The 72089-nt window shown below is 39.3% G+C and overlaps 1 protein-coding gene across 1 annotated transcript; it reads left to right on the forward strand.

The window, feature by feature from the left end:
- Positions 1-5066: 5066 nt before the first annotated feature.
- Positions 5067-54981, forward strand: DHX40 (DEAH-box helicase 40). The gene is made up of 18 exons (XM_020991952.2): positions 5067-5244; positions 6658-6827; positions 11371-11516; positions 16886-17005; positions 17258-17485; positions 18326-18392; positions 21548-21679; positions 30176-30275; positions 32121-32207; positions 32380-32562; positions 38869-38949; positions 39929-40086; positions 46548-46662; positions 47390-47498; positions 50204-50298; positions 52396-52465; positions 52781-53009; positions 53556-54981. The coding sequence occupies exons 1-18, from the start codon at positions 5171-5173 to the stop codon at positions 53693-53695; spliced, it is 2304 nt and encodes a 767-aa protein (XP_020847611.1). The 5' UTR covers positions 5067-5170; the 3' UTR covers positions 53696-54981.
- The last annotated feature ends 17108 nt before the right edge of the window (positions 54982-72089 follow it).

The raw sequence follows: 72089 nt of genomic DNA on the forward strand, positions 1-72089 counted from the left end.
CTCATACTTTTAAAAAATTAGTCATACTTATGCTGAACTCTTCTGTTTTCATTGTTGATATATTGATTTAATTCTAGATTTTCTCATTATGCAGTTCACATGCAGGAAAATAATGATGCAGGGTTTAGTAGACAAACCTTACAAAATAATATATTAAGTAAATAATCTCTGAATTTTAAATCTATTTACTATTTCCTCTTGAAATGCATCTTTTTTAGATGTCACTGGCTAGGCTCTTCTTGTACTGAAATAATAATTATATACACACACACACACACACACATATATATATACACATATATATACACACACATGTATACATATATACATATATACATACATACACACACACACACACACACACACACACACACACACATATATATATATATATATATATATATATAAAAAGATATAAAGGTATCACCAATGCTTTGCCTGAACTCCTACATTGAAGTGCTTTGTTTTTTGGTCTTTCCAAGTCTTAACTCCTTGTTACTGAAAAAAAAAATGTTGCTAGTCATAAAAGACAGGATGGAAGCTGCCTCTGACAGGACAAGCTTGGGATGCCATTATCTACCTTGTTATTATCATTCCTAATCTTTCATTGCTGCAAAGCTAGGAGGGATAGCTCTTGCGTTGAATGACAGAGCCAGAATCCCAAAAAGCCTCATCAGGCTAAAAATTGGGATGAATCTATTAAAACAAAATTTATTAGGGATAAATGTGAAGTCTTATACTTGGGTTCAGAAGAGCTTCACAAGCATAACTGGGGTGGGGTGGGGGAAACAAGGCAGCAGTCTGCCTATATCTGGGGGGGGATGAGATGGGGAGAAAATTTGGAAATCAAAATCTTGTGGAAGTGAATGCTGAAAACTAAAAACAAATACATTTTTAAAAAAATAAAAAATAAAATAAAAACCAAGCCAAAAAAGTCTGAGGATTTCAATGGACTGCAAGCTCAATAGAAGTCGACAATATAATAGAGGCAATGTGATCTCAAGTTACATTTAGAGGGGCATAATGTCTTGAGCTAACACATCCCTGATTAGGTAGCTTCTGAAAGCCCTTCCAACTCACAGGTTCTCAATAACCCTCCTCTCCTCTCTCATTCCTTCTTCTCTCCCTTCCTTTCCCCTTCCTCTCTTTAATGAGTATCTTTAATTTGAGTAATCTTTAATGATTACAGAAAATCACAGAATCTTACTGCTTTTAATGAGAAAATCATTTTAACAATAGCTAGCATTTATATGGGCTTTAGAGGCAGCTAGGTGGCTCGGTGAGTAGAGCACTGGGCCCAGAGTCAGGAAGATTAGAGTTCAAACGCCACCTGAAGGCACTTACTAGCTTTGTGACCCTGGGCAAGTCACTTCTGTTTGCCTCAATCCACTGGAGAAGGAAATGGCAAACCACTCCAGCATCTTTGCCAAAAAAAAAAAAAAACAACCACACAAACCATGGACAGTATTGGTATGATATGATCCATGGGACTGTAAGGAGTTGAAAACAACCGAACAACAACAAAATCTAGGCTTTTATGTCATGTGATCCTCTGAATAACCCTGGGAGATAGCTGCTATTATTATCCCCATTTTTCAAATGAGGAAACTAAGTTTGAAATTGGTTAAATGATTTGTCCAGGATCACACAGCTAGTAAGAGCCTCAGGTGATATTTGAACTCGGGTGTTTCTGACTCCAGGTACAACACTCTATCTATTTTGCATGTAGACCAACTTTTAGAGAGTAGGAGACCCTAGCTGACTAAGAAATGATATCATACAGATATGAGATGTTACTTGTATGAGCTATAAAATATCACATAGGCATGAGCTCTATGACAGCTATAACCTGTCCAGAATGTCCTTGACAGCAATGACTATTTCTGTGCTCATAAGACTAAAAAGACCTATGGACAATTAGTAGACTTTATCAATCTCATCACATGATTAGGCAACCATTATTTACTTAGCCTGGTATCGGGCCAGACCTGGACCTTTTCTGGCATCAGACTGGAAAAGTTGGCCCATCATAGCAGGCCAGTTTTTCCCGCTGCCAGGTTTCTGAGGATTACAAATCTAAGCCACATCCCTTGAAACTGTGATTCAAAGCTGAGATGATGATATGAGAGTCACATGAAGGACTAACCTCTTTGTAGCTCTAAATCCTATCATCCTGTGTGTTCACATTATCTGCTGTGTTGAGGGTTTGTCAATGCAACCAGACTGAGAAATGAAAGCATGAAAGAGGATTATGTGCCTGTGTGACTTTGAGTCTTCTAACTTATACCTCTTTTTCTCTTCAGATCTCACAAAATATTTTGATGCACTCATCATGCATTATTTTGCCTAGCTACACTTGGAGTTGGGAGAAGACAAGGGTCTGAATTTTGACTTTTATTAGAAATATAATCATAGGCAAATCACTTCACCTGCCTGAACCTCAGTATTCTCATCTGTAAAATGGGCATAATATTGGCACTAGGGTCTTTGTAAACCTTAAAGTGCTATGTAAATACGAGCTATTATTATATTCTAGTGAGTACTTCTGGCTCATAATCCAGAACTATAGGGAGGCCACATCTGATCTCCAAGGTTTTAGGGTACTCTGAGGGGTTTGGTGTTTCCCTTTCTCCGATGCTGTCAGCTCCAGCCCCTACTCAAGTGTTTCCCTCACTGTTGGATTCTACTGACTTCTCCAGTTCCATTGAATAAATTAACATCAATTAGCTTTAATAAATGGACATTTACTTTGAAGATGCATCAAGAATAAAGTATAAGTATTCATCCTAATACCTCATGGGCAAACTCTCCCCTACATCATCTCCATCTCTTTGAAAAGCAGGTTGACACACAATTCCTACGCAACTTTAGTCCAACCAAGTTTAAGTCCAGGTGCAGCATGACTACCCAGTGAGTTCTGATCTCAGCTGCTGCTGGTCTGGGTCCAGAAGGTCACTTCTTGCTCTATTGCTACATTGGCTGCAGACCCTGACTTTAGAATGCTTGGAAAGCTAGGGCAGCCACTTGACTTTTCAAAACTCCTAAGAGTGGAGGTTCTAACCCCTCCACTCAGAAGAGAAAAGACAAATCCAGAGACCAGGGCCCATTTTAAAGGGACACCTCAGGTGAAGACCCCAAGGTTTCTCCCCTTATAGCGTTCACTGTTTCTCACTGGACTGTGTAATTGGGAGTCAAATCACCAGAGCATAGTCAAACAGAATGAGGCAAAGAAAGCAAGTGGAAGCTGATTCATGCCTTTTTAAGATGACCTCAGTTGTAGCTATACAGCCAATCCTCCTCACCATGGGCTTAAGCAGACCAGAAATAATATATTTTTTTAAAAATAGCTAATGTTTATTAAGTGCATGTTATGTACCAGGCATTTTACCATTATTATCTCATTTGATCCTCACAACAATCCTAAGGAGGGAGGTGCTATTATTATTATCCCCATTTTACAGATGAGGAAACTGAGGTGTATAGATGTTAAGTAACTTGCCTAGGATCACACAGCTATTAAGTGTCTGAGGTTGCATTTGAATTCAAATCTACCTGATTCCAGGTCCAGGGCTCTATTCACTTTTCCGCTTCCGCCATTTAGCTGTTACATAATGCCAGACGTCATCTGAGGCACTCGAGCATTTGCCTACTCCTGGCACAATATTTGTCTCATACTCCTCCCAGGGGTATAAATTCTCTGAAGACAGACAGTGATCTTTATTTATCCAGACCTTGTATTCACCCTCCCAAGCCCCACAGTGCCTAGCGTCCTATCATCTAAAATCACATTCCTCTGTGCTGCATTGTAAACCTTCCACAACCTGGCTCCAATCAAGCTTTCTCCAATTTTTCTACCTAGATCCCTTCATATGCTTTGTGTTGTGTATGTGGTTTGTCCTTCGCTCTCGAAGAGGACCGTGACATCAGGGAGATGATGACATGACTTGCAGTTGACTTTGATTTGAGTGAGGGAGGGCTGTGCAAAGTCCCCAGTCTCAGTTTCTCCTCCAGAGCCATCTGGGTCCAGTGGCCAGATACAGATCAGGATGACTGGAGATGGCCCAGGATGCAACCACACTTAACAATTCTGCCAAACTAGCCTTCCAAAGGTTCTTCACACGGGATCCTCCATCTCATCTCTTTGCATTTGCACAGACTATTTACACCCCCTTCCTTCTCAACGACATCTTAGAGAAGGTGAGGCTGGTGACTTTGCACAGCCCTCCCTCACTTAAACCCAATTCACTTGCGTGTCATGGCATCACCTCCCTGATGTCACAGTCCTCTTGGAGAGCGAAGGACAAGCAACCACAAACATCTTTTAGAATTCGTAACTTTCTTCAGAGATCACTTCGTGTCACTTCCTACAAGAGGCCTTGCCTTAAATCCTTGCAAGGTAGTTCCTCCTCAGGGATAATTAATTACATTAAATTCACTTTATAAATAGTGTTTCTTCCAGATAGTAGGCAAGCTCCTTGAGGGCAGGGGTTGTTTCATTTTTGCCTATTAATTGTTAGCACAGTGCTCCGGACGCTACACGATACTGTGATTTCCTTGACTTCCACTAAGGCAGATATTACTAATATAGTATTTGACAGATGATTGAAGCACAATGCGCAGCTCCAGGAAACACAGCATGCCAAGTCGAGACAACCAAGCTAACGAACGCCCAGGGGAGCCGGAGCGCGCGCCACTTTACTATAGCCCCGCCTGCGCACGCGCATGAAGAAGGAACTGGGCCATGCACAAGGAGGTAGCTAAAGAACCTCCCGGGGTGGCACTCGCCGCTCCACTATGGCCCTGACTGCGCACGCGGAACTAAGAGGAACTGGGCTGTCTGTGCACGAGCAACGTCTCGGACTGACGGCGCGTGCAGCCCAGGACCCGGCAGTTAGTAACACAGCCTACTAACCCCAATTCAAAGGGTGAGAGTCCCGCCCCGCCTTTCCATAGCTCGTTTAGAGAGGTGGGTCTTGTGCAGAACCATTTAACCTCCTAATCCATAGCCCCTCCCTCCTACGTCCAAAAGCACGCACAGAAATAAACACGCAATTGTCATCAGAATGCGCCCTTTCCTACGCGTCATTTTCTCCCGGACCAGTAGGTGTCACCCTGAACTACCGAAGGCTAGGTCTGTGTTAGCATTCGAGGTTCCTGGTGGATATGCGCTATGGCTGCTGACAGGGGAGCGGTCGGGAGCCCCCCAAGAAGATCTGTTCCCACTAGCAGTCATGGGAGACACAGGTGCGTAAGGGGGAGGTGGGGGAGGGAGTCCAAAGACTGGCAGGCCGCAGGGTGCTAGAACGGGGGGGAAACTACAAATCCCAGCAGGCAAAGCGAAACGCGCCGTTAATCGTTCCCGAGCATGCGCGAAGCAGATTTGCTCGTAGGGCGTGCGATGTGTAACGAGCGGTTCTGCAGATCTCATGCAGTTCGTTTGTCCCGAACTGGAACGCGGCCTGACCTGGGCTTGTGTGCTTTTTGGCCTAGGGTGCTTTTAGATCATAGATCAAGAAAGTCATTAGGCCAATCCCCTCATTTTACAGATAGGTAAACTGAGGCCCGGACAGCGGATGTGACTTGTCCATGGTTAAAGAGTCAGTAAGTGGGCCAAGAGTGAAAAAAGAGGCCTCCTGACCCCTGGCCCAGTGATTTTTCCGTTATGCATGTGCACTTTATCACACTGAGGGTCACTTCCTGACACTCAATGGGATGCTGCTGTCATAATTTTTCACCACTGAGCCCTTTGGACCATGAATCAGAATCACCCAAATACATTACTTTATCGACAGGATATGGGTAGCTTTGTGACCTGCATATCAGTATTGTCTGAGTCAACATCAGCTTTTCCTGTGCCAAGGGTTTGATAAGCCAATGGCTGTGTTGTCAAATAGGTCATACTTTGACCGAGTCCTTAATGTGTTGAGTTCAGAGGTCTCAGCATTTCATTGATTTAAAAAACTGAAAGGGACCTCAGTTCAACCCCCTCATTTTGCAGATGCGAAAACTGAGGTCCAGAGAGGTTAAGTGATTTGACAGCGGGACTATGTCACACCTTCCCTTCTCTGTTCCTGCCCCACATTCCAATATACTACAGTAGCTCCCTATCACTTCCAGGATTAAATATAAAATCCTCTGTTTGGCATTCAAAACCTTTCATAACATCTCCCCCTTTCCAGTTTTTCTACACTTCGTACCTACCCCTGCTCTCACCCCAACTCTGTGATACGTGATGCTGGCATCCTTGCTGTTCCTGGACCAAGATACTCCATCTCTCAACTCTGGGCATTTTCATTGGCTATCCCCCCATGCCTGGAATGCTCTCCCTCCTTATTTCCACCTCCTGGCTTTCCCTCAAGTTCCATTTGAAATCTCACCTTTTACCAAAAGTCTTTCCCAATCTACCTTAATTCTAATCCCTTCTCTATGTTGATTATTTCCAATTTATCCTGAATATAGCTTGTTTGTATCTAGTTTTTTGCAAGATTGTGAACTCCTTCAGAGCAGGGATTGTCTTTTGCCATTCTTTGTATCTCCAGTGCTTAGCCCATTGCCTGGCACGTAGTAGGCACTTAATAAATGTTTATTTACTAAATGACTACAGGTTACTTTGTAAGCCTTTGAATTACAGAATCATTTTTTTCCCCACTTCAATAGAGATAAGATGCAGATTCCAGAAGAAAAGAAAAGTGTCTATTGTGACCTACCTATTAAGCAACAAAGAAGAAAACTTGTTCAGGCTGTGAAGGATAATCCGTTTCTTATTGTGACTGGAAGGACAGGAAGTGGTAAAACTACCCAACTCCCTAAATATCTTTATGAAGCAGGTAAATGTATTCTGAAATGTGTGATACATTTGATGAATAATACTAACAGTGATTATAGTGACTTCCCACCACACTTACCATATGTCTTCCAAACCCTACCTTAGGGCCCCAACTCCTTCCTCACTCTCAACAGATGACTTCTAATCCTCTACTAAGAATTTAGGGGTCTGGTCACTTACAAGAACTTCCAATAATCACCTCCTTGATTCTTCTAATCTCTTAGTGATCTCACCCATCCTCTTATTTCCTTTTGTCTTAGAAAAAGAGGTAACACTCTTTCTAAAACTAACCTCTACCATCACCTATCCCAGTAATCTCAGCTCCTCCAAGAATTTGCTTCATCAATTATTCTTTCTTATGAAACTTCAATCTCTTCTACTTTATTTGGTCTTTCCCCTCAGTGTGCACATAGGCTCAAGTCTTCTCATCCTAAAAAAATTGATGTTACCATCCTATCTCTTCCTCACCTTAACTGACAAATTGCTAGATAGAACAGTTGATATTTGCCATCTCTCTTTCTGTGCCACTTATTTACTCCCTTGCATACTGGCTTCCCTATTGGCTGATTGATGAACCTGCTGGCTACTTCTCAGTTTCTTTTACTGGCTTTTCATGTTCTTCTTGCCTCTTAAACACAGTTGTTTCCTAAGGTTTTCTCTTATGTTCTCTTTTCCTCTTTCTGTATTCTCCCTTGATGATGTATCTCATTCACATCTGTGACTTCAGGAATCACTTGTATGCAGGTGACTCCTAAATCCATAACTTAACATGTAACCTTCATAGAGCTCCATTCCTGCTTCTGTTTCCTCATTCTCCTGGACCTCTCTGCAGCCTTTGACACTGGTGATCATTCTGTCCTCCTTGACGCTCTTTTCTCTCTTGGTTTTCAGGATACCCCTCTCTCCTGGTTTTCCTCCTACCTGTGTACTTTCCCTGTCTCCCATGCCCTCTAACTGGAAGTGTCCCTGGGGGTTTTGTCCCGTACTCTCTTCTCTTCTCCTTCTGTGCTTCTTCACTTGGTGATGTCATCAGCTTCTGTGGATTTAATTACCATCTCTATGCTGGTGATTCTCAAATCTACCTTTCCTGCCCCAATTTCTTCGCTGACTTCCAAACTCACATCTCCAGATTCACGTCTTTCAGACGTCTTGAATTGGTTATCCAGTAAACGTCTTAAGCCCAATATGTCCAAAGTAGAACTCATTATACTTTCTCCTAAACCCTACCTAACTCCTGCCTTTCCTATTACTGTAGAGGGCAGCATCATCCTCTCGCAGCCTAGGAGTCGTGCTGTATTCCTCACTGTCTTTCACTTGCCATATCCAAACTCTGCTGATGTCATTTTTGCAACATCTCTTGAATCCAGCTCTTCTTTCCCTTGACACTGCCATCACTGTGGTGCAAGCCCTCATCGCCTCACACCTTGATTAGTGCAGTAGCCTTCTGGTGGGTCTGCCTGCTACAAGTCTCTCTCCACTCTATTCATCTTCCATTCAACCACTAAAATGATTTTCCCAAAATACCTGACCTACTCAGTAAACATCGGTGGCTTCTTATCGCTTCCAAGTGCAAATCCAAAATGCTCTGTTTGGCATTCAAGCCCTTCATAACCTAGCCCACTTGTGCCTTGCCAGCATTCTTACACCTTACTCCCTGACATGTAGTCTTTGCTCCAGTGGCATTGGCCTCCTGGGTGTTTCACAAACAAGAGACTTGGACAAGACTCTTAGCTCTGGGCATTCTCTCTAGCTATCTCTCTCCAAAGAGCCTGGAATGCTCTCTCCCTCTTCTACTCTTGACTACTAACCTTTAAATCTTGACTGCTTGACTACTTTCCTTTAAGGCCCGACTACAATGCTACTTTCTACAGGAAGCCTTCCCCAATACTTCTAAATTCTACTGCCTTCCCTCTGTTAATTATCTCCTGTTTCTCATGTATATAGCTTGCTTTGTGTGTATTTGTTTGCATGTTGTCTCCCCTGTTAGATTGTAAGCTTCTTGAGGACAGGGCCTGTCTTTTGCATCTTTTTGTATCCCTAGTGCTCAGCACAATGCCTGCATTTAATAAATGGTTATTGATTGATTCCAGCTAATTCCTAGACATAATTGTATATAATATAATATGTAATATACTTCCAGGGTCTTACCAGACATATCAAACTCAACATGTCTGAAACTAGATTCATTCTCCTACCCCCAAACCTTTCCAGATTCTTAAATTCTCCATTTCTCTTAATGATTAATTAACAATAATCTCAGTCTGGTATCTCAAGTCCTTTTTGATTCTTCCTTCTTCCATACTTAACGTCACCAATCAGTTACCAAATCTGACCGTTTCTTTCACTCCTCAATCTCTCATATCTGGCCCTTGCTCTTCCTTCCCCACTGTAGCCAGCCTAGTTCAGTCCTTCATATCTTTTTGCCTACGCCATTATAATAGCCTTTTAACTGATCTTCCTTTCTTCCCGGCTATTCGCCTTCCAGACTATACAATTACCATTGCCCAAGTGATCTTCCTAATGCATTACTATGCTTCTATCCCTCCTCAACTCAAAAACCTGATTCAGAGGTTCCACACTGCCCACTGAATAAAGCAGAAACTTGTGGTCCAAGGCTTTCCATAGCTGATTTCTAACCTGTCTGCCCAGCCCTATCTCATACTACTCCTTCCCCATATTCTGTTTCCATTAAAATGTACTACTCCCACCCCTTGTTCTCATCCTGTACCTTTGTTCGTGCTTTCTCTCAAGCCTGGAATGGATTGCCCAAACCTTTTCTCTTCTTTCAAGATTCAGCTCCTATGTATTTACTGAGACCACATTCTCCTTCCCACCCCTACTTCAAAGTGATCTCTCTACTTAAACAACATTTTTCCTGGCCTTCTCCTTTGCACTTAATTCCTCTACCATGTATCAAAGTGATTTGTGTACTTGTCCTTCCACTCATTAGGCTGTAAACTTTCTGAGACTTCTCAGATCAATTTTTGTTTCCCCAGTGCTATTCACATAGTAGGCACTTAACTAATTGCATCTTGAATTAAATCAATCTAATTTCATCCCCAACGAAATCTTTCAGTGTCAAAGATGAGCGTACTGCTTTTATTTAATGAGGCCCAGAGACATACAGATTGAACTTTGCTTAATTATATGTTTTATACTGCATGAGAGGTAAGTACATTTTGACATAGCTTAGAGTTGCCTTTCTTCAAGTCAACAAGCATTTATTAAGCACTGTGTGCCAGGTACTGTGCTAGAGCTACAAAGACAAGTAAAAACATGGTCCCTGCTCTCCAAGTGCCCCCATTCTAATGGGGAAGACAACATATAGATAACTGTATACATACAGAATATACATGGAACAAACCTGGGGAATTGCCAGAGGGAAGGCACTTGTGTATTGGGTGGAATTGGGAATGGCTTCTTGCATAGGTGTAGATTTGAGCTGAGACTTGAAGGAAAGCAGGGAAGCCCAGAGTCAGAGACAAGGAGGGAAGGCAGTCTGAGATGGGGGACAGCCGAGGAAAAGGCAAAGAGCAAAGAGACAGACTTCTGTGTTGGAGGAACAACAAGGCCAGTGTTAATAGATCATAAAATATGCAGAGGGGAGTAATTTCTTGCTACTTTTTGTCACAAAAAAAGTTAAACTAGTAGTCAGTGCCACAGCTCAAATCTGAAATAGTTATTGTTAGCAACAGTAACAAGTTTTTGGCCACAGAACAGGAGTGTCCAGTATGGTCCCTCCTGCACATGTGGTAAGTTGGTCACCCATCTTTGAGGACTTCATACTGATGATAGGAAATCAGGAAATACCAGCCTCTGTGACATGGTGATCTTCTGTGTTGGCATCTCTTGATTCCTCTTAATTCTAGTGCCTTCTTTCTGTTGATTATCTCCAATTTATCCTGAATATAGACTGTTTATTTTCTACCCATTTGCAAGTTGTCCTCCCCTATTAGACTTTGAGCTCCTGGAGGGCAGAGACCATCTTTTACCATTTTTTGCAACCTCAGTGCTTAGCACATTGCCTGGCATGTAGTAGGTGCTTAATGTTTACTGACTGACATTTGTGCAACTTGATGCCTTCTTTAGAGCATTCTCAGATACATAGACTTTGGTAGCATCAACTCTACCGTTACCTGATACTTTCAGTGATGAATTTGAGGAAACTGATGACGACGTTGACAAATGGCAAGGTGGCTTTGTCATAATTATCAATTTAAGCATTTCTTTCATCTTAGAAAACTTGTTTGACATATTTATATTATCCCCAGGGTTTAGAAACACTTGGTTTGCTCTCTAAACGATATAAAATGGAAGTGAAAAGATTCAAAGGAAAATTTAAAAGTATCCGCTTTCAATAAAAAGTGTCCATATTCAGTAATCTGTATTGCTGCCTTAAATGCAGTTTTAAAATTCTGATATATAACACTAAGTTGCAATATTGTCCTTTAAAAATAGCACAGTTTTTTCTTTTATAAAAATTAGGTAACAGTAATAGGAAGAAACAATTGTATGATTTTGGTTTTTTATCTTATTTTTGTTAGGGTTTTCAAAACATGGTACAATCGGTGTGACTCAGCCACGAAAAGTAGCTGCCATATCAGTTGCTCAAAGAGTTGCAGAAGAAATGAACTGCTCTTTGGGAAGCTTGGTAGGATACCAGGTTCGCTTTGATGACTGTAGCTCTCAGGTACGAATGCATCAGTGGTTCCCTATTACCTACCGAGTAAAGTTCAAACTCCTTAGCTACCATTCAAAGCTCTCTACATCTGGCGCCACACTCCCGTTTTTGCTTTATCTCATGTTATCCTCTGCTTATTTATTCTCTACTTTCTAGTCTCTGCTTTAGCCAAACTAGACTAATCACTGTTTCCCATATACACTTGGCATTTTGCTCTTTCCATGTCATTGTTTATGCTTTTTCCTGTACCTTAATGCCCTTCCACACTCTTCCTGTTGAATTTCTGCCTATTTTTTCTTTTCTTTTCTTTTTTAAGGCAATTTGGGTTAAGTGACTTGCCCAGGGTCACACAGCTAGTAAGTGTCAAGTGTTTGGTCTGAGGCCGGATGAATTTCTACCTATTTTTAAAACTCTACTCAAACACCACCTCCCAGAAGCTTCCTAGCTCACTACACAGGCTGTCAATCTATTTTCCTTCACTCTCACCACCATGTGATTGGTTCACCTTCTTTTGCAGTCATGGTTCTCTGATGACATCTTTTGTGTTCATTCTTAGTTCTTAGTAACATGTGGCAGCCTACTTACCCCCAGCATTGTGCTTCTCCATTTCCCATCAGGTGGCCTACAGCTTTAATTCACTGAAGACTAGAGTAGTCCATGATTCACAGATATGTACCATCTTAGATGGATATTGATGTTAAAGAGATACACCTTGGTGTTAGTAGAAGCTTAGGGTCATCAAAAGCTTTGTAAAAATTTCCAAAGGCATTCTTTCTCTTGCTCAGTTCTGGGCCCAACTCACCTTTTATCACATCCGTTCAAGATTTGGTAACTAATGGAGCAGCTCTATGGGCTGTCAGTCCAGTTGCTTATCTTAATTTGAACAATAGATATTATTCATCTATTTGGTTTTTCCTGTGTAAGTAGACAACTCTTTTGAGTGATTGTAGATTTTATTTAGATTTCATCTCTGTCCTGTCCCATTGCTTGATGCAAGCATAGCGTTACCCTCAAACGGAGCTCTCCTGAAGGATCTCTTAGATGAAGCAATGTGGTGCACTCTACAAGAACACTGTATTTAAAGCTAGAGGAACTGGGTTCAAATTCCACCTCTGCCACTTAATATGTATGTGACCTTGGGAAGTGACTTCATGTCTCTGAATCTCAGTTTCTTCTTTAAAGTTAGGGGATTGGACTAGATGACTTGTAAAGTCTCTTCTAGCTCTAGAGCTATAATCCCCAGTCTTTTCCATTTAGATTCTGTAATAGCTTCCATGATGGTGAAAAACACTTTTGGCAAGCATACGTCTTTCTCCAGTTTTTGGCTTTACTTGGCATTATTAATCAGAGAGCTGTCAAACCAATTTACCTCCATCGTTAAAACTTTCAAGGGATCATATGATTTTTGACACGTACTTGGAAGACTTATTGTAAGAAAAGCTTTAAGAGATAGCGTTGTGTCCTCAATCAAATGCCATTTTATAATTAACAAAAAGTAAGCATAGTGGGATCTTAAATTATCTACACCTTTCAGTCAATTACATGACTATGAAGATGTGATCTCCAGTAGAATATAATTTGTGAAAGCCTGTTTCCTTCTCATATCTTCGTTGATGACATCCAGGATATGTGGGTTGATTCTCATCGAGTTGGTAGAGATTGAAAAGTAAGTATGAGTGTCAGTCATTACTAATATTTTCTCTGTTGTCTTTTTTGGGCAATAATAAGGGCCAGGATGGGCATCTTCTGCTCTTTTAGTTTTCTTAAGAATCAGTCCTTTGATGCCCTCAACTAACCCAGAGTCACTTGCCTCCAGCCCAGAGCAGCTCCAGGTATACTTGGTCGAAGCCAGCTACCTTTTTCATCTTCTTTTTAAATGGTCATTTCTGCTTCTTCATTTGGCACATGGGCGACTGTGATGGCTGAGTCCAAATAAGGTGGCTCCATTGTCAGTAAGAGAGAGATTTTATTACAGAGACTTGGCAGATATGAGACATCGGTCCATGTATCCCCCTTCCAGTCTCATCCTCGAGTGCTTAGGTGGAATGGGCTCACTTGGGCCTGTAGCTACACTTTTGGTAAACTCATATTTCCCTCCATTGCTTCTCATAACTTTATCAGATAATACTGATCATAATCCTCAAACATCCTGTGAGATACAGTTTGGTAAAGTATGGGTTTGGAAACAGGACTTGTGGTCATCTCATCAGCTCTGCCACTTAACTGCCTGTCGACATTGGGCAAATCATTCAGCCTCTTGCGGCCTGTGTTTCCTCATCTAATCTCTAAGTTCTCTTCTATCTGTGTGATCCTGTGGTCCTGTGTATGATTTTACAAATGAGTTGCCCAGAATTGGTGTGGCCCTAGCTGTCATCTCTCCATTTTGACAAGGAGCTTTTTGATGAGTGCTTGGTGGCCAGAGTGGTTTCTGGGCTCTTTTGGTCTCATGTGACAATTAATTTACATGGGTTAAACTTCTTTTGGAAATGGTGATAGGCTAATAGATTAATGTCTGTTCTATTCATTTCTCATTATCATCAGCTTATTTAAATAGGACAGGTTGGAGTTGCCTCTATTGTGCACAATATATCTTTTTCATTGTTATTTTTTAGTCTTGGTTTTGATATTTGCTCTAGCCAATCTTTACTCTAACTGCCTACAGGCAGCTGATTTACACATCAATAACTAGCCTTTTCCTCTTTAGTTAAGATAATTTTTCTGTAATGTTACCTAAGGCTAATTGTGTCTAATATCTCTCAACTTCCTTCTTGGAGAGAGTATTCAAATATTCAAATGGATTTTATTGATTCTTATGGTTCCCTAAAAAATGTCGATATCAACCTATATCTGTTTATCTTGTGTGATCTTTGTTTCTGTGTTCCCATAAGTTTTCAGAATGTTGTAGATTTTCTTTGTTTTCTCCTGACATTGTGAAGCTACCAATGTTTCCAGAAGGCAGCTCTAGCACTGGGCTTGAAATCAGTTAAGACCTGTGTTTAAATCCAGCCTCAAACACTTACTAATTATGTCATGCTAGACAAATTTAACCTCTGTTTGCCTTAGTTTCCTCAACTCTAAAATGGAGATAATAATAACATCTACCTCCCAGCATTGTTTACCAAATGATATAATATTTGTGAAGCACTTAGCTTTAGCACAGTGCCTGGCGTGGAGTAGGTGTTTAATAAATGCTTATTTCCTTCCAGTGGAACAGACAGGCAGTATATATCAGTTTCATGGTATTGCTGATCTTTCGACAAGAGACTTCTGTGTAGTCTGTAAGGCTTTGGTCTCTCCCTTTTCTTCTAAACCATGTTTCTCAGTGTATTTTTTTGTTGTCTTCAATTTGTCCACCTTTACACTAAAGCCACCAAGTACTAAAGTATTAAAATTGATTTAATTTAGACAGTCTTAGCAAAATATTTATAGACTTTTGTATTTCCTCATCCTCTGCAAAAAATGTTGGTGCATAAGCTGCAAATATCATGGTGGTCTTTTTGCAGATGCTTATCTGGCATTCAGCATAAGGAGATGACCAAGCACATAAAGAAATGAGTTTTCTTGTTGATTTTGGATACACAAAAAAACCCAGCTCTGCTCTGCTGACTCTTTGTCCTTCCAAAGAGACTTATGAGCTGCCCTTTCTTTTAGCTACAACTCACTTTTATCTTCTGATTTCATTTATATAAATTCCTTGAGGGCAAGGACTATTTTATTCCCAGTATCTGGCGTGCCAGGCACATGATTGGAGCTTACAAAATGCTCGTAGACTGATAGTGAGAATGTCAAGATTTATATAATTCACTTTCTCTTTTTTTTTTCCTAAAGAAATCTCAGGTGACAATTATCTTTATTGTTCTCAAGATTCTCCAGTCTAAAACTTGTAGCTATAAGATTCCTTGACATAGAGGTCGTGCTTGTATTCTTAAAGCCAAATGAGTGAGATTTTTTCATATTTCTTTTTCTCTCTGGGGTCTAAGGTGGTTTTCTCTTTAGTGTTTAGCCCTAGGATTAGTTGTAATAGCCCATGTGGTATTGAGATTTCTCTAAATTTTATTTGAGATAAATAGGTAGCCCATGATTGTATGTGTAAGAGATATATGTAAAATGACTTCTAATAGGAATCCTGGAATTCTAATAGCTGCAGGGAGCTTTCCTCCTATTATAGCTTCTAGAGATTTCCTTCTTTCATCTCCTTTTGTTCACTGTAGATCCCCCTGCTGCCTGGCGTCTCACCCAGGCTGAGCTCTGACTTTTTACTTTGTCTCGCTGTTACTCCCTATGGAATTGGAGTTATGTGATGGGAGACACCCCAAACTCCCTTCATCCTTCTAACTCTCATTCTGCCTCCTCCTCCCTAAGGCCCTGCCTGGTTCCTTACTCATTTTCTTTTTTTCTTTTTTTGCAAGGCAGTTGGGGTTAAGTGACTTGCCCAGGGTCACACAGCTAGATAGTGTCTGAGGCCACATTTAAACTCAGGTCCTTTTAACTCCAAGGCCAGTGCTCTATCCACTGTGCCACCTAGCTGCCCCTCTTTATTCATTTTCAGCACTATCCTAGGTCTTCTCTCTTTTACTACTCTCTCTAGTACATCACCTCCTGAATCCTTGAAAATCCTACTTTTTTCTTGATAGTCACTGATATTATTATAATTCTATATCATACTGTTTTAAAATTGGTTTTTAAAAAATTTCTCAAATTTATTATTTATTTTTAACATTTTTTGAATTCCAAATTCTCTCCCTCCCTCCAGGCCCTCTCCCACCCACTAAGAAAGCAAACAATATGATATCAATTTTACATATGAAATCATGTAAAACATATTTCCATATTAGCTGTGTTGCAAATAAAAAAAGGCAAAAAAAATGAAGTGAGAAAATTATACTTCCATTTGCTCTCAGAGTTCATCAGTTCTCTCTCTGGAGGTAGATAGCATTTTTCCTCATGAGTCCTTCAGAATTGACTTGGATCATTGTACTGATCAGAGTAGCTAAGTCTTTCACAGTTGATCATTGTACTGTGCACAATATTCTCCTGGTTCTGCTCACTTCACTTTGCATCAGTTCATAGGTCTTCCCAAGTTTTTTCTGAATCTACCCCTTTCATCGTTTCTTATAGCACAGTGGTATTTCATCACAATTATATACCAGTTGTTTAGCCATTTCCCACTTGATGAGCATTCCCTCAATTTCCAATTCTTTGCCACTACAAAAAAGATCTCATTTTGAAATTGTTATGACTGATTAACTTTAATTTCATTTCTGTGGCAGAAACTGTTGGAGTGAAAATTTTGGAGGGGCTAGAAGTGTTGTTTAATGTTATATCTAAAATGTCTGCGGCACTAACTTGCTTTATGTATTATGCTGTTTAACCCTCAGGATACAGCAATCAAATACATGACTGATGGATGTCTACTAAGACATATGATGGTTGACCCAGACCTTACCAAATTCAGTGTCATTATTTTGGATGAAGCCCATGAGAGAACTCTAACAACAGTAGGTATTATTATTATTGAGTGTCTTGTTACCAAATACCATGAAATTTGTGTTTAGTTTTGAGGAAATGAGGTGTTTTTCTTCATTCACCTTTTATCCTTGTATTAATTGTTTCCTTATATCTATAGAAATCAGTGTCCTTCTGTGGATTGTTTGTTCTCTCCATTTTTACTAGTTACTGGTAGGAATATGTTTGAAATAAATTGTCTTTTTAGGAACAGGCATGTGTTTTGATGGTGACTTTTCTTTTAGGACATCTTATTTGGTTTGCTGAAGAAATTGTTTCAGGAGAAGTCGCCTAACAGGAAGGAGCATCTGAAGGTGGTGGTGATGTCAGCTACAATAGAGTTGGTTGGACTCTCCGCCTTCTTTGGAAATTGTCCAGTAGTTGATATTCCTGGAAAGATTTTTCCAGTCAGAGAGATATTCTGCAACTTGATTGGCCCAAAAGACAAAGAAAACTCTTCATATGTTAATGCGGTATACTTAGAACACTTATTTCTTTGTTTTCAAATCACATTTGTGGTTAGTGGAGTAACCTAGACATTCAGCTGCATCCTTTGCTACTTTTGATGATTCTTTTCTAGTGCCGTCTCATTTTCTGTAGCTCGTTTTCATTCATTAATTCAACAAACATTTATTAAGCACCTGCTACATACCAGGCTCTGTGCTGGGAATACAAAGACAAAAACCTTGGTCCTAGGAAGCTTATATTCTGCTGGGGGGTAAACAACAAGAACACGGATAAACAAATACAAAATATATCTGAGTAAATACAAAGTACTATCTTGAGGTAAGAGCATTAACAACTGGAAGATCAGAATAGGCCTGATTGGGAAGTGGAAGCTGAGCTGAGTTTAGAAGGAAACTAGGGATTCTAAGAGTCAGAGGTGAGGAGGGGATGTATTCCAGTCATGAATAGCCCATGCAGAGGCACATATGTGGCCTTCTAGGTGCAGCCTTTTGACTGAGTCCAAGTTTTACAGAACAGATCCTTTTATTAAGGAGATTTATTCTATGAAGTTTTTGGATTCAGTCAGAGGGCCACACTTGAAGACCTAGAGGGTATAGACCGTAGATCTAGATTTTCTTGCTAAGGAGGCAGTGCATTAATGGAATTTTCCCACAAGGGCAAGCGAAATCTAATGAGGAAAAACAGATGAGAACAATCCAATATTGCCTTCTATGTCAGATCCCTTTGCAGATGAAATGTTGTATACAGGACAGCTTTACCTGGGATAAGTTGGATTTTTTGTGGAGCAAAGGGATAATCCCTGATTGCCCTAGGCTGATGCAACTTTTGCTTCTTGTTTTCTCTAGGTTGTAAAAGTGACTATAGAAATCCATTTGAATGAATCGGCTGGAGACATCTTGGTATTTCTGACAGGTGAGGATTCCCCTTCATGTTCTCATTTCTTACTGCATGTAAAGAGCAGCAGTGAGGCATGTAATGAGTCAGGAGATCTAGGGAGCTTTGCCATAGCCTTTGTCAAATGAGCTAAATTTAGTTTTGCGTGCCTGTGTGTAAAAACTCTGTACCAACAACACTGCCACCTGTATGTATGGCAGAAGAATCTGAAAATAATGCTAATTATTTATTATTTATTTGTATAATTATAAAAATAATGTTTGAACTTAGTGGAGATGGACCTATGATCAGTCCTTTTGTACTGTTTTGTCCCCATCATTTGACAGACTTCCAGGCAGGCCTGAATGGCCACAGCATCCCAGAGCTCTATCCCAGCAGCAACTTTCTTCTTGCCATGGTGGGATGTTGCTGTGCTGAGGCCCTTTGTGACTCCTGGATGTGATGTGACAAATGTGTGGTTCACAGAATCACTTATGGCAGCTCTTTGGAGTTTAAAATTAGAACAGTTAAAATTCCAAACTAGGGTAACTATTGAGCATCCTGTTAACAGGAATGAGTCATTTTATTGTCTCGCCTCCTACTCCTGACTTGTCCTAATGTCAGAAATGAGGCAGGCTAAGGATCTGTTCTTCTTAGGGAGCCTCAGACAGCCTGAGAGAGGCAGTTGCTCTTGGACTGACTTCTCTGTCCATTCAGTTCAATTCAGCAACCATTTGTTAGATGCCTACTATATATAAAGGCCCATCTATATATATTGGCCCTTTTCATCACCCTATCATCTTACTCCAAGTAATGTATTAATAAATTATAAGGGATGGGGAGAATAGTGAGGGGGAATGGATAGTCATAGTAATGCAAAAAAAAAGAAAACAAAAGAATGTCGATGAAACATTTAAAAATATGCAGAACAAAGTAGATGGAGATTCAGAAGGGATCACAAACAAGCAGGGCAGAGTGAGTACTACTGTTTTTAAATTTATGATATACTTTTTTTTAAAAAGCTATACTTAAAAAAAGAATCACACACCTCCCTCTTAAAAGAAGGTCACATTGGGGCAGCTAGGTGGCGCAGTGGATAGAGCACCAGCCCTGAAGTCAGGAGGACCTGAGTTCAAATCCGGCCCCAGACCAAACACTTGACACGTACTAGCTGTGTGACCCTGGGCAAGTCACTTAACCCCAATTGCCTAAAAGCAAAAAAAAAAAAGAAGAAGAAGGTCACATTTCATAATCACTCATTTACTCTTACTTACATTTACTCATTCCTCACTCTTAAAAGAGGGTCACATTTCATAATCTGTCCACTTTTTCTGGTCTTTGTATGTGGAAATGTTGATGTTTGTCAAGTTTGTAATAAAAAAAAGAGAAAAAAAACAACACAATCTGAGGGGAGAAAATTCAAGAGGTTTAGAGTTATGAGCTTAATTTTTTTCACTGTGAGATTTCTATTCTTAATCCTTTGGAAATTTTAGGGACTTATCTAAGTTAAGCTAGTTATAGGTATAGGTATTGGTATAGCCAGGATTAAAACTCAGGTCTTCTCACCCCTGGTCCAGTAGGTGTTCTTTCATAGCCCCTTGCTGCCTCTCCTGTCCCTTGTGAGGATCTTTATTAACTTATTTTACTAATTTTTAATTGCAAATTTAATGGTCTCAACCCAGACAAAATGAGGATTAAAACCGCAATCCAAACTATATTTTGAAAGAAGCATTTTAAAATTTTTTTATTAATATTTCTTGGGTTTTTCTTGTTAAATCATTTTTCAGTTGTGCCCAACACTCTGTAACCCCATTGGAGTTTTCTTGGTACAGTTACTGGAGTGCTTTGTCATTTCCTTCTCCAGCTCATTTTACAGATGAGGAAACTGAGGCAAACAGGGTTAAGTGATGAGTCTTCCTGACTCCAAGCCTAGCACTATATCCACTGCATCACCTAGTGACCCCTGTCTTTTGTTTTCCATCAGCTTAATTTCTGAATAACATTCCTTCCCCATCTCTTCCTCCAAATATAACAAAGAATAATAAACAAAAGGGAAAAAAAGCATTTCAGCAAATTTAACCAACACATCAACTCAGTCTGACAGGATCTGCTACATTACACACCTATCCCTCTACAAAGAAAGGAGATCTGTTTTCTCACCTCTTTGTTGGAGCACACTTGATCCTTATAACTATACAGTTTCACTTAAAAATAATAGATTTTCACAAAATGATAGTTCATCTATTGTGTCCCTTCTCACCTTAGCTGGATACTTTTATGAAGTTCTGTTGTTGTTTGTATAGCCTAAATTTGAAAGAACAACAACAATAATCGCTAGCATTTATATAGTGTTTTAAAGCTTGCTAAGCAGGGGCTGCTCGGTGGCGCAGTGGATAGAGCACCGGCCCCTGGAGTCAGGAGGACCTGAATTCCAATCCAGCCTCAGACACATAACACTCACTAGCTGTGTGACTCTGGGCAAGTCACTTAACCCCAACTGCCACGTCAAAAAAAAAAATCAACAAATAAAGTTCACTAAGCACTTTATAAGTGTTATCTTGTTTGATTCTCTCAATAACTCTGGGAGTCAGATACCATTATTGTCCTCATTTTACGGATGAGGAAACAGAGGCAAACTGAGGTTAAGTGACTTACCCAGGGTCACAGAGCTAATAAGTGTCTGAGGCCAGATTTGAACTGAGGTCTTCCTGACTCCAGGCCCAGTGCTCTATCCACTGTGCAACCAGCCACAAAGGATCTGTAACCTTGTCAGGATAGGCAACTCAGAGGAGTTGGCAGAGGCACCACGAGTGTGAGAGTTACACAGCTAGGAATTGTTGGAGGCAGAGTCTGAAGCTTCCTGACTCTGAGCTGAGTCCTCTCTCCTCTCTTCTCCTCCGCCCATGTAGTCTACGGACAGAGACATGACGAGAACGGGGCTTGTGATCTCAGCAGTGCAGAGTGCTCCCCCTGAGGGAGTCCCTCTGCCGATGAAGGCCAGCGCCTTCTGTACTGCTCAGATTGTGAGAGAGGTGCCTGGGTGTGACCTGTCAGAGGCTGGGCTCGAACCCAGGTCTTGTGTAGTACATTTAACACATATGATGACAGGCTATTTCTAACCCACTCGTGATTATAGCCTTACGTTAATTTTACTCTTCAGGTGCGTATGAATTTTTTCTTTCCACCCATTTTAGGCCAGTCAGAAATTGAGAGAACTTGTGAATTACTTTTCCAGAAGGCAGAGGCTATTGATTACCAGTATGATGTTCAAGACAACTCTGTAGATGGTTTGCTGATATTGCCATTATATGGAGCAATGCCAACAGGTACTAATCTATCTTATAAGTTTTTATCATGTAGGAATTTTGTCTGAAGTGAGTTTTTGCACTTGAGAGTACAAGAGAAGCTCTTTTACATTTGGTTTGATGGGAACAGAGGATATCTGTGATCACTTTTCCAGAAGCATTGAAAACCAGTTTTATTTCTTAGCCATGCTATGCCATGTTGAGTTGTATCCTCAGTCAGTCACCAGAATAAAAGCCAGAGTGGACTCCATGTGGAAGGAAGGCTGTCTTATGGTGATGGTCACACCTTTGAGACTGCACAGAGTTTGGTTACAGCTGCTAAATATCCAGAGATGTTGTGTTTCCAATTATATCTGAGACAAAACTCAGTGCATAGCTTCTTTTAGTCAGTTAAATGTATTTTTAAAAATAAATAGAATGGGCCCATTCTATTACATGGAATTCCAGATTTAACTCCAGATTATTTGGTCGTGCTGGGTGAGTATTGATTGAAGGATGTGACCAAGGTTTAGAGAGGTTATTGTTGCTATAGGTAGTTGTGGTAGCATCTGGCCTATGGAAATGGGTTTATATCCCATTTAGGACCTCAGGATTTTAGAGTTGGAAGAAACCTTAGAGATCATCTGATTCAACCTCCTTATTTGACAAAGGACGCAACTTGGATCCAGAGAAGTTAAGTGACTGGCCTAAGGTCACACAGCTTGTAAGTGACAGAAGTTACTCTTTGAACCCAAGGCTTCTGACTCCAAGTCTAAAAAAACTTTTAATTTACAAGGATTATTGAATATAGTCGACTTTAGATTTGATGTGCTCTCAGCTTATTTGAATTAGATTATTATTATCTGTCAAAACACTCCAAATTTAGAATAATATTCTGATGTCAAATGGTCAGACCAAATGCTGCTTCATGATCTTATAAGTAGCTCCCTGTCCTTGACCTCAGGGTTCTGAGTACTCATAGCCCACATCTATGTTTTTCTGTTTTTGTCAACAGAATCTGGGGGCATCTGTTTAGATGACTCCTTGTTTTCTACAGATTGGACTTCTGGTGCCATTACACGTGTTTGTGTTATAGTTGACAATTGGATGTGAAGCTATTTAAGGCTCATTAGTGCTTTTCTAGTGTCACAATCCATCGGTAGGACTAAATAGGGCTTTGTAGAAGAATTATATGAGTCAGTCAACATTGAACGAAATAGGCTCAGGGCAGCAAGGTGGCATAGCGGATAGAGCACTGCCCCTGGAGTCAGGAGGACCTGAGTTCAAACATTCAGTCTCAGACCAGACACTTGACACTTATTAGCTATGTGAGCCTGAGCAAGCCACTTAACCCCATTTCCTAGCCAAGCAAGAAAGAAAGAAAGAAAGAAAGAAAGAAAGAAAGAAAGAAAGAAAGAAAGAAAGAAAGAACGAAAGAAAGAACGAAAGAAAGAACGAAAGAAGGAAAGAAAGAAAGAAAGAAAGAAAGAAAGAAAGAAAGAAAGAAAGAAAGAGAAAGAAAAGAAAGAAAGAAGAGAGAGAGAGAGGCACTTTTATTTGGTATGTTAAAGAGAAGCCTACATGGCTTCACCAGAGATATACCCTAGGGATGAAAACATAAGAACAACAAAGGAAGGGGATTAGAGCATCCACTGACCCTTTCTACCTTGTCACTGGGTCGTGGGGTGATATCTCTAAGGTAGGGCAGCCCCATCAACCTCTTCATACTGGGGATGGAACTAAAACCTCTGAAGTAGGGCTTGGAATGGGTAGGGAAGGGATGCAATTAGGAGATAACACATAGGAGGAAGGACCACGCCTAGGAAAGGTAATGGCCCATGGGACAGAGAAAGATTAGGCTGAGAACAAACAAAAACAAAATTTCCTTACCTACTTCCCTGTTAATTCATACAAGTCTTTCCATGTTTCTCTGAATCTCTCATATTGCTTAAGGCACAAGAAAATTCCATTGCATTCATATGCCACAGTTTGTTCAGCTGTCCTTCTTCAAAAAGGACCTTTCCATTTGTCTCTGATTTCCTTTGGATAGAAATTTAATACTAATGTTGCTGAATCAAGGGGTATAGACAGACTAGTGACTTTTGAGGTGTAATTCTAAATTGCTTTGCGGAATGATTGAACCATTTCACAGCTCTTTAAATAGCGTACTGGTGTGTCTGACCTCCCAAACCCCTCCAATAATTGCTTCTTTTCTTTTTATTTTTCATCTTTGCTCAAAAATGGGCGTGAGGTAGAATCTCAGAATTGTCTTGATTTGCATTTCTGTTATTAGTAGTAATTGTGGATGTTGGGTGTTTTTTTTTATGTGGCTGTTGACTGCTTGCATTCTTCACTTAAGAATTGCTTGTTTATATCTTTTGACCACTTATTTATTGGGGGAATGGCTCATCTTTTGCAGTGTTTCTTGCACTTCTCCTTTCCCATTCCCACTTCTCTCACCTTAGCAGTCTTTATTATCTCACACTTGAAACACTACAATATCCTTTTACTTTTCCTCCTGCTTCTGGTCTCATCTTCTTCCAATCTATTTTTAATATTATTTTTATCTTGATTCTGAACTTACACACCAAATAGAGTGGGCATTAGACATTATTAAACAAAACAAATCCCCACATTGGCAGTATGTGAAAAGAAGTGTTGTATTTTTTATCTTAAGTCCATCAGCTTTCTCTGAGGTGATGGGTTCAAGCACACTTCATCATCAGTCTTCTTGAACTGTGGTTAGTTATTGCATTGATCAGCATTCTCAAGTCTTTCAAAGTGGTATGTGTGTGTTTTAGGGAAATACAACATTTCTTATTATTTTTATTAACCACAGCTTAGAAAAAGTCTTTTCTCATATTCTTAAAAACTTTTGTAGTAAAAAAAAAACTTGGACTACCTTTCCTTTTTTCCGCCTCATCTTTTCCCCCTTCATTATTTGAAGCATATTTTTAAAATATTTAGTAGATTAGCCAATAATCTATAGGTTCTCACATTTAGTTAGTAGTTTATTTTTATTTGAGAAGTATTATTTTATTTTTTAAAAATAGTATAGCCTTTATTTTTCTTAAGTACAGCATTTTGAAAATAAAACATCTGCCCTTGCTTTGCAACCTTCTAAATATATGCTTATAAATAGTCATTTGTGGTACTCTTTGTTTTAAATGTTTATCTCTTTTATTTGGGTCTTGGTTGCTGTTTGATAACTTCTTTAAATGAAGAAGACTTAGAACAAAGTCTTTGTGTGTCTGTTTCTTAAATATCCAGCCCTTTCCTTGATATACTGGATAGACAGTTCACTTCTTAACTTTGCAAATATCACAGTTTAATTTCTCCATTTGTCCTCTTTTTCCTTGAGAAGTCTGTGGTCCTGACCAATGTCCCTTTGGTATTTAATTTCTTTCCTCTTACAGCATTTTTTCCCTTGTTGTTGTAGTATTGGAATTTGACTATAAATTGGGTAAGAGAGTTGAATCTTAGGTTTTTTCCTTGTTAAAGTCCTTTAAATGCTTAATTCTGAAAAGTTTTCTTAAGTAATTTCTTATAATAAGAAGGATGAGGATTAAGAAAAGGCCATGAAATTTGGCAGTTAAGAGAAGAAAGCAGTTTCATTTGAATGATCAGGTCAGAAGCCAGACTGCAGAGTTAGGAAAAGAATGAGAGGAAAGGAAGTAGAGGTATGGATGGAGATGGGATCCAAACCCCTACAGTGAAAAGTCTGTGTCTTTGTATCTGGACCCCAAAAAGGAAAAGCCCAGGACTTTTCCACATGGTCAAGTCTCTGGTATTCGCCTGAGACTATAATCCTCTCAACTGCCCTTTCGTTGTGGCCTACTCCCAACCTCCCAATTATCTGTTACCTCTCTGGCTACTTCCTACCCTAGATCATATCTAGACCCCATTCTCCCTCCCAGTCACCCCAGCCTACTTGCCACTCCCATCAAGATCTTCCCTAGAGCCCTTCTCCCAGTCAGCCCAGACCTCCCACAGTCTTTGTATATATAAGATCCATCTCCCCTCTGTTAAGGGGCTCAGATTCCTTAAGAGTCTGGACAATATGGTGGATTGTTAGAATCACACCCACCCTCTATCAGTGTTTTAATAAACCTTGTCTTTGGCTGGAAGAAGGCTTGGGTCGAATTCTTTCGGACACTACCTACGTATCACTATTTTGGGGTCCTAGCAGCCCTAAATCTCAACAGTACTAATTGTAGATAGGATTTTAACCTCAGAAAGTGAAGAAAGATGGAAGATGAGAACTAGCACTTTTGGTGAGAGTGGTAGGCCCTGCTTGGGCTCGCCCTGGGTTCTTGAGCTGACCTCCACCTCCTGGAGTTAGGCCCCACCCCACCCTACTGTGCCTTTATGGTTCAAAACACTGTGACCTGGTGCAGGGGGCTCCCGTAGCCCCTGGGCACCTGGGCGGGTCTAAGTTAACCCTTCCACATCCCTGGGGCTAGGGGCGTAGTGCCTCCTATCTGAAGATCCGCATAAAATGTTTTGGCTCTCCCTTTGTACCAAAAGAAGTCTGAACTTTTTCTTTTATGGGGTGTTTACAGTAGCTAATTGTAAAATTTGGATTAAGTACTTGGTCTTAAGGCTCTGCGTTGTCAGCTGGCCTTCATGTGTCTCTGCAGCCTCCACAAAATTCCAAAAATATTTGCATCTAATTTCTTATGCCAGCCTGCAATATATTGAAACTGAGATGGGGAAAGTCTCCTTGTGGAGGGGATAACTGTAATCTTAGCATTGCAGTGCCTCCCCGGCCCCTGCTTCTGTTCCTGGTCTCCTCCTAGGTGCCCCCCTCTGGCTTTCTGCCTACCCTGGGGCCTTCTCTGGGGAGCCTTCCCTCCTGCTGCCTCTGCACTCACAGTTTTGCCCCAGACTGCTCCTTTGCCCTGTCCCTGATTGCCCTGGGAGGCTCCTGGATCATTTGCCTGCTATACAGTCACTTATGGAACCAGGACTTAATTAAAATGTTTATCTTTTTGACTTGGGGCTTGGTTGCTCTTTGAAGCAATTTGAAATGTACATGTCTCTCTTTTTTTTGGGGGGGGAGGGCTGCTTCTTAAATATGCATGCCTTGCCTTGACACTAGGCACTGAACTTGCTGGTGGGCCTCCTTTTCCTATTGCCCACGAGCTTCTGACTGACTTTTTGTGCAGTTCTGTGGTGGAAGAAGTTTCTTGTTGCATTTCTTGATCATTATGTTGTGTGGTTTTTCTGGAGTAGGCATGAAGGAGTTTTGGGGAATCTTCTTCTGATCGGGCGGCCAGCTTGCATTCTACTCCAGTCTCTCTACCATGTTCCCTTCATGTTGTGAAAGGCTTTCCTTGCCTCCGTGTAGTAGAGTGTCTGCTTTCTTCAAAACTCAGCTCAAACACCAGCTTCTGCCTGAGACCTTTCCTGAACCTCAGCTGCATGTGCTATTCTAATCTCCCTAAATTACCTAGTATTTTATTACGTGCGTGTTTTGTGTGTACTTGGTAGGTACATGTGGACTCCCTTAATCAAATGTAAGCTTTTTGAGGGAAGAGGCTGGTTTTTTTTTTCCTTTGTACCTCTGGGGCCTAGCACAGGGCCTGGCAATAAACGCTTGTTGATTGATCAAATGACCTGGGAATCCAAGCCACACAGGACCTCTAGAATTGGGGCATCAGTGTTAAAAGCAGGATGCCTATTAGCCCTTCTGCTGTTACCCCTTCTGCCCCATAATAACCTTGACCCTAGCTTTCTCCAGTCTCTTATCTTCCTCTGTACTCCCTTTCCAAAATACTCCTCTATTATTAACCAACCATCCTTTTTCTTAGATCTTTCCCTTTTACATTCCTTCTATCTTGTGGTACTCACTGCAACCTAGTTTTCTCCTAAAGACAACACCTATCTCTCCTGCACTTGTGTCATACTCACAGCGCCAGGAGGAGGACATGGAATGCTCCTTGCTCTCCACTGTCATTTTCAGACCCCTCTCCCACCATTGTGACACAGCAGCCACTGCTGTGCCTTTAAAGTTTGCCCCATTCTGTCTAGATTCTTGTTCTTATCATCTACAGGCCTCTAGGTTTCTCCTTCCCAATAAATTCAATTCCAACCTCATAATCTCCTCCACCTCAAATCTCCCCACCCCAACCCCCCAAACAACTTGGCATCCTTAACCTCTTCAACTCCCGTGACCTTTGTCATCATTTTTCCTCTACCACATGACCATTTGCAGGTACAGATCATACCGTGGATCCTATCTCCAACGAAATAACTCTACCACAACTGAATTTGCCTCCAGTGCTAGAATTCCGAGTTACAGCTCCAGAATTCAGTCATTCTCCAGTTGCTGGGCATGGAGGTTGTTTCCAGTTTTTTTGTTATTACAAATAGAACAACTCTGAATATTTTTACAGAGATGAATCTTTTTTCTGTCAACACTTTGTTTCTTTGGGATCTTACCAAGTGATTCATTACATTTATTCAGTACCAATGTGACAAGCACTGTTAGATGGTGGGGGTACAGATACAAAGAATGAAACAATTCCTGCTCTCAAGGAATGTATGTTCTAGTGGGGAAGATTTTTGGATAATACTTTAAACAAATCTCTGCTGGTTTCTTCTTTAAAAAAAAAAGTATAACCAAAGAGTGTGGTGATAATTATGTACCACCACAAGGTGAATGCCAGAAGCCTGACTTGTGAAACATATCAGAGCAGCAGTCTTGAAGCTTTTTAGGTAGCTCTAATGGCATTAACAGGAATGAAGAGAGAATCACAACAGTTTTGTTCACAGTTAGTGGATTTTGAAAAGGCAGTCAGTCAACAAGCATTTATTAAGCACTTACTATGAATGAGTAGATTAAAAATAGACTAGACCATTTAAAATAAAAAATAAACAGAATCAGGGCAGTAGGTGGCGCAGTGGATAGAGCACCGGCCCTGGATTCAGAAGGACCTGAGTTCAAATGCGGCCTCAGACACATAACATTCACTAGCTCTGTGACCCTGGGCAAGTCACTTAACCCCATTGCCTAGCCAAAAAAATTAAAAAGAAAAAACGAAAAAATAAACAGAATGGAGCATTTTTACTTTGTGCAGATTGTTAGCTGATCTATGAAATGTATTTACTCTTATAATTGAGGGAAGGGCTTTCACGTTATTTTTCTATCCAATTCAGTGTTAGGATTATTTTTAATTTCAAAAATTGCATGATTATGTATTTAACAGAACAAAACCAGTTAAGCATATGTTTACAGCTTCTTACACTTTCTGCATGAATTTCATTATATCAAACATCAATCACAGCTTACGAATGACTTCTTCCATGCCCCTTTTCATTCTCTTTTCTTGTGTGTTCACCTCTGTATTTGTTGATACATTTTTCTTTGTATGTTATTATAATATGTATTCTGTTTTTCTGATTCTATTATTTGACTTTCATGTTACTTTCTTCCAAAATTTCTTTATATTTGTCATTTTATCACTTATTATAGTAGTCCATTGTGTTGATAATATAAATAGGTCAAATTTATATAGCATTTTAAGGTTGCTTTGCTTCATAGTTACCATGTGAAGTAAATAGGACAAGTTATGGTATTAAGATTCTACAGATTAGGGGAATTTGTACCTCCACAGAATTTTCACTTCAATGCAGAGAAAAGATTCTTGATTTCCTAACAGCATAGCAGCATAGTCATAGAACAGACTGCTGTTTGTGGCAAGGAATTCTGTGTTATTGAAAATATTTCAGCAGAGGTTGACTGGCTTATCATTGTCAAGAATTTTTGTATTGGGATGGAGACTGGATTAGTGGTCAAACTACCCATAAGACCCTGGGCAATTAATTTTAAACCCCAATGGACCTCAGCTTCCTAATTTGTAAAATAACCAGGTTGGACTAAATTTTCTCTAAGGTAGCCTGCCAGCTATCTATCTATGATTCTGTGATTCCTCATGTCCCCTCCAACTCTAAAATGATATGGCTAATAGAAAAAAAAAAGTTTAAAAATCATTTCTATTTTTTTGGCTTTAAAAAAAATTAACTCTTACAGAGAAATTTTTTTTAAGTTATCTATAAATCTGTTTTAAAGGCTCTCTGCAGTTCATAGCTTTCTATAAATTTGCTTTCTAGAACTTTCTGGATTTCAGCTTACGTTATAGAGCATTATAATAGTTCTTCACTCCAGAATTCAACAATAAAGTGTATCTTGGAGAAATGTTTTTTTTCTCTTATGCTTTGAATTCAAATTCATTAATAAGCTTAAGACAGTTATACCTGTGTAATTATTGCCCAGTATAGAATATCTGTGTATAAAGCTTGAATTTCATTTAAATCCATATATGCACATATACATGTGTGAATGTTAGACTACATACCATATTCATGTGTATATATACATATACACACACGTTAGAATGTAAACTTCTTGACAGTAAGGATTATTTCATTCTTTGTATCTCCAACACCTACCCTCGTGCCTCATTTTTAGTAGGTGCTTAATAAATGTTTATTGATTGATTGTTAATACAAATTTTATTTTCACCTTGATTTTAGAACAACAAAGAAGAATATTTTTGCCACCACCACCCGGCATTAGAAAATGTGTAGTATCTACAAATATTTCTGCCACATCTTTAACAATAGATGGAATCAGGTATAGTTCTTGACCACTTTCTTAGGTTTCAGGAACCTCTTAGCTTAACTGAATTATTTTGCCTCTCCGTTCCTCCTTTCTCATGTAGATTTTCTTTTTTTTTTCTCTTTTTTTCCCCTAAATTCAATTTTATTTTTAGTTCCAATTTTTTTTTTCTTCTTCTCCTTCCCCTTTCCCCAGCCACTGAGGAAGCAAGAAAAACGAAACCCTTTACAAATATGTATGCTCATGCAAAATAGTTTCTGCTTTAGCCATCTTCTGTAGATTTTCAATCTTGTAATTTACATGGTTGGTTATTAACCCCTTTAACTTACTCTTATAAACAAGAAATGGTGAGAGATCAGAAACTATCAGTTTACCTTCTATAACCAGTTGGAAGCACATGTCTTCCTTTTCCCAGTTTCAGACTGTCTGTGATAGTGCTTGTGTTTCACTAAATAAGGAATCCAAAGCCAAGTCTTTAATTCCATGCTCCCATCGTCAGACATATCTTTTTCGGAACCTATAATCCTTTTAATGCAACAAATATTTGTTATCCTTTACTCCCCAGTAGCTATATAGTCACCAAGGTAATGTTTGTCCTAAGTGTTCATCTGAAAGTAGATCTATCCTATTTTTAGTCACTGTTGTGATGTCATTGGCACATAGTAGGCATGATGTATAGCATTCTGTGCATGGTGCATAATATGTCTTGCATGGTACATAATATGTTTTTGTGGTGCATAGCATTCCTTACATGGTACATAGTATGCATTGCATGATACATAGTTTTTCTTGCATGGTGCATAGCATTCCTTGCTTAATACACCTTACATAATATACCTTACATCTTATATAATAAGCTTTGCATGATTGCATGGTGCATGATGGTGCATAACATTCCTTGCATGGTACATTGTTTTCTTTACACAGTATATAATATGCTTTGCATGTTGCAGAATAAATGTTTGTTGTATTGAATTGAATTATAAAGTACTGGATCCTAATTGCTATGTCATTGGGATTTTTAAAATTTGTGCTTAAATATTTTTATTGCCAACAAATTATTTTTGGCTAACCTTCTGGAAAAACATAAAATTCTTGAGAATTTAAGGCCCAAATCAATAGCCTCAGACAGCTGAGTTAGGCCTCTTGAGGGGTATTTCCCAGTGATACCACCTTTTGTCCAGATTTTTGTCCACATTTTTTTGCCTTTGGAAAAGTAGACTCAAAAATATAGTTATTGTTTATGTTCCAGCAGAAAGAAATGATCACTAATACCTGAAAGACCCTTATATTTGTTTCTTATCTCTCATTTTTGTTTTTTCTTCCCCTTACCTTTCCTTTTAAAATTAATTTCCTCTAAAGGCACAGAAGAGGGGAGTGGCACTTGATTCAGAGAAGTTGATGATCACCTCCTTTCCCCCAAATCTTTTTCTTTCCCAGGGAGGGTGAGAGGTTACAGAGGTGAAAAAAATAGATCCTTACTTTCTTTTACTGCTATCCTAACTTGTTTTTCTTAATCAATTGTGTCATATCCAACATCTAATGTTCTGTTTTATAGAAGCGATGTGAACTAGAGACTGAGTGAGAATTAGATTTAGAGCCCACAAGAATAGCTCAGAGCCAAGCTTTAAAATGAGCTAACGTATATAGTGGGCAGTGACAATAAAGTATATAGTGGAGAAATTCACACCTCTTAGTGAGCATAAGAAAGGGTAAGAATGACTAAACTAAAGCCGTAGTCTAATCATTAAGTGATATAAGAAGCCAAATTTTTGTAAGTAACCAAAGAGAAAGGAAATACCTAAACTGTTTGGAAACTTTATATTCCTCAGAGAATTAACTTACTTCTGTTTTCTTCAGATATGTGGTAGATGGTGGCTTTGTGAAGCAGTTAAATCATAATCCCAGGTTAGGGCTGGATATGCTTGAGGTGGTTCCAATTTCAAAGTAAGTTTCCCTGTACTGCTTTCATTCAAAAAACATTTGGTAGGAATGGTTCTTGGAGTTGGGAGGGGAAGGCAGAAAATGGTGGGAGGTGATATTGTTGGGAAAACAAAAAGAGTTTTTCAAAAAACTTTTTGTAATTTTTGTTTTTTAAAATTTTGCTTGATTTTGAAAGGAGTGAGGCAATGCAACGAACTGGTCGGGCTGGCAGAACTTCCTCTGGTACTTGCTTTCGAATCTACAATCAGGATTTCTGGGACCAGTGTATGCCTGACTATATGATCCCTGAGATTAAAAGAACTAGTTTAACATCAGTGATTTTGACCCTGAAGTGCCTTGCCATTCATGATGTCATAAGGTATGAAGACAGCTCAGACAAAGATAGGGTCACGATGAATTATACTTTTGAGTCCCTTGAGAAATGTTGTCCTTTTACATTTACACGGGTTGAGTCATTGCTCTCCATTCTTTCTAAAGTTTTCTGTTCTTTCTAAAGTTCTGGTCTAACAAAATAAAAAGTAGTCAGTTCCTAATTCCCAGATGACTTTAGAAAATGTTGAGGCTGATCCCTTGCCAGAATTTGAACTTTTACTTATAAGGATGCACCTGGTGTCCATGTTTGTTTTGAGCACTAGGTGTCTGCAGCTTGGTTTTAGTGGCATTTACAGTAGAGGGTCCTAAATCACAGATTCTTGGAATGTTGGATTTGGAAAGGAACTTTGAAATCATTTAGTCCAGAGGTGGAACAGTAGGAGACCAAGTCTGATCTGGAAATCAAAGAAAAAATTACAGTCAATCATTTTTTCAGCTCAGATCAACATGAAGAGACAGAGAAGTCTGCAGAGAGCAGGGATGGGATCTGGCCAGGAATAGAACCTTCCAGCGTAGGGAGAAACTGCGTACCAGGATAAGAAGAGGTCTCAAATGCAGTATAGAGAAACCTCAAATTGTGTAGGGTGCCAAAGAATGGCCACGCTGGCAGTGCTGTTAGTGTGTACCCAGTCCTAGGTGGATTCAAGATCAAAATCCAGATCTGGGGTAAATTTAGGTGGGGCCATGTGCCTGAGAGTGATGTTCCAGAATGAGGAGCAGCAGTGGGCCCTAGGCTGTGTACTGAACAAGAAGCAAGTTCAGAAGCAAGCAGCAGCTGTGCAGCCCAGACCCCCAAGAATAGCCTCCAACCCAGTCCAAAGCATGCAGAGGAATAATCAGGTCAGGAATTTCAGACCAATGGGAAACCTACAGTTCTATCCTCTGAACCAACAAAGCTTTTCACTTGGCTGCTAGTGACTGAGTCCAGGAGCAGTCTGCTGAAACTCCCAATAGGGTGAACCCACAGGCCTGTTGCTTAGACCCAAACCCAGGTCACAGATTTGTAGAATTTAGACCAAGGAGACCAACAATCAGACTGCCTTGGATCAGACTACTTTGGGAGCACTGAAAGCTTGCAGGTCTCTAGTCTGAACTAAGATCCTGGAATAATTCAATAATATATTCAATAGTATTTCAAAATACTCAATACCCCAAGAAAGCAGCAACCAACCAAGACATTCCCTAACATGAGTGTGCAGAGAATCTCACCATAAAAAGCTATCATGGTAACAGGTGCTTCAAGACACAAATCCAGAAGAAAAGAATAACTCCAAAACATCTACAAGCAAAGCAACAAAGAAAAATATAGCTTGGGCCCAAATTAAATTAGAATTCCTGGAGGAGCTGAAGCAATAATTCTTTTATAAGTGAAAATTCTTTTATAAGTGAAATAAGAGCACTAAAGGAAAAAAAATTGGAAAGGAAATGAGTATTATAGAAGAAAGAATTGTTAAGGGAATTAACAGGTTGGCACAAGAGGTATAAAACCTTACCCAAGCTATAAACTCCTGAAAATTATAATGAACCAAATAGAAGATAATGACTCCATGAAACAAATATTAAAGAAAGTCAAATGACTAGAAATATAGAAGAAAATATAAGTTATCTCATAGCAACCACTGACTTGGAAAACAGAACAAGAAGAGACACTCTAAGAATCATTAGACTACCTGAAAACCATGACCAAAAAAAGGAGCCTAGGTATCATATTTCAAGAAATCATAAAAGAAAACTGCCTAGATCTGTTAGAACCAGAGGACAAAATAGAAATAGAAAAACAAATCTACTTAATCTACTTCCCAAAAGAAACCCCAAAATGAAAACTCCCTGGAATATTGTAATCAAAATCTAGAAATAGAAGGAATTCAAGCATTGAGGAGCCATGGTCAGGATCACACATGATTTAGCAGCCACCACTTTAAAGGAGTGGAGAACTTGGAATACAGTATTCCAGAGGGCAAAAGATATAGGCTTATAACCAAGAATAACTTACCCAGAAAAACTAAGTATAATCTTAGAAAGAAAAAATGAATCTTAAATGAAACAGAGGACTTCTAAGCATTCCTCATGAAGAAACCAGAGCTAGGTAGAAAGTTTGAAGTGCAAACACTGGCATCAAGAGACATAAAAAAGCAAAGGGCAGCTAGGTGGTGTAGTGGATAGAGCACCGGCCCTGGAGTCAGGAGGACCTGAGTTCAAATCTGACCTCTGACACATAATATTTCCTAGCTGTGTGAGTCTGGGCAAGTCACTTAACCCCAATTGCCTCACTAAAAAAAAAAAAGAGAGAGACATAAAAAAGCAAATATGATCAAGCAATTATAAGGGACTAAACGAGGATAAACTGTTTACGTGGTAATATAGGAAAGTGAAATACATGTCTCCCCTGAACTCTGTCATCATCAGGGAACATAAAGGAAGTCTAAATAGATATAGGACATGAGAGTGGTTCTGTTATTCTTTGATGATCATACAAGGAGAATGGAAAGGGAGAAGAGGAATAAACTAGGTGGGGAAAGAGCAGAAGGTTAGAGAAAATTATCTCACATAATGAGAGTACATAAGTAGAAATCTATACAACAAGGAGGAAAGATGTTAACTAAATGGATCACAGGAAGGAAGAATACACACACAGAGTTGGATAGATATCCTATTAAACAAGAGAACAGAAAGGAAATGAGAGAAAGAAAAGGGAGGAATAAGATGGAAAGTAAATCAGGGGAGGGAGTAGTCCTAAGCAAAATAAATTCTGAGGAAATACAAAAATATTTACAGCAGCTCTTTTTGGAGTAGCAAAGCTTCAGAAACTTGTGGGGAGAGGAAGTCTGATTAGGGAAGGGTGAAAAAGTTATGGTATATAAATGTGATGGAGTACTGTTGTGCTCTAAGAAATAATGAAGTGAATGGCTTCAGAGAAACCTGAGAAGACTAGTACAGACTGATGCAGAGTGAAGTGAACAGAGCCCGAAGAACAATTTATTATGACAATAATATCGTGAAAACAACTTTGAAAGACGTGGGAATTTTGATCAGCCCAGTGACTAACCACGATTCTAAATGACTCATGTCAAAACATGCCATCCACCTCCTGAAGAAAGGTGAAGGACTCAGAATGCAGAATGAGATGATTAAAGGAGTGGAGAACTTGGAATACAGTATTCCAGAGAGCAAAAGATACAGGCTTACAACCAAGAATAACTTACTCGGAAAAACTAAGTATAATCCTGGAAAGGAAAAATGAATCTTTAATGAAATAGAGACTTCTCAGCCTTCCTTATAAAGAGACCAGAGCTAGGTGGAAACTTTGAAGTGCAAATACTGGTTCCAAGACTTTTTTGGATATGGCCAGTGTGGAAATTTATTTTGCTTGACCATTCATATTTGTAAGAGGGGTTTGTTCTTCTTTCTTTTTCATTGAGGGAAAAAGGTAGGAGAGAGAGAAGGCAGATTTTTTGCTGATTGAAAAAAAAGTCCATTTAGTATAGCCCCTTCATTTGATAGAGGAGGAACCTGAAGCTCAGGGAGTTGAAATGACTTGTCCAAAGTCACGTAATTAATAAATGGCAGAACTGGAACTCAGCCGGAAAGTCATGTTAACATGATGTCATTGAGCATTTATTTATGGGCCGGGTGACAGAGGAGACCAAAAAAGTTATGGCACAGTTTTCACGAAGCTTACATTCTTGTTCATGAGAAAAGACAAATATTTGAAACAAAGTGTTATGGCGCTCATTGTACGGAACAGACAGAATAGTAGAGAAGCAGGCTGCAGTCGTGATGCCCAGCCTCCTGGGAATCTAATTCTGCTCCTGTTGAGCCCTGGAAGCATTTTTTTTTACTTTACCAAAAATTTGATCCCTCAGTAGATCAAGGGAGCAGCAAGGCGAACTGCTCTTCTGAATGTAATTCTCACCCACAAGGAAAAACTAGTTGGCAATATAGAAGTAACAGAACCTTGGTGGGGAAAAGTGACCATGCCCTTGTGGAGTCTGTCTTAAGAAGAAAAGAGAACATATCAAATGTGTGCCCTTGACCTGGAGCAAAATTTAGGTGGTTTATAAAAAATATAGTTAAGATTTGATGACTAGAAATATAGCCCACCTGGTAAAGGGGTGTGGAAGCCATGTCATGTCAGGAGTAGTTGGAAGAATGAGAAACATTTAGCCTGAACCAGAGAATACAATGGGGAGATATAAAAGCTGTCTTTCAGTGTTTGAAGGGATGCTCTGTAGAAGGAGAAAATGTGTACTGCCTTGTTCTAAGGCCAGAAAAACTTAAACTAATGGTGAAGGAGAAGACTTTAGCAGCTGGAGTGGCAAACTGATAGAACGCTTTGCCTTTCCTGGCAGTGAGCTCTTTGTCATGAATATAATGAATATAAAAGAATGAATATAAAAAAACCATTTATTAAAGGCTTAATATATGTAAAGCATCATGTGTGCTGAGCACGAGAGATACAAATATAAAAGCAGAGATAGTCCTTGCTCTCAAGGAGCATTCTAATGGAGGAGATAACATATACAAGAGATCTCAGCTACACATCAGTTGGAAAGGTCCCATGGGCATCGGCGCAATAGCAAAGCAAATGGTAATGCATCTTCTTTGATGCCATTTCCACTGCTAACATTATATTCATTTCTGATGTTGAACTGTTAGACAGGGCTAAGGACTCTGGTGGTGAGAATTTTCTATACCCAGTATTGTATAGCTTCGGTGAAAGCAATTGCTGGGTCTCATGTCCACAGCAGTTTCTTCTGAGGTGATGGCTGCAGGAGCTGGGCTGGAGGGGTGCTGCCCCTCCTGAGGTTCTTGGGTGTGTCTGCCTGTTGGCAGCAGTTGGTCAGTTGTGGGTGTTTGTACTGGTGAAGCAGGTTGGCCTTCTCTCCAGTTTGTTCTCCTCAGTGATGGCTGTGGGCCCTGGGCTGGAACCAGACCAGGAGTCTGAGGAGTACTGCTATTTCCAGGCCTCTTGGGTTCCAAGCCAGGGTCTATCTCCATCAGGGCCTGAAGGGAAGTAGTGATTGAGTTAGTGGCCATGGTTTGACTTGCCTGGCACCTGCTGTCTCCTGTCTCCTCAGAATGCTTTGCCTGCTCCATAGATGGAAGCTTATTTGGCATTAGTGGGGATGGCTGCCACCACTCAGGCCTGGAATGTTGCAATAGCAGAAGTAGTAGTCACCTGCCTCAACTCTCTCTCCCCTTCAATGTATCCTCCATTCAGCCGTCAAAATGATTTTCCTAAAGCACAGGTCTGACCATGTCGCTTTCCTATTCAGTAAACTCCAATGGCTTCCTATCAGCTCCAGGATCAAATACAAAATGTTCTGTTTGTCATTGAGAGCCCTTCATAACCCAGCCCGTCCTGCCTTAGCAGTCTTCTTAGATTTTACTCTCCACCATGTAATCTTCAATCCAGTGACACTGGCCTCCTGACTATTCCACAAACAAGACACTCCATCCCTCAACTGTGGGCATTTTCTCTCTCTCTGTCTGCTCTCCCTGAGCTTCCTGTAAGTCCCAGTAAAATCCCATTTTCTACAGGAAGTCTTTCCCAACCTCTCTTAATTCAAGTGCCTTCCCTCTGTTAGTTATTTCCCATTTATCCTATATGTAGTTTGCTTTGTATGTATTTGTTTGAACATTTTCTTCTTCATTAAATTGTAAGCTCCTTGAGGTCAGGGACTGTCTTTTGCATCTTTTTGTATCCTCAGTGCTAAACACAGTTCCTAGAACATACTAGGAACTTAATAAATGTTTACTGATTGATTAGCCATTCTCAGGAGTTGCTAACCCAGATCAATGATGCAGAGGTGCTGAGCCCCAAAGCAGGGCCAACGGCCTGGGGCACTGCAATTCACATGTCTCTTAAGCCTGCTGTTACTCGAAGTATTAAAAGAGAGACTGGCTGATCATTTGTAAAGAGTGTTATCAAGCAAATTCTTGCATTAGATAGGAAGTTGAACTAATGGCTTTTAAGGTCCTTTTCACTTTTAAAAGTCAGTAACTACAAAAACAGGAGGAGTTCAGAGAAGGGGGAAAATGTGGGGTACAGTAAGTCTCTAAAAGTTTTCTGAAAGAGGTAGAGCTTAAGCTGGACTTTGAAGTATGGGTAAGATTTGGATAGGTGGAGAAAGGGATGCAGGAAAGAGAGAGTCAGGAATCAGATTTTGTTGAAGATATTATTTCTCTTAAACCTTAATTCTCAAAAGAAATTGACTTGTGAAACTGGGTGATGTTGGTTAAGGCACTTCAAGTAATGTCACCTCTTTTTGTATCTCATTTACATACCTAGGTTTCCCTATTTGGAGCGGCCTGATGAGAAACTTATTTTAGAGGCTCTTAAACATCTCTATCAATGTGATGCTATCGACAGGTAAGAAACAAATTTTATTTCCTTATCGTGATTTTAACTGGGTTTAGCAAATCAGTCACTTAATTTGTTCTCTTATCCCAATCCTTTGGCTTCACTGTCCCTAATCCTTCCTACACTGTGGCTTTCAGCCCCTCCAGCTCTCAACTCTCACATCCACCACCTCCACTTTTGCCTCACTTTCGCAGTATTGGTCCTGTTGATTGACAATCTAGAACATTCTTGAGAATTTAAATTACAAACCAATGGCCCCCAGGTAACCAACAAGCATTTATTAAGAGTTTACTGTGTGCTAAATTCTTGAGAATCAAAAAAGGTCAAAAACATCAAAGTTGGGACAGAAAAAGGCACAGAGGCAGCCTGGAAGCACCTTCCTTATTAGTAGAACCAAAGCTTTGCTTTACCTCTTTGCTTTCCCTTAAAGAGCCTGGGCTATGTTAGAAAGGCAAAGCTAGAGTATAGTTTTCTTACCAGAAGTACTTTCTAGACTTAGGAACTCTGAAACACAATTATCAACCACATTCTAGAAGACTCAGGATGAAACCTGCTCCCCTCTCCTGACGGAGAAGTGCAAAGGGAGGCACTTTTTTTGGGGGGGAGGAATGGGCAGTGAGATGGGACTTGGCCAACATGGGAATTTGTTTTGCTTGACTGTAACAGTTTTGCTTTTCTTGCTTTCTGAATGGGAAGATGGAGAAGGAGAGATAGGAAGGAGAGAATGTAGACCTGAAGGTAAAATAAAATCTGAATTTAAAAAAAAGTACTTTCTGCTCACATATGGATATCTAGCATTGTGCAGGTCTGCCTAAATAAAGGTATGCTAGGTGAAGGTTTGTTTCTCTCCCTGGGTAATTTGTTAGTTATCTTCAGCTGTATATATCTATAAGAAAAGAATGACTTTTCTCTTGTTTGTCCTGATTTGCCTTACAAATATGACTTACCCTACAATAGAGTAACTTAAGTACTTTTTCCTCTTACTAAGGAGTGGCCATGTGACAAAACTGGGTTTATCAATGGCAGAGTTTCCCCTCTCTCCAAATTTGACCCGTGCCATTCTAAAGGCTGCTTCTTTGGATTGTGAAGATCTTCTGCTTCCAATAGCAGCCATGCTATCTGTAGAAAACATCTTCATTAGACCTGGTAAGAAATTAAGTGCTCCATTCCTGTTTTAACTTTGGAGAGGAGTGTGCTTAACCTTTGTTGTTAGAGTAGAATGAAAGGGAATAGTTCTAGGAACGTCTTTAACAAATTTTTCTCATTTAGGTTTTTTTACATTAATATATATTTATGGAATAAAACAGATATTTTGTTAATAGGAATTTGTATGTATAGCCTATATCAGATTGTGCATGTCTTGGGGAAGGAGGTGGGAAAGGAAGGGGAGAAAAATTTAAAACCCAAAAGCTTATGGAGGGGCAGCTAGGTGGCGCAGTGGATAGAGCACCGGCCCTGAAGTCAGGAGTACCTGAGTTCAAATCCGGCCTCAGACCAAACACTTGACACTTAGTAGCTGTGTGACCCTGGGCAAGTGACTTAACCTCAATTGCCTAAAAAAAAAAAAAAAGATTATGGAAGTGATTATTGATAAATCAAAATAAATTTTTTTAAAAAACCCAAGTATTTCCATACAATAGTACAATAAAAAAGATGTACATGAAACTGCAAATCTACTAAGCACAACTTGCTATTCCTTTCAAATATGCAACAAAATTATCATGTAAACCTCTTCTTTTTTCTACCCTCCCACCACCAACAATTTTAGTATTTTTGAGGTAACTATATTTTGCATGTTTATTATGCTGAGTACATTTGTAAACCTTTATTGTACAGAAGTCAGGAAATGTTGCATAGTGAATAATTGGGAGTCAGTAGCACCCCACTTTCTGACACTTATTAATTATGAGATACTGGGCATATCCTTCAATTCCATGTTCCTCTGATAGTTCCCTAGGAATTATTTGGCTACTGAGTCATAGATGGATGGCTATCTTAATGTGAAGAGTCCACCATCCCTAACAAATCACATGCTAATAAATCACAGACTCAGTGCATACTTTTTGGAAGAACTAATTCAAATAGCACTTGGCTCTTAAGGTGTGACAGTATTGAGGGGACTGAAAAATCTAACTTTCCTATGTGAATTTTCTTTTTTGTCCCTCCTAGGATACAAAAGTCAGTCTATAGGCATTACATTTAATATGAAGGGAGAAGGAGGGAACCACACATTTCATGCGTGAGGAACCATATGCACTAATTGACAAGGTGCTTTTGCTGACCAGTGAGTAGTCCAGTTCGGCTAAAATGTAAAGTATGCAGAAGGGAGTGGCATAAGATAAGATTAGAAATGTAGATTTGCACCTGGTTGCCTTCAGGGCCAGGATGATTGGTTTGAATTTTTATGGTAGGCACTAGGGAGTCACTGAAGATTTTTGAGCAGAGGAGTGACATTACCAGATATGTTACAGAGGTAGGGCCAGGGAATTGGCACTTTTTCTCTGAGGTTCTGATCTCTAGGTCTTTCTAATCTTGAGTCTGATCCTCAAGAACTAAATAAAGCTGCTGCACAGGGCAGTGCTGTTTTTCTTTTCTTTTCAACATGTGGATAAAGAATGCCCATTATCCAGATTATGGTGTGGAGTTGGATAGACAACCCATAGAGCTGGTCCCTCAACTCATACATTTTAGACAGTAAGATTGATGATAAACTGGGCCCAGAATCAAATAAGACAATAAACTGGGTGCAGAATCACGTTGAAGGAGAGTAGCTTGTCATATCAAGTGATCTGAAGGTCCCCCACACTTCTCTCTAAATCATTAGCCCCTATTTTTAAAAACATGAATATGTGCTAGTCACATGAGATAACCAGAGAAAGAGCCCACATGTCCTGTCAGTATCATTGTGATGTCAAGAGAGTGAAAGGAAGGCCCCCAGAACATTGGGTAAGTGAGTGAGCCCCTATGGTCAACTTAGGGCAGAACACAGCAATCCAACAGGGTGGCCTGGCAGGTCTAAGGCTACTGTGTGAATCACCAGAAGGAAATCCTGCATCAAAGAAATCCGTTGGAGTATTGGAATATTCCTCCAGGGCTACCGACATAACATGGAATGCTGAATTATTGCTAGGGTACCACCTTTCAGTGCTTGAAAACCTGTCTGACGATGACTTCCTGCATCTGCTGCTGACTTGTCGCTTTTACTTTGTCATTGTTGTTGCCTTCTCTTTTTTAGTGTCATTGTCATTTCCCTCGACTCTCTCCCAGCACACACACAGTAGCACCCTCTCTTATAACCTGTTGGGTCATGTGAACGCGGACCAATCATTTATCCTCCTCCGTGGGCCTTGGTTTCCTCATCAGTTGTACTAGATGGCATGTGAGGCTTCTTGCCAGGCCACATCTATTCTCCTGCAATCCTGTGATAAGTACAACTAAGCAGAAAAAACCAGGACACTGTGCCTGTCTCAAAGTGAGGCCATGCTTTGTTCTGCACCCATTGCCCACCAGCTCTTTTTTGGTACACGGGAGGCATGTTTAACCATCACTCCCTCCCAAGTCTCAGAAACTCCAGTGTCTCATCTCAGGTAAATATTTCAGAACACACGTTCTCCTATGTAACACCTGCTACGTGGTTGTTGTTGGTTTTTTTAAACTAGAGATTAGGCAGCTATTTCTCCTGAACTGTCCACTGATAACAAGAACCAATAGTGTTTTGAAATGCTCTGAGAGGGAGAAGTTTTATTCATCTCTCGGTTTTGGAGGAAGAAATAAACAAAGCAAGAAGAGAAAACAAAGGTTATGGAATGAGAAGGGAAGAATTTGGGTGGAGGGAGGTAGTCTGCAGGTCTAATTCTGAGATTAAAATTCCTCACGTGAACTCTTATCTGCTCTGGCCCCAAGAGAGTACTGGGCACAACATGCACATTGCCTGCATTTCGTGTGGGCCCCAAATAATCCTAAAACAGCGCTTCGGTTTCACAGTCCACTGAGTGTTTAAATACCCACTGAGTATACAGACAGCGCCATCTTGGGCAGATCACTGAGGTGAAAGGCTCCAGCTCTTGTTATCCTTTGGCCACAGGATCTTTGGAATGTTTCTGGCCGAAAGATTTTTATTTGCTTGTCCTGGTAAAGGAAGTTAGTATAGAAGACCTTTGCCTTATTGTGGTATATCAGTGATGAATTAACTCCATTTTGCTGAATCAGCAGGCAAGAGATTTCAGCCCTTCAGCTCTTTAGATAATAAATGATCACTTTGGGGAACTCGTAGATGCTCAGCCTTCAGGGTACCTTCTCCCAGATTTCCTTTTTGATGCCAGTTCTTGACGTGGCTTTTGCTGACATGTTAATTTTACATTCACCTGTTAAGAGGTTTTTGTCACCCTCCATGAGCTTTTGTTAACAGCGCCACTTCGCCTCCACCACAGCTCCTCTAATAGATAACTTGTGCCTCCCACAGCCAGGTTCAGAGAGGCCCATCACCACAAGTTGGGCCACCAGGTCAGGAATTTTTCCTTGCTAAGGCAATTTGTAAAGAATCTGCTATTGCATGGAGAGATTCTATCTGCATGGGTGGAGGGATTCCCCACCCCCATGAAGTCAGGAATCTTTACCGATAAACCACAAGGCTTGGAAAGGCATGCTTTGGTTTCCCCTCCCCTTCCCTTGCTTCCCACCTCCCTTTTCTAATATAGAGCTCTGTATGTGGTAGAATATAATAGCGTCAGTTGGCATTTTAAAATGCTTGAGTTAAAGATACTTAAGAAAGAAAATATCTAAGAGATCAAAAGCAAATAAAATCCCCATATTTATGACTTTGTAGTAGATGAAATCAGTGACTGCTTATTTATTCTTTAAAGTTGTAGTAAGGCATTTAAATTAGGTCCACACTGATAGCTTTCTTTGGCCCTCTAACTGAACATTACCTATTTTTACCTTCTGTTAGATTATCTAAGCTTATGGGGATTAATAAAGTGATAAAAACAAAGCATTGTTTTAAAAACAACAAAATGTCTTTCTCATTCCTGTTTCCTACTGTTTGTGTTTTTGTGGTCTGGAAATCATTGATATAGTTCTTAGATCCTGGAAGTTCTTATTTGATATTTTCACTGCAGTAGCTGAGAGCTGCAGAGATTTTTTTTGTTTTGTTTTGTTTTCGCAAATATAGAGGAAAAGGCTGAGCTGCAGGATTTCTAATTCATGAAGGAGATTTGTCTTTGATGTCAATTATGCTAATAGGCAAGAGAGAGAACCCAGGGCAGAGTGACCTTGGTCATCCAAGATTCTGACCTAGGACTGCTCAAGATCCTTGCTATTCCTGTAGAGCTAAATATCAAGCTATGACTGTAAGTGGTGTGAATGACCTTTTCTTTCTGTAGGGGGTGTTAGAAGATTGACACCTTTCTCTTCAGTTCTGACCCAGGTCTTTGTAATCTTGAGTCTGGTCTTCAGGAACTAAATAAAGCTGCTGTATAATGCAGTCCTGTTTTTTTCTTTCTCTTTCTCTTCTCTTTGTTTCTTTTCTTTCCTTTCCCCTTTCTTTCTCCTCCTTCTCCTCCCTTCTTCCCTCCCTGTCTTTCTTCCTCCTTCCTTCCTTCCATGGTACTTGCTGAGATCTTATCCCCCCAGTGTTCCAGAATCTATTATCAATTGATATAGGTTTGTTTTTTAGTACTATTTATGGGCTCACTTTAATCTGTAAAACCCCGTCTGGGTTGGGCCTTGGTGATTGAAGACTAGCTATGTGTATTTACATTTTCCTCCTAGTCAAAATGAAATGGTATGCTTAGACTAACTATCCTCAAATTGGAAAATTGTGGTCCAGCCTGAGAAATAAAGTGACCCTTTTAAAGCTTGGTGCCCTGCCCCCATTCTCTGCCTTGCAGTAGTCAGCTGCTTATTCAGGAAGGACTAATGCAGATATTAACTTGAAGAAGCAAAGAAAGGTGAAGAGGAAAGGATGCATTCTTTTTAGCTGGAAAATGTGACTTGGTTAAGGACATTTATAACCCAAAAAATGTCGAGTTAATTCTTATATCTCCCACCTAAAGCTAGCCACTGTGTGTTCCTTTGTGAGAGCTCTGGAAAACAAAGGACAGTTTTCACCTATGTGATACTGTAACCTGGATGGCCTGCTCCTTTGTCTGTGCTAAATGCTCGAGTTGCTGAAGCATTCTCTGCAAAGCTTTTTCCACTATCGATTGTGATAGAATTGACTGATGACTCTGAAGAATTCAGCAGTTATATCCCTGTCTTGTTGCCACTGTGGCTGCTCCAATTCACCAGTATCTATTTATTTTCACTGGCTAGGACTGCAAATAAAATGACTGGGGAGAGGGGCTATTTTTTTTAACTGAAGAAAATTGCAGGTATGGTAGTGTGATAAGTGGTGAAAAAGGGACAACTCATCTGTTATTCACCAGGAATATAAAAGAATATTATAAGGGCAAGGTGAAGTGCTGCAAGATACCGCATTATGCCGAGTGCTTGGATCTCTTCCCATTCCTACTTGGCAGTACTCACCCTCCCCTCTCACAGAGATGGCCAGGTCCCCTTTCCACTAAAATATCCCCCTGGCTTCCTGAAATTCTGTCTATTAGATTTATTTGGATTAATAAACAGAACCCCCTGGGAGGATTGGAAGGATGACTATTAGTCATTTATACCCTAGCAAGGTTGTCTCTAAAACAAAGCAAATTACTTTCTCCCCTGTCTTTTTGAAACATTTATATGTAGTTAAAATATATCGTGGATGCTCTTGAAGGAGGAAACCCAACCAAAAAGATGCAGCCTGAGTGCTAGGTTTGAAATTGAAGGTTGTAGAGACCAGGTAATTTTTAAGGTGCTGTACTTATGCTGATTGTAGATGAGGCTCAGGCTTTTTTTTTTTTAAGCACCAGCTGCTGTTGTTTCCTTCCTCTAGAGCTGCTTCCCTGAGTCACTGCCAGGTATCAGCAGCCAAGGCCTCCCCAACGCCTTGGGGAATGGGAAGAGTCAGACCTTAGTGTGGATTAGTTTGTTCAGATGGCTCTCCTCCTTCCACTTGGTTGAGGCACATGCATGAGAGAATGAGAGTTTTGTGGTGAAGGGAGGAAGCATCAAGAGAATTCTAGTCAATGAGGCTCTTAGGAGTAGACTTCATATTGTCAGAGCATAACACAGGGCACTCAGCTTCTGGGTGGGATGGGGGAGAGGAGGCTAGAGAAGACTGGGGGTATGTGTGGCCAAAGGGGCTAAAGGCAAACAGCCTGCTCTGAAGTTTTGTCTGTATCTGCTTTTGTTCCAGATCCTTACTTCCCCTTTCATCCCCTCATCCCTGAAGCTAGGCATAACTGTTATTAATGCAGCAGACCTCTTTGCCTCGCCCTGCCTAAGAGGGAGAAACAGTAATGGAGCTGTCTCAGTAGTTCAGGATGAGCTGGATTCTGGAACAGTTTCACTGATTTAAAAGTAGAATGAAATCAAAGGCCTTTCCAAAAGAATAAGATTTGTTTCTTTACCTCATTTTAAGTTCTGATCATAGGTTTTCAATCAGTTTGACTATGCAGAATGAATAAATGGAGGCCCTCCAAGCTCAGCTCTCACCCCACTTAGCCTTTCTCTAGGTGAAGCAGAGAAACAGAAAGAGGCAGAGCTGAGACATCAGGAGCTGTCATCCCAAGCTGGCGGATTCAATGACTTTGCAACTCTAGCAATAATCTTTGAACAGTGCAGATCAAGGTGTGTAAAAGAAGACATAAAATTACTGTGGCAAAATGTTTTTTTCTTGGGATTTGCTTTTACACATACTTTTTGTATATACATTGTGGATTCTTAACATTCTACATAGTGAGGTATTGGGTTGTCTGAGATGACAAGATACTTGACTGTGCTGTGTATATGAAATATCCCATCCATAGTCTGAAACTGCCTCATTTATAAATTGCTGAGATCTTGTTTTGCTTTGTTTTAACTCAGTGAAGGTGTTTTTCTTGGACATAGCTTGTTGTGAAGCTCTGAAACAAGTTTTTTCTCCATAAGCAGGTGTTATCTGCCAGCTTTTATATAGGCCGATCTTACAGATGACTGGTTTCCATCTCTACATGTATAACACAAATAACCTTTCACTAGAGCCCTCCTCTGACTCCTTGTCATGGCATGGACCTGATGCTAGTGCACAAGCCCTGGGAGGTTCTGCCAAGCCTGGGAATGAACAGGGAGTCTATAATCTAAGAGCCAGCAACTCAGCTAAATTTGGAGAGGCAGGTTAGCCACAGGGTAATGGCCTTTTCAGGCAGAGCAACTTTCAAAGACCATTTTTTAAATCAGAGGGTTGTCATGTGCCTCAAGGAAGGTGGTAACCACACAAATGGAAACTCAGATCCTTGAAGTACCGAAGCAATAAGAAGATGATCTGTTGCCTTCACTTAGAGGCAGCCTTTCATCATGTCAATATTATCATTCACAGCCCATCTCCACCTGCGTGGTGTCAGAAACATTGGATCCACTGGAGGTGCTTACAGTCGGCATTCCGTGTAGAAGGTCAGCTTCGAGAGATAATCAGGAAACTGAAGCAGGTAACCACTTCAGTGCTTTCCTTCAGGCTCTATATATTTCATGCTGTTGGAATAGCAGGGATTTACAGTTCCTTTCTATTATTCTACCTCTCAGTGCTACTCTGTAGCAAGATTATTTGCCCTTTGTTAACTCCTTCAGAAGATCCGTGGGAGATAAATCTAATTTGACAAATATGTATTCAGTGCCTACTGCATGCTACCATGCTCAGTGCTGGTATGAAATAAGCCTGGCTTTCAGTAAGATTATAATCTAATGGCAAATGGGAGAGGACGTAAGTCCCCAGCTAACAGTGATATAAAGGAGAATGAGGTAAGTACAAGGGAGAGATTGAGGCAAAACATGATGAGAATTTTGAGGAGGAAGCAATGACTTTCACAGGAGAGTGAGACTAGATGGGAAGTATCAGGGAAGACATGCAAGTTGGGTCTTAAAGAAAGAGAGGGACTTCAGCAGCCAGAAATGGAATGGTGGGAGGCATTCCAGTCATGGAGAATTGCCTAAGTGAAGTGATAGTAATGGGAGAGACCGGGGCACGAATGGGAGATAGTAAGTAGTCCAGTTTGGCTGAGATAGGAGAAACACAAAGGGGAAGAGTATAAGACAATTAGAGCCAGATTATGGAGAGCCATTGATGCCAAAATATACACTTGATTAAATAGTCAGTGGGGAGTCATTGCAGGTTTGGCAGCAAGGTGGCATAGTGGATAGGGTGCTTGGAAACAGGAAAACCTGAGTTCAAATCTTACCTTGAACACTTACTTAAATAGGTGGCCCTGGGCAAATCACTTCACCTATCCCAGCCTCAGCTTCAGCATGTGTAAAAATAGCATTTACCTCACAGCATTGTTGTGAGGATCAGTGAAATGATGGATGTAAAGGGCTTTGCAAACCATAAAATTACAGAAATGTTAGCAATCAGTGTTACTATTTGAGTAAAGGAGTGATATGATCAGATTATGGAAAATTGCTCATGGGCAGCTAGGTGGCGCAGCGAATAGAGCTCTGGCCTTGGAGTCAGGAGGACCCGAGTTCAAATCCAGCCTCAGACACTTAATACTTACTAGCTGTGTGACCCTGGGCAAGTCACTTAACCCCAATCACCTCACAAAAAAAAAAAGGAAAGAAAATTACTCAGGCAGCAGTATAGAGGATAGATTTTAATGGGAAGTAGACTGGAAATAGTAGGACCAGGTAAGAAACTGTTAAAGTAGTCTAAGACACCAAAAAGCAAAATAAATAAATAAAGGGCAGCTAAGTAGTGCAGTGGATAGAGCTCCAGCCTTGGAGTCAGGAGGACCTGAGTTCAAATCTAGCCCCAGACACTTGATACTTACTAGCTGTGTGACCCTGGGCAAGTCACTTACCCTCAATTTCCTCACCAAAAAGCAAAATAAATAAGTAAAGTAGTCTAAGAAAAAAAAAGAGAGATCATGAAGGTGGTATCAAAGGAGAGAGAGAACAGTCCAAATACAAGAGATCTGGTGAAGGTAAAATCAATGGGACTTGGCAGTTGGTTAGATGTATGGAATGAGGGTGAAGGAGGAGTCAAAGATGACTCCAAGGTTGAAAGTCCATATTACTGGGAAGGTGATGATATCATGAATAGAAATAGAGAAGTAACTGATGAGGAAGATTTCAAGAGGAAGAGAATAAATTCTATTGTAGACAGGGTGATTATGAGCTGCCATCATGATGTCTGGGTAAAGAGACCTATCAGACAGTTGCAAATATCAGACTGGAACTCTGGGGAAAAGGTTGTACCTAGAGAGAGGTTTGCTTGTCATTTATGTTATAAGGTAGAGGAGTCAGATTTACCAAGGATGAAGACTGCCTCTTTTTCTGAGACTTGAGAAAGTGTGAGAGGATAAGTGAGGACACTGAAATCTTACAGGAGCAAAACTGGGAAACAGAGGAAATTCACACTGAAGCCAAAGAGAAATAAAGATTGTTTGTTGAGTGTGATGAGGGCAAGTTGGAACTTGGAGGTCAGAGGACAAGGCAGGAAACAACTGTTGTGGAAGACATGAGTCAGAACTGAATACAAAGATGGTGCCGTGTCACATGGAGGTCCCATTTGGGACTAGAGAGTTGACATTTTTGTGATTTCTTTTAGCAGCCCTCAAGCATTTAGGAGTGGAGAATGAAGATGACAGGAGTTACGCAAAATTGAGGGTTAAAGGATAGAAATAGCAGAAGGTTGAGGGAGCAAATGATTCAAGAGTAGAGAGCAATATTGAAGTAGTTGACCATAAAGTCAAGAATGAATGTAGAGGAAACTGAGGCCTAAACAGGGATGGAAGGACTAGAGATTATGATGATATTGGATAACATGTATAGAAGGGAGGAGGGGGGGAGAAAAGGAATGACAAGAGAGTAGTCAGAGAGGAGATCTAGGAAGGGAGAAGGTTTTGCATGATGGTGAGAGGTCCAAGATGTGACCACCTTAGTATACAGGTGAAGGAAAATGAATGTGGAGGTCATAAGCTTTAACAAGTTCAAGAAACTATGAGGACAGAGTGTTGGAAGAGTCATTATTATAGAGGTTGATGGGGATGATGCAGGAGAAAATAGCAAGGAAGACCAAGCTAGATGCTAAAACAATGGGAAAAGGTGGAATAAAGAAATAACTTTTTAAAAAGTTTCCAAGGTGAAAGATTACTTCTAGTTGTTATAAAAGATCTCTTTACTGATATTCTTTATACAGCAACCTGATTTCCCAAGAGAAAGTTTTGATGGTCCTAGACAAGAAATCTTACGAAGATGTTTGTGCACTGGATATTTCACCAATGTAGCGCGAAGGTGAGCAGCAAGCTTAGCAGTGGTTAAAAGGAAGCTACACCATTGAGAAAAATGATGAAGAAGATTCAGCTTTTGATACAACTTCGAAAGCAATGGTGATGGCCTCCTTTATAATTTTCATTGCTGTTGAGATTGTATCAGAAAAGTGTAGGTTAATCGGTCCATCTTTTCCTTTTCTATGTGTGGATCACTACTTCCTACTGTGTAAATATTCCCATTATAAAAAAGGCCCTTCTATTGGTGTTTTTACTTAGAATATGCTTCATAGTCATTTTTATGGTTATTTCTCACGAGACCCTGCCTGGTGAGGTATATTGGTATTGCTATATTCATTTTACAGATAAGAAAATTGAGACAGAAGGGTTGTTACAGCAAGTAACCGGCCTTGCCAGAATCAGTCATTGAATAGCTGCAAGGTTTTCTTGCCTCCTCTCATGTTCTCAGACTGTTCTTCTGCCTAAAGTTCCATGCTCTACCTCATCCCCATTTTGATCATTTGAAATATTACCTTTTCTTCAAGCCCCAGCTCAAATACCACCTGTTCAATGAAGTCTTCCCTGATCCCCCCCCCTTAAAGTAATCTTACTCTTGTCTGAATCCACAGCACTTTGCCTGTGCTTTTCTGTATTATAGTTATTGTTTGCATTTCTTATCTTCCATCTGAAGACCTGTCTCACATCTTCCCCTTTTTTCCTTCCCTTAAGTCTTTTCCAGATTAAAAATACCCAGTACTTTTGATTGATCATTCTTGCATAATATGCTCTTTGGGCCCCTGACCATTCAGTTTGCCCTCTTGTGGGCATCCTTCAGGTGGTCTGTATCCCTTCTAAAATGCAAGACCCAAAGTTGGATGTGATCTGCTTACCACAAAGGGCTGTCACCTGTTCTGGACACCTCATTTTAATGCAGCATGTGATCAGGTTAGCTTTTTTTGGCAGCCACATCATACTGTTGACTTATTGAGCCTGCTCAACTCAAAACCTCTCAGTGTCTTTCATATGAACTGTTATAAAAATGTGTCTCTTCTATTTCTTACTTGTACAATTTATTTTTTTAAACCTGGGTGCAGAATCTTACAGTCTCATTAAATGACATTCTGTTAGGTTCAGCCTTTTGAGATCCTCAATACTTTCAACTAATGTGTTTATCATTCCCCAAGCTTCATGTTATCTGTATATTTGGTAAGCATCTCTTCCTACTTGTCTTCAAGTCATTAATGTGAATGTTGAACAGAACAGGATTACAGATAAAACCCAGTGGCATACCCCTAGCTATCTTCTTTCAGACTGACATTGATCCATTAATCAACATAGTTTACTTCCAGTCATTCTACTATTTTCAATCTATCATTCTATCCACACTTTTTCATCTTGTCTACAAGACTTTTGTGAGAATTTATCAAAAGTCTTGTATCTACAGCATTGATCTGATTTATCAGTCTAATAATCTGTCAAAAAAAGGAAATGAGGTTAATCTGGTAATTGACACCTAGTAATCACTGCTTCCCTTATGAACCATGTGCTCAAGAATTTTGCCAAGTACAGAGGTCAGAGTCACTACTTTGTATACTTTGTGCAATCCACCTTCTTTAGAACATTTGTCTGATTGGGGAGAGCTTTAAAAGCTAGGCTAGGGGGCGGAGCCAAGATGGCAGAGTAAAAGCAGTGACTTGCTTGACCTCTCCCCCAAACCCCTCCAAACACCTATAAAAAAATGGCTCTAAATAAAAGCTAGGCTAGGGATAAAATTGAGAAGAGATGTCATGTTAACCAACAAGTGAGAATTTTTGCATAGGAATTTTAAATTAAGGAAATTGTGTTTTCATTGGTATCAGACTTCTGGATAGCAAAGATCAAATATACCTTTTAAAAGGAGAAGCATTGTTTATTGATTGGATTGAACATTCCTGATGTTCATTTGAAGCAAAGTGAAACATTATAATAAAAAAGAAAAGTTATTTTTAAACTCTTTTATCTAAACTTAGAAAATGTTGCTAATTACAGGACTCAATATACTACTTGTTTTGTTGTGTTACATTGATGTCTTATGATCGTGATATAAAGTGTATCAGTAAAGCAATTTTTATTGTGCTTATAGGTCTGTAGGAAGAACATTTTGCACAATGGATGGGCATGGAACCCCAATACACATTCATCCTTCTTCAGCGGTAAATTATATCTTAAATGTCTGCAATAACCAGAATAATTATTTTGCTAATGTGTCTATGTCTCTTTTACTCTCTGCTTTAAGAAACAAATTTGACATCTAAATTACTTATTAGTTAATGCTATAAAGACCTGTATAGTATGTGTCTATGAAGAAAAAGACTTAATGTAAACTCTTCTTAGAATGAGTTCAGAAGAACTAAGTGTCTTAAATATTTAATTGCTAACATAGGGTGGTCTCATGTTATCCAATATTCTATATTGTTGAACAGAAAATGAGGAAAATTATGTCTCCCTCAATAAATAATTTTGTTTAGCTCTGTAATCAGGAACCCAAACTCGAGTGGATCATTTTCCATGACGTTTTAGTTACTTCCAAAATGTACGTGAAGACTGTGTGCCCAATTCGCTATGAATGGGTTAAAGACTTGCTACCCAAGTTATATCAATTTGATGTGTATGAATTGAACAGTATGGCCCGACATGAAGTGACAGAGGAAGAACTAAAGAGGTGGGAAAACAGGGAAGATCTAAAGCAACAGAAGGGTGAGTAAAACAGAAAGTCTGATAGCTTTAATGATATGAAAATATTGTGATAGAACTTTGGCTTTAGAATTTTTCTCTAGGGGACAGAGGGATGCAATAAATCCTGTCCTGGCTAGTCTTTTCTCTTACCAACTTTCTCCATCCAAGCAAGCGTGCATTTTCATTGCAGTGCCATGCTCCGTTCTAGATACAGAAGTTGAATTAGAACCTGGATTATTGGGTGACTTCAGGTGAGACTCTAAAGAATAGAGTCATAATATTCAGGAATACAAAGAAGAACCAGTTACCAAGTATTTTGTCTCAGTACCTGGCCCTGCACACTGTTAAAAACATACATAGTAAGCAAAGTCAAATCCTGAAGCTCCTGGGCCCCGTGTTTTTTGTTACTCAGTCTTAGACCACACTGTTTTTCTTGAGTAAGAAATGTTACTTTTCTATTTCTTCACATTTTACTAAGAAAATTTAGTGTACTTTTCTCCTTTACAACCTTCAGTCTTAAGTCCAAGAATATCACTTTAATGTATTCATTTTTTCATGTTGTTTCAGATAGAGCAATGAAGGAATCTCTAAAGAAAATGCAGAGAAGAAATGATGATAAATCCATTTTGGATGCACGTGCTCGATTCCTGGAGAGGAAACATCAGCGATCCCAGAACATCACTGGCACTTTGAAGGAAAATGACTAAGTAATGACCTTGAATGAAAATTCAGAAAAGACCAGAAGCAGTCAGAAAATGCACTGCTGCTTTACTGTTTACTTCAGACAGGACTGCCAAATACCCAGGGAAGCTGCTATTGAATTTATTAGCCCAGGAGCTAAAACAGCCTGCACCAGTGCATTCAGATGAAATTTTCACAGGGAAAATGAGTAGGTTGCTCCGATCAATGGTATTGATGTTTGAATCAGTACAGCTTAGACTAGAGGTCATGTTGTTCCTTTTTACTTTCTATTCTGCTGACCTTAAATTGACATTGAACTCTGTTCCTCTATATTTTTAAATAACACATAAATTGATATTTTATTAGATTGTAACTCATTTGTAATGAAACATTAAAGATTATTTTCCTGAAGTCTGCCTCTGACATATACTGGCTATGTAACCAGGCAAGTCACTTAACCTCCCAATGCTCTAGGCAGTTATTTAAGACTTAGTTGCAAAAGTGGGTAAGAACCTGCATTGATAGAGGGAGTTTTTTTTTTCTGCCTGGGAGTTCTGTTCCAGTGAAGATACAGATTCAAGCTGTATCCCTAACTCATCTCAAAGCAATTATTAGAATTGTCTGTTATATCTGGTGTGTTGTCATTATTTAAAGCCTTATTAATATTTATTGAAAAAAGACTTAGATGGTCAATGAGTGAATAAGAAAACTGTATGGCAGGACTCTTTTTTAAGTTATTTTTGCTGGGATTACGTAAAGTACATTTTTATGTAAACATATATTGGGAAAAGTATCACTCACCAGAAAGAGATCATATATGTAAGGACTTTTCTTCTATACCTATATATTTAGTGTAGTACCAGCTTAAAACTCAAAAGATAGTATAATGTGTATTTAAAGTTTTTTTCTACAAAGATTAAGACATTCATATTTTTTGTACATAACTGACATTTTCTGGAAAGTTATAGCATTATTTCTTTGTCCTTAGCAGCTGAGCTGAATGCTCTGGTTTTTAGGGTTAGGAACTTTTGAAACCTTTACTGAAGAAATTCTTAAGCTTTCTAAAGCAGGGTAAATGGTGATAGATTCACGAAGCACGCCCTACTAGGTCTTTTCTTGCTCTCAGAGTATTTTATTGTTGAAGGAGGCATAAAGCAGATTAGTTCCAGCAGCCACTCTCTTCCTTGGAAGTTTTTTGAAAAAGCTTGTGTAATTGTCATGCATTGTAAGTCACAACTGAGGTCCCAGGAAACATTTTTGATCTGGGAAATTCCATGCTTATGAGTAAATAAAATGAATGAATGAATGGAAACACATTTATTAAGCACTTATTATGTGCCAAGTACCAGGGATGCAAATAGAAAAGCAGACAGCTTCTGCTTTAAAGGAGCTCACATTCTAATGGAGACACCACTCATAGGAGGTTTCAGTTGCAAGTCAGAGGGAAAGGTCCCTTGGTCTTTAGAATACAGCAGCAAAGCAGATGGCAATGCTTCTTCAGAATTACTTCAGCTAAAATCCTAACTGTCTGTGACATTGAACGATTTGACAGTGGTAAGGACAGTGGTGGTAAGATCTTTCCTCTGCCATCTCCAGTAGCTGAGGTGAGGACTCCATAGAAGGGCTGTTTCTTGGGATAATGGTTGAGGGGGCTGGGCTGGAAGCAGGATGCTGTCACTCTTGGGGTTCTTGGGCTTGCCTGCCTGTCAGTGGCAGTTTGTTAGTAGTCAGTATTTGTGGTGGCAAGGAAGGTGGGCTCCTTCTCCACAGAGATTGCTCCCCACAATGATGGCTGCATTAGGATTTGAGGAGAGGTGGTGGGTGAGGTAGTGGTGGTGTTTTGACTTGCTTGGCCCATGCTGCCTCCTGTCTTTCCGTCAGGGTACCTTAGTGCTTCAGTTGGGCTGGCGCCTTCTCCACAGGAGTCACATCCCTGCATTGTGACTATAGTTATACTGATGAGACCCCCTCACGCTCCAGCACCACCCAAACCTACTAATGTCATGTTGGTACAGTCTTTAACTTTAGCTAGCCCCCTTCACCCAAAGCCTCCATTTGTCCAACAGCATGGAACTTCACTATTAGGAGCAAACACTGTATCCCAAACATACCTCCCAAAAATAGTCAACTCCTAGTACTCGCAATTTATTAGTGTCAATGACAGGTAACCTCCTCAACTCTTCTCTTTCCAAGTAAGATATGATGAGCTCTTTCTCAGTCTGTCTCAGTCTTCATTTCTGTGCACTGACCAGGATTAGCTGGGTTCACAAATAAGAAATTTGGCCACGCTGTTTTCACCTTTCGAAGCAGACAGAAGCTGGTAGGACACCACTGTGAAAATTCACTATCTTGGGGAACTTAGATGGGGAACCCATGCCTTCAGACCAGCACCATAGCCCCAAGGCAAGGCAAACAAACCAGGGAAAAAGCTCTTCAAGAATGTCACTTAGCCCTAAGCTATGGAATACCTGCAGGAGAGATAACCCAGCAGAACTGGCAAGCTGAAATCTCAGAGGAAGGAGTAATTCTCCTTGCTGGTCCTTGAGAGGACTTGCCAAGGCAGCCCTTCTGTCATGCACACACCTATTGGCATTGCTCCATTTAGTAACTCAGCGAGCTGTTACCAACATGCTGCCCTCTGATGCTGCCAATCAGTTTGTAGCATTCTTCCTATGTTTTAAGCTAAAAACTATCCTGGATGGTGATTGCCTTCATTTCTGCTATATTTGTATATCCCTGAAAGATCAATACTTAAAAGGCCCATCATCATAGATCAGTGTGGCCAGTCCAGGCTCTAAAAACTTCCATAACCCCTACCATGGCCTTAATGGTATTTATTTTTGTTTTATATAAACAATACATTTTATTTACTGTTTTAGATAGGTAGGGTGGCCAAGGTGGTTTCCCTAAAAATGTTAAAAGAAAGGGGTGGAGTCCCTCAGCACAGCTGATAATCTTCTCATAAAGAACTTATGGAAGAACACAGACAAGAGCTGCACTAATGAAAGAATGGTGATCTGCATTACTGGAGAGAATAGCCAAGGCAATGAGATTGCAGATCCATTTAAATTTTGTAATATTAATACATATTTTAAATGGATTTTTATTGATATCTTTTTTATATTTCCCCCTGAGTAGTATATAAGGGATAGTCCTTATAACAGAGATTTTTTTAATTCAGCAAAATCAACACAAAGTTCTACTCCCCACCTCTACAAAGCAGCAAGGGGAGGTGTCTTCTTATATACCATGTCTTTGGAGTAAATTTCTTTGTAATTCCTCAACAGTCATATTTGATTCTCTTGTGGTTGTTACTATTTTCATTTACGTTGTTGGAGTCACAACACACACCACACCCCACACCCCACCCCCGGCTCTGCTTACTTCCCTTTGCCATAGTTCATTCAGGTTTTTTCATGCTTCTTCGTATTTATCATATTCTCATTTTTTTTATAACTCAGTAAAATTTACTGACCACAGTTTGGTTGACCATTCAGCGGGTAGCTACTTTGTTTCCAGTTCTGTGGAGCCTCCCCCCAACCCCAAATGCTGCTGTAAAGATTTTGGTTTATATGGAGACATATGCCTAGCAGTGGAATCTCTGGTCAATATTAATATATATTTAAAAGTACTCTATGCCATTTCATACAACAAAATGAGGGGGAAAAAACTAAAAAAAAGTTCAATTATGTATGATATTTGAGAAGTCCAAAATCTATCAAGGACCCACAAAGTTTATGTTCTTGGAAAATTCAGCTAAAAAACAGATACAGGTAGTATGGGTCCCTGGAGCCTTCAAAATTTGGAAGACAATTCACTTTACCCTTCTCATCAAATAAATGGAAGTGATACAATTCTCACTATGAAATAACTAATAAAAAAGTTATGGAATTACAGTTTGAATATTTAACAAATTAGGTACTTTGATTATAACTTCAGAATTTTATACTGTGACCAAAAGCTCTTTATGATTTTCAGATACTAAAAGTTGATGAGGCTGAGTGTTTAAAAGGTCTGAGTTATACAAATGTCTATAGCAATGCCAGTAGCTAAAGTTCCATATAAACAAATTACAAAATGCATAAGAAATATTGATTACACACTAGATTAAAACATTTGTTCCCACTGGTCCATTATCTAATTCATCTTTGAACATTAAGAGTTAGCTTTTAAGTTGCTATCCCAAAGGTACAAAACATCAGTAGAGCTAGTATGGTATCCTGGATTTGCAGTTAAAAGGATCTGGATTTGAATCCTGACTCTGTCATCTATAACCTGTATGAACTTGGGCAAATCCCTTAACCTGTCTGGGCCTTAGAATCCTCATCTGTAAAAAGAGAGGGTTGGGTTAGATCTTTAATTTTCCTTCTTAGCTCAGCTCAAATTCTGTTGTCATCTTCTATATGAGCTCTTCTACCTCAGCAAGCCGTTGCAGAGACCATAGACAAAAAGGCTCATTTTATCACATCTGGTATGCCTAAGATGAGTTTTGGGGCAAAGCGTTTCATTATGTGAAGTTAATCACTGAAATAAGTTATCTTGAGACCTAGGAAATATATGAAGCAAAGTCCTAACAGCTGAGAAGAATCCCCGCCCCCCCCCACCCTACCCACAAAGCTTGGTTTTATAAGATGGGGGAAAGGGAGGGGAAGGGCAACAACGGGGACACCAATTTACATGTTCTTTGTCATCTTGTCTTGTCACATCCACAAATTCTGTCATATTGCGTTGCTGAATTCATGATGACCATAAGCAAAAAGATCCATCATGAAACCTATCTGCCTATTTTTTCATCTCTATATAGTCTTTAAGAATAAGCTTCCAAGGGCGGCTAAGTGGTGCAGTGGATATAGCACCAGCCCTGGATTCAGGAGGACCTGAGTTCAAATCCAGCCTTAGACACATAACACTTACTAGCAGTGTGACACTGGGCAAGTCACTTAACCCTATTGCCTAGTCAAAAAGAAAAAAAAAGAATAAGCCTCCAAGAGTATCTGATTAAAAATATGAGAAGAGAACAGAAAAGCCATTGCAAACTACATTATACACAAGGCTATAACATTTCCTTCTAGTTTCCTTCCAGGTTCAACTCAATCACTGCCTTTTACATGAAGTTTTTCAAGGTCCCTTCAGCTGCTAGTGACTTAACACACACTCCTTATATTTATTTTCTATGTATTTTCTGTATATATTTTCCATAAGTGCCTACCTAGCAGAAAATAGGTATTTAATAATAAATATATGACTAATTTTAAAATTCCAAATAGATTTCTAGTCTTGAATGCTGCAGTGGTACTTGTATAATGTTAACAGATCCAGGGAAGCAAGTCACCCATCAGTATGTTGGGTGACTTCCTGGAGAGGATTTACAGGAGGACATGGACAAGAGTTGCCCAGAATAAGAAGATGTGAATGGATTACACATCACTCCCACCATTAATAGGAGCATTCCCATCACTAAGATCACAAAATCTATTAAAGTATCATATAAAAAGATAGCATGAATAAAAACTTCTTAGCCAGTAGCTTCAATTTCATCTCCTTGAAAATAATTTTAAAAAAAAACTTTAACACATTTGACCAATTTTAGGTTGATTTCTTTAACCTTTTCCTAAGAATTTTTCTAATAAGTAATGCAATAATCACAAGGTCAGCCAGAGCAAAGAGTAATATATGCAAACAGCATGTGTGATCCACAGATTGGCACTGCATATATGAAGTACTTTCTATGGGCCAAATACTGCTAAGTTCTGAGAATACGAAGAAAGGCAAAAATAGTCCTAAGCCTTCAAGGAGCTCATATACTAATGGGGGAGACAAATATGAAAATAACAAGGTACATACAAGCTTTATACAGGGTAGATAGGGAGTAAACTCAGAGAAGAGAGCACTATGGGGAATGGGGGACATGTGTGGGGGGAAAGGGGTATAAATCTTGAAAGAAGCCAAGGAAACTAGGACAGGAGTAATAAGGAGGAGCATTCCAGGCATGGAGGTTAGATGATGCAAAGAAGTCCTATACAGGACACAGTAAGTCGACCAGTATAGCTGGATCGTAGAATGTGTGAAGAGGAGTGAAGAGGAGTAAGTGTAATAAGGCTGGAAAGGTCGGTTGACCCAATTCGGAAGAATTTTTAATGCAAAGCAGGAATTTATTATTTCATTCTAGAGGCAATAGGGAGCTGCTGGCGTTGATCAAGCTGGGGCGCTGACATGGGCTCACCAGGTATTAAGAAAATCAATATGGTGACTAAATGGAGGGTGGATTGGAGTGGTGAGAGACTTAAGGGAGATTAATTAAAAGTCTATTGAAATAGTCCAGGGGAGAAGTGATTGAGGGTCTGAACTAGGGTGATGGCAGTGTCAGCGGAGAGAAGGATATTATCAGTCATTCATTTAGGTAGAATTTTGGAGTTCATGTAAAAGAAAACAGCACACATGGGTGATGGCAATATCAAGAGCATGGCCATTTCTGCGTGCTGTTGAGGTGGAGTAAAGGAATACACTATGGGAACTGAGTAGATTGAGGAACTGGCTGGCAGTTGAAATCCTCTAGTGTGAAAATAGGTGTTGTGATGAAGAAAAAAACTGAGATGGGTAACAAACTCATTGAGGAAAGAAGGAAAAATGGCCTGAGGGTTAATAGATAATAGCCACCAGGATCTGGATGGCCTGATAAATTTGGATAGCATGAATCTCAAAGGAGAAGTTGATGAATGATGGTGGCAGGGGGAGGGTCTAGAAGTGGTAATGGAGAGTAAGGAATATTTTGACTCCCCCACCATGACCTTGGTCAAAAGGTATGAGAGAGAAAGTACAGCCAGTCTTGGAAAGGGTAGCAAGGGAAGCAATATCATCAGGAGAGAGGGAGGTTGCAGTGAGTATCCAGGGCTGCTAGGATGACATCAGGTGGGAGCAGGCATCGAAGGCCCTTTTGAGGTGGAAAGGAGAGCAAAGACACAAACCAAGAGGTGAATGGTCAAGCTCTTGTCCCTAAAAGGTAGCTTGAACCCAACTGGAGAAGTCCCTGAGTCATTACATATCTAATCCCTCTTCCACAAAAAGGGAGACCTTTATTCCCTGAGTCTTATCTTGTCTAAGTTAAACATCCTCAATTCCTTCAACTGTTCCTTGTATGACATAGACTTGGTTGAGGCCCTTTAACATCCTGGTTGCCCTTCTCTGGATGTTTCCAGCTTATCTGTTTTAAATTGTGATGTCTAGAACTAAACACAATACTTTAAATGGAGTTGGATCAGAACAGATAACAGAGGGACTTTCACCTCTTTGTTCCACAATGCTATGCTTCTCAGAGGAGCCCAAGACTGAATTAGCTTTTTTGGCAACCACTGACTCATATTGAGCTTGTATTCCACTAAAACCTTAGATCTTTTTCAGACAAACTGCTCTCTAACTCAGAACCATTCTTGGTTGGTACATCTTCTCAACATTTAACTTTGGACACATAAATGCATTAATGGATATATGTACATATTGGAAGACTGATTTTTCTTATTACCATCTAACAGAATATCCAACTCAGTTGTCAGGAATTATTTTTATTTCATGAAACAAATGATCCAGATTTTGCTGTCTTACTCCCTTTTCCTTGCCAACAGACCTGGTATCAGGAGTCCATATCTGAACTCTAAGCCTTATTCTCCTAAGAATTTCCTACATAGCCTTATGGCTCTCTTACTATTTTCTTTTCTGTTGACTAGGTTATCTGATACACAGGGTTGTTGAGGATTCTTTAGAAAACATTAATTATAGTAATCATCAAGATAAAAAAGGCCCATGTGCTGTTGTTAACCATTCCAGTAGTTGGTGCTGAACTAAAACTAAAGAAATTAAAAGGGTTAAACCAAAAACATAGCCCAGTATTCTTTTAGGGCTTACACAAATATATAATTTTGGTCAAGTGATTATAATCATTGTAGCAAATCATGCACATAACACTGGATTAGGAATTATCCTTTATTGCTAGCTTCTAACACTCATTTTAAATGAAAAAAGGTTCTGGATTTCCTTTTTATGGGAAATATATAATTTCTTTTCACGTTAAGATTTTTAAGTGATTTTTTTGATTCCCTAAAGATCTCATCCTGATTCCCATCCCATCTCCCTCCCAATCAATCAGAAGAAAAAACATTTTATTTTGTTGTAGCTGGTTATTTAGTGTCAGATTATAAATCTACCATTTGAAAAGTATTTGAAAACCTTTCAAAGTAGACCCAGCCCTTGGTTTTCTAGGACAACAAAACTCACTTCTTTTCCTGTATATTGAGTAGTTTAAGCAGCAGCAGAATCCTTACAGCCCATCAGAGGACACTTTCAGGCTTTTACCATAAAGGAGCCACATACAGTTATTAATACAAAAGGTCATACTTTCTAGTATATTTAGAGCCATACTTATCCATGACTGTTATGTGAAAGAAGGCCTTTTACTTTAAAAACAACAAAATGATTTCTGATTAAGACATTAATGTGAAAGGAGAGCCCAGCTCTCCCAAATATATCACAGAAAATATCAAAAAGGGCTCCAGAAAGCAATGATCAAGAAAACCAAAGAGAAACAAAAGCAAGTTCCTCCATCCAGTGCAGGGGTACACAAAATGATGGCTAGAAAGGTGCAGGCAAGGAGAGGGGGTGCACTCCTCAGGTCACAGGGAGCCACAGTAGGAGGCAGGAGGAATTCATCCCCTGCTACACACTGAGTGAAGAGGGGGAAGGTGTTGCAGGAGTGCTGACATCTCCAACAACTAACTGGAACCTGTTAGGGCCATGGCAGAAGATGGAACTAATTCCCAATCAGCAATTGTACAAAGTTAAAAAGCAAAAGAAATGGGTTTAGCCCAATACCCAAACATGAGAAGCTAACAAAGAAGCCAAGGATTGAGGCAGAGAAGGGGGGCCTAGTACTTGCTACTTAATCCAGAATGGCATCAAGGAGAGAGAGAACAAAAACAAATAGGGTCTACCTAGCCCATCCAAGAGTGTCAGAGAGGACTGAGCCTGGCCTTAGCACAAAGTTTCAGTCTAGGTTACAAATATGAGTATGCAGAAGAAAATACCAAATACAATGATGAAATATCATGCTGTAAAAGAATCTGAAGTGGTAAGCCTAGAAAAGAGAGTAACTTCACAGCAACTACAAGCAGAGACTCAGAGGAAAAAAAATATATTTTGGCCACAAAGATTTCAAAAGTATATGGAAGAAATTAAGCAAGAGATGAACACTGAAATGAGAACTCTGGAGAAAAATAATTAGGAGAATAAATACCTTAGAACAGAAGGCAGAAGATCTTACCAAAATAGTGTACTCCATGAAAGAAATATAAAGAAGCAATGAGAACTTAATTACTCCTTGAGACAACAAGAAATGTTAGGAAAAAAGTCGAAAGACTGAAAAAAATAGAAGACAAATATAAAGTATCTACTGTCAAAAAGAATAAGGATTCTACTATCAAAAATCTGAAAAACATGACCAAACCACAGGTGCAGGGGATGGGAAGAAGACACAGTTATCCAGTCTCTTTCCCCACGTTCTTCTTACAACAAGTTAAAAAAAAAAGCCTGAATGTTATATTTCAAGAAATCATAAAAGAAAATTGTTCAAATCTGTTAGAACAAGAGGACAAAATGAAGATAGAGAAGAATCCATAGAGCTCCTTCTTTGAGAAATGACAAACTGAAAACACTGAGAAATGTCACAGTCAACTGCTAGAGCTCCCAAGTCAAAGGAAAAATACTGCTGGAAACTCGAAAGAGCTCAAGTGCCCAGAAACCACAATGAGGATTAAAAAAGAGAAAGAGAGAAGGAGACTATTCCACAATCACAATAAAGAAGAGCAAAACTTGGAATATAATATTCCAAAAGCTGAAAGATGAAGTCTTTACATCATAAATAACTTATTCTGCAAAACTGAAATATGATTCTCCTGGGTAAAATGGAATCTTTAATAGAAGACAGGGTTTTTAAGCATTCTTGACGGGAATACAAGAATGGAAACTCTGAAAGGCAAACATAGGAGTTGAGAGCCCTAAAAAGATGAAATGCATCTGAGCAACAAGAAAGTGCTAAATAAACTATTGTGAAGTGTTCATATTGTTAGGGGAGACAAAAATCAGTCACAGAATTAGAGTAGAAAGATAAACCCAGGGCCTGGATAGCGTTTGTCTCATTTTGTTGCTTTTAAGACAGAAAGGAAAAGGGAGGGGGAAAGGGATATACTAGAAAAGGAATGGGAAAAAAGGAACTTTTTTCTCATTAATTTCTACACAAGAGATAAGAATAATAAATATGGAAGAATGGATAGGGAGAGTGATATTCTTATGATCCTCTCTCATCTGAAATGACAAAGCAAGGTTGAATACACATATGCCCACATATACACAGTTTGGTGTAGATATACCTTAAACTTAATAAGAAAATTAATGGGAACAGTCAATGGGGAAAGGGGGAGGTAGGGCTTAAGAGACAGAACAGATCTGAAATACAAATAATCACAGGGGAAAAAAAAGCAAGAAGGATCCTAAAGGGTGGATTAAAATAAGAGAAAGTAGATGACCAGAATAAGACCTAAGTTTGATGAAGAGAGAAATAGCAGATGAAGAGCAGATGATTTTAATTATAAATTACTAGTGTCAATCAGGTTTTTTTTTTTGGTTCACATTCTTATTTCCAAAGAGATAATCATGGAAGAAAAAGAAGAAAAATTATGAGGATATAAAGAAGGAAAACACATAATAAGCCATCATACAGTGTAAATGGGATAAACACACCTGTAAAACAGAAGAGGGTAGTAGAATAAAGGAAAGGGGAAAGGGAATAACCCATTAAGCATATTACATGCCAGACACTCTGCTAAGCACTTTTTTTTTTTACCAGTGTTAACTTATTTGATCCTCACAACAATCCTGTGAGGTAGATGCTATTATTATTCCCACTTTACAATTGAGGAAATTGTAGATTATAGATTAGAAAGTAGAATCCAACAATATGTGGTTTGTAAGAAACCTGTTTGAAACACCAAAGATTCATACAAAGTTAAAATGCAGGGCTAGAGCACAATTTATTATAGTTTAGGCATATTTGAAAAAAGTAGGGGATAGCAACTGTGATCTCAAAAATAGCAACAGTAAAAACAGACATGGTTAAAAGAGATAACCAGAGAAACTACATAATGCTTGAAGGTACCATAGATAATGAAATAGCATAAATATTATATACACACACACATTTATAGATGTGTGTACATATGTGTGTGTGTGTGTGTGTTATCTATATCACGAATTCCACGAAACCATTGTTGAATCAGAAGCTTTATTAATGACCTGGGAAGGCTGGGTGTCCCACATGTGTGAAAGTACCCATGTGAGAGCATATGTGTAAATAGATGCACACCTTTGTATTCCCTATTCCCCATCCAAATTTCCTTCCTGTTTCCCCCTTGGCTGGGTTCTAGAGAGGTTACAGCCTATATGAAGTACCTAATTTTCCCATGTGAGTCTCCACCCCTAACTACATCTCCCACTCCCCACAATTCAGCCACCCCAGCTCTTATTTGGGAACACCCCTTATTTGGATATGCCTACACCCCTCTGCCTGGGACATGGATGTGTTAATCTATGCCTAACCTCAGAACCAGTTTTTGCTAGTCAGTCCATTCACCCACCAATTCCACTTTTATGGCTTCCTTTGTTCAACTTCCACCCAGTCCCTAGACTGAATCTCTGTGAAAATGAAAACCAGACATTTCCCACACTCCCTTGCAGTCCAAACTGACTCTAATGCTGTCACACAGGCATGCAACCCCTGATTGAGTGAGGTGCAGAAGCAATATCCCCAACCACATTTTCCACAGGTGTGTGTGTAAACACAGGTTTTACAGATGAGAAAATTGAGACTAAGTGAGACTAATTGAGACAAAACTAAGCCACTTGCCCAGGGTCACAGAGGTATTAACTGTCTGAGGCCGGATTTGAACTCAGGAAGTTAGTCTTCCTAACTTTAGGCCTGGTGCTCTATCCACTCTCTCTCTCTCTCTCTCTTTCTCTCTCTCTCTGTCTCTCTCTCATAGCATAATATCTAAGTACTTAAAGGAAAATTTAACTAAATTAAATAGAAGATTAGACAACAAAAATGTACTACTTGGCAACCTCAATACATCTCTTTCAGAACTATACAAATACAAATTTAACAAAAAGACAATAAGAAAGAAATTAAGGATCTGAATAGAAATTTAGAAAAGTTAGCTATATTAGCTCTCTGGCAATTACCAAATGGAATTAAAAGGAATATGTTATATATTTATCAGCTGTGCTTGTCAAATTAACCACTTGCTGGGGCATAAAAGCCTTATAAGGAGAAAGACAGCATGGCATCATGGGTAGAGAACTGGCCTTAGAGTCAGCTAGGCCTGTGACCAAGTTCTTCTGCCCTTGTTACATACTGACTGACTCCAGGTAAATCATGTAACCTCTCAGTGCCATCAGATAATTTTCTTACACTGTAAATTGCAGGATCTGTGTTGGTGAGTGGAATTTCTACTGGTAGATCTCTATAGTGATGAAATGCCAGTTCTGGTTAAAAACAAAACAAAACTCATAAATAAATGCAGAAATATTAAATATTTCCTTTACTGGCCACAACATAATAAAATTATAATAAATAAATAATATCTGAAGAAAGGATTAAAACTTAAAATGGAAACTAATTAATTAATCCTAAAGAATATGTGAGCCAAAGAAGAAATCATTAAAAAAAAAAAAGATGTCTTCAAAGAAAATGAAAATAATAAGACAATGTACCAAAAACCTTTGGTAACCAGCCAAGGCAGTCATTAGAAGAAAATGTGTATCTTGAAACACTTTCATCAGCAAAAGAAAGGTCAGATCAATAAACTGGACATACATCTTTAAAAAAAAAAACCAGCAAATTAAAAATCCCCAACAAAGCACAAATATAGGAATTTTGAAAACTGAAGGAGAGATAAAATTGAAAAAAACAACAACATGGTATTGATAGACAAATAGCTTTTTTCCTTGAAAAACTAATAAAAATACATAAAACTTTAGATGATCTGATCAAAAATAAAAGAAAACCAAACAATCAATATGAGAAATAAAAAAGAACTTACAAAAAAATGAAGAAATAAGGAAAATTATTAGAAACTTCTGCTCAATTATGTGGCAACAAAACTAATAACTTGAAACATGAATATTTACAGAAATCTAAAATACCCCGATTACCAGAACAAGAAATTGAAATTTTCATAACCCAAATTCACAAAAAGAAAATGGAAAAAATAACTGAACCTCCAAAGAAAAGAACACCAGGATGAGATGGATTTACAAGTGAATTCCAGTATACATTCCAAAAACAATTAATTCCAATATTCATCAATTGCCTGCAAAAATTGGGAAAGAATGTATCCTACCAAATTCCTTCCATGAGATAAATACAATTCTGAGAGCTAAAGCAGAGAATAAAACTATAGACTAATATCTCTAATATCAATGCAAAAATACTGAATAAAATATTAGCAAAGAACGTGCAACACATTAGAAATCTTGTACAACATGACCTTCAAAATGCCCTGATGGATTATTCCAGTGGTTTTCCAAACCTTTTAAGGCAACAGAATTCTCTGAGCTATTTTTTTATTTCTCTCTTTAGCCCTTGTTGATCATGAAAATGATGAAGCAGAATCCAATTAGTCCTGAAGCCATGGACATATTTTATTTCAAACCACTCCTTCCTAATGATACTTTATGGAACGTTTTGGTTCTTCAGAACAGAATTTAAATATAGTTTTCAGAGCTATTGTAAGTACAGTCAACATGTATTTATTCCTACTAGTGGGCCTCAAGCTATGCTGACATGATACAAAACAAGCATAAGAAAAACTTGTTCTCTTTCCTCAAGTAGCTTCCAATCATGTTAGGGAAATTAGATGTGCATATGAAACCTGCTATTCTAAGATCCCAGCATTTCATCGTCTGCCTCCAATTTTTTTTTTTTTGCCCAGGCTGTTCCTGATAGCCAGAATGGTCTGCTTCCTTACTTCTACCCCTAAGAATCCCTGGCTTCTTTGCTTTTGCATTTAATCTTTTGCAATGTTGTTTTGACTGAAGTATATGAAGAAAATCTGGCTTCACAGAATTGGTAGTTGGAAAAGGGAGGGGCATTTTAGTAGCCTTTCAAATAATTATGGGTATTCTTCTTTGATACTACATTAGAACTTGATAAGTGATATTTTCTTAAAGGTTAGTTGCAATGTGGAGTGAAACCATATCAACTAACTTTTTGCACTGTTACGTTAAAATCAATTGTTCTGTCTTGTGCTTTGAATGGCTCTTTTACCCATGTGTGATTTTGTAATATCATGCATTGTTCGTTTGAGACACATTAATTTGTTGAGTTACACAGATCTTCCAAATGTTGACACATTTCATTATGTATTAATATATAATGAATAATGATATATTATATATCAATATTTTTATTAATATATTTTTTAAAAAGCACACCATCAATCTCATTACAAAAAATGTTTTAAATATTGGGAAGCTACCAAGTTCATAGTGAATACAAGTCTTCCAAATTTCTAATTTTCACTGGAAAGTTAGAATTTTGTCATTGACAACAAATAGTGTCAGTTGTTCTTCCTTGAAGTGAGTTTTCCGTCATTTATTCTTGAGAAAATGTCTGCCAAACACCAAATGCTGAGTAACCACAGTTTGTCTGTTGTTCTTTCAAATAAAAATGGTGTTCCACTCAAACAGCTGCACAAGGACTTTTCCTCAAGACAATGTCTTTCATTATTCAGCAGAAGTGCATTATTCATGCTTCTCATTTCATCACATAGAATATTAAAAGATGTGTATTTAAAGGTGAGAATATTAAAATTAATCATATTTGTTACTTCATCAAGGACATTCTTAAGGGAAACTGGATTTTTTTTTACACTGATGAAAAATACTACTAGTGCAGTTTGGTGTCACTGTACTGATTTGTGCTAAAGCATCAACAGTTTTATCCACCATTGCTTTTGTCCATCTTTGAAAATGCAAACACAGTAGTTGTTCCCAGAAAAGTTATTTAATACTTGGAATATTTCAGCACCACTTGTGTTTGTTAACAAGTACTCATCTAAAAGATTTTCTTTAGTAATTAGTTATTGCCTGATATTGGATGAATAAAAGCAAAAGCAGCAGGTCCAGATAGGTCTGTAGATTTGTAAGTTTGTAGAGCAAAAGTACAATTTCTGCTGATGAGCTGTTAACTCAGTTTTCATGTTTGCAGCTAGATCCTTAATTCATAGGTCATGTAGCCTCTGGATAACTCCACTGACCTTGCAGACACCCTGAAAAGTCTTGGGGACTTCCAGGGTCCCTGGACCATACTTCTGAGAACCACTGGTACAGTGGATAGAGAACTGGACTTGGCCTCAGAGAGATTTATGGTCTAAGTCCTGTCCCTAATATATCCTAGCTATATGACCCCAGTCAAGTGATCCCAGGCCAATTCTTTAAGACTTTAAAAGCTTCAGAAAAGTTGCTGATCTGCTTTCTTAGGAGTTTCCTCACTGGGAATCCCTTACACTAATAAAATCACAGGTGAAAACTGGGGAAGAAAAAAGGGGAGGAAAATGAAAGCAATTCCAGCCACCTTGTTGGTCAAACAATCCAAGTATCTTCCACTGGCATCTCAAATTCAACGTGTCTGAAACAGAAATCATTATGTCTCTCTTCTCTGGTTCATTCTCTACATAGTTGCCAAAACAATCCCTATTGTTTCTAAGATAAAAAGAGCCTGGTATTTAAGGCGCTTACAATCTGATTCCAATCTATCTTTTCAACCTTGTTTCACATTACTCTGCAGATTCTATGTTCTAACTAAATTAGATGACAAGCTCTTCCCTATTCTTGACTGCTGACTCCTCCCCTGTCATTTAGTCAATCTATCAATATGCTTTTCTTAAGTGCTTACTATGTGCCAGGCAGTGAGTGTGCAAAACACTGGGTATACAAAGAAAAGCAAAAGCAAAAACCAAAATAACAAACAAAAAAGCCAGTCCTTGTTCTCAAGGAATACATATTTAGTGGAGGAGACAAAATGTAAATAACTAGGTATATGAAAGATATATATAGATATAGATATATATAGATATATACATATATATATACCTATATATATATATATATATACAAGGTAAAAAGTAATCTGCAAGGGAAGGAATTAGCAGCTGAGGGGGACCAGTGAAAGGCCTCCTACAGAAGATGGTATTTGAATTGTCTTGAGGGAAGCCAGGAAAACTCAGAAACAGAGATTAGGGAGGATGGGAGCTGAGCATTCCAAGAATTGGAAACAAAGTAGGGAAAGGGAGTGAAGTATTCCAGGAACTACAGGTGGGTTTGTGTGTGGATCATAGAGTGTGTGGAGGGGGCAAGGAGTAAGAATGCTGGAAAAGTGGGAAAGGGCCAGGGTGTGAATGGCTTTAAATGCGAGAATTTTTTATTTGATCCCGGAGGTAATAAGGAACTAAATGAGTAGGGGTGTGTCATGTTCAGATCTGCCCTTTAGGAAGATAATTTTGGCAGCTAAACCCGAGGATGGAGTGAGGTGGGGAGAGAGGAGGAAGTGAGACCAGTTAGAAGGCTACTGTAGTAGTCTTAGAAAAATGTGATCAGGTTCAAGTGAGGGTTTTTTAAGGAATAGAAAGACAAGGGCATGTTTGTTGGCAGCAGGGTAGGAGCCAGCAGACAGAGATGGAAGATAATGAGAATGATAGTATTTTCTGGAGAAGTCAAGAGAGGATGGGATTGAAGATACACATAGAGGTTGGCCTTGTCACAGAGAAGGGCTCTCTTTATCTGAGGAGGAGATAATGGAGGGAGATGTCTGAGTGATGTGAGATGAACTGGGAGAAGTACTGTCCTTTCATTTTTGCTTACAAGTATTTTTATTTATAAATTAAATTTTCAAGGATGGTGGACTTTTAATCTTATTCAAGGCAGTAATATCCATGGATTACACATAGGCTTCAAAGGCAGTTACCTGTTCCTTCAGCATACCTGTCCCAACTTTATCATCTCCAACTACACAGTGTATTTGAGGTTTCTGGATGCCATGTCATACTCATTCATTTAGAAGATCCCCAAAACAAGCTTGAATGCTTCTGATATGTTTCTTTTATTTTGCCATATCTTTCTCATCATTCTAAATAGAGAAGGCTTTGTAAACAATTTCAGGCTTTTTTTATTTCTTTGATTCACCCTGAACAAGACTTTCTTGTTTTAGCTCCTTTGCTTATTCACTCTCCTCTTCATCATCAGATCCAAAGAGATCCATGCCTTCATCATCTTTGCTATTGCAGTTCTATTTCATGAAGCATCTTGGGCATCAGCAAGTCCACATCTGCCTGAATCCCTCTTTACTCCTGGCAAGCTTGTCTTTTGCTTTTCTTAAGACTTAATGTGGTTATGCCAACAGAGACCATGGTACAAACGAGCAGATAGTGTGCCTGAGATTGCATCAGATACTGAAATGTCAGTTGGTGATGGTAAATACCTTTGAATGTAGCTCGTCTCCAACTCCAGAGAGTTGTTGAAGTGCTGGAGACCTGCAGGTTTCTTGGTATCTTGGAAGTCTATGACAGCAGGAATGATTGGGATAAGGTGGTAACAGTTCAATGACATGTAAAATGCCCTTCACAATGGCAGTAGGTCCAGGGATAGGGAGTAGTAGAATATTAAATTGGAAAGTTAGGTGAGGGTCAAAACAGAGAGATCTTTGAATGACAGGTTAAGGAATTCAGACTTTTCCAATTAAGGCTTTTTGAACAATGGTGTGGCATGAACAAAATAGTTTTGGAAAGATCATTTTGGTTAGTGGTACATAGGATGAAGTAGAGGTGAGCAGAGACAGGAGATTGGGAGGTAGGTTAGGAGACTTTTAATAGTTTAGGTATGAGGTGATGACCAGGTCAGGGAAAGTACCCATAGTAATGGAAAAGAAGAGATGAATGTAAAAGATGTAATGAAAGAAATATTGATAAGGCTTGATGGGTGATTGGATGTGATGGGGGCAGAGGGAGAGGGACAAACCAAGGATGACTTGATTTTAGGTCTGGGCATCAGAATGGAAAGTCCAAATTTAAAACTAGCTTTTAGAGAAAGTTGAATTCAGATTGAGAAATGCTAAGAGTGAGATGATGGCAAACCATCTAGATGGAAATAGTTGCCTAGCAGGCATTTAATAGAGATTTGTGGCTGTGGTTTAGGAAAGAAATCTAGTTGGGAGGCATAGATTTTTAAGTCCTTCAAACAGGGGTGAACAGGATTGAAGCTATGAGTCTTCCATTTAAGTCTATGCTCACCTGGAAACCTTCTGAACTCTGAAAGCAGCCCACT

Source organism: Phascolarctos cinereus, unplaced genomic scaffold (genome assembly GCF_003287225.1).
Source record: "Phascolarctos cinereus isolate Bilbo 61053 unplaced genomic scaffold, phaCin_HiC Scaffold_5;HRSCAF=322, whole genome shotgun sequence".
Lineage (NCBI taxonomy): Eukaryota > Metazoa > Chordata > Mammalia > Diprotodontia > Phascolarctidae > Phascolarctos > Phascolarctos cinereus.

Coding starts and splice junctions, on each gene's coding strand:
- DHX40 (XM_020991952.2), top strand. CDS start 5,171: ATGGCTGCTGACAGGGGAGCGGTCGGGAGCCCCCCAAGAAGATCTGTT. Junction 18,393..21,547: donor CATCTTGGTATTTCTGACAG/GTGAGGATTCCC, acceptor CACCCATTTTAG/GCCAGTCAGAAATTGAGAGA. Junction 53,010..53,555: donor AGATCTAAAGCAACAGAAGG/GTGAGTAAAACA, acceptor ATGTTGTTTCAG/ATAGAGCAATGAAGGAATCT.